Source organism: Triturus cristatus, chromosome 11 (genome assembly GCF_964204655.1).
Source record: "Triturus cristatus chromosome 11, aTriCri1.1, whole genome shotgun sequence".
Taxonomy (NCBI): domain Eukaryota; kingdom Metazoa; phylum Chordata; class Amphibia; order Caudata; family Salamandridae; genus Triturus; species Triturus cristatus.
In genome coordinates, this window is record NC_140594.1 from 256,630,027 (window position 1) to 256,702,115 (window position 72,089).

At 42.9% G+C, this 72,089-nt stretch overlaps 1 protein-coding gene across 1 annotated transcript; it reads right to left on the bottom strand.

The window, feature by feature from the left end:
* Positions 1-21,049: 21,049 nt before the first annotated feature.
* Positions 21,050-51,764, bottom strand: LOC146783975 (uncharacterized). The gene is made up of 3 exons (XM_085632883.1): positions 50,437-51,764; positions 43,746-46,540; positions 21,050-21,164 (listed from the first exon to the last, which is right to left on the bottom strand). Exons 2-3 carry the CDS (start codon positions 46,496-46,498, stop codon positions 21,050-21,052), a joined length of 2,868 nt encoding a protein of 955 aa, XP_085489009.1. The 5' UTR covers positions 46,499-46,540; positions 50,437-51,764.
* Between the last annotated feature and the right edge of the window lie 20,325 nt (positions 51,765-72,089).

The window sequence follows — 72,089 nt, forward strand, 5'->3', positions numbered from 1 at the left end:
ACGGGCCTCAATGACGAGATACCTTGGTCACAGTTGGCCCAGCACCATTAGTTTCCTACATTTAGTCATCTGACGTGTGTCGGACAACTTTTGGTTTTTGGAGCATAATCTGCAATGAACGTTTTGATGCGTTCTTTTATTTTTATTTTTATTTTTGTATTCTTCTCTGTCATTGTATAGTACCCTCCGGTAAGGTTCCTATGACTACTGTCCATTGTAACCCGCCAGGTACTTACAGTCTATGTCCCTCCCCTCACGCATTACTATTAGGGCTCTGAATTTACTACTCCTTTTGAGACGCCTTGTAGTTATATGCGTCTTTCATTTTAAGGAGGCTTTACCGAATTCGTTTTCCGTAAATCATTCATTTTAAGTCAGCTTGTTGAGAAGCTCCTTGATATTAGCGTTGAGCCTTCACGATTGCGTGCACACTTCCGCTATAGCAGTGGAGTCAGCGCTCTAGATTTTTCAGCACGCTACAACTTGGTTTACTTTTATCACCCCTTAAAAAATAAAAAAATTAAAAATAATATATTTTATTACCAACTATCCCCGTATAATTTATAATTATTCTTTTAGATCTCATTGCAGTTTACCTTTGCCCATCCCGTTCATTTTTACCATTTTTCCTCACTTCCGCATTTACGAGTAGAGGCAACGCTCTAGCCCCTTTTTTCAACATAACCCAGAAGTATAACAACGATCCAGGTGTAACGAATTTGGCCACAATGAGTGATTTACAGCTTATTTAAATAGAGTTTATCCGGCATAGTCCCGTACAACAGCGGAACCGCGGGATGGACTCACATCGAGTATAGTCTTTGCAAGGGCACGTAAGTACGGCACAGTCGTTCTGAGGAGCCGACTTTATGTTCCTAAGTACGATCAGCGCATTGGAGGTAACAGCCAATATTTTTCCTGCTGTCTCGTTTTTTTTTTTTCCCCATTAGCATTGAGGCTCCTTGACTTTTCCACCCGTTTTCAAGGTTCATGAGGCAGTATCCTCACATACACAGAAGTATGTAATAGGATTTTTTCCACGATGTCTCTCTCGCTCAATAGAGATTAGCTCACAATATCCATAGAGTGTGTGTTTTCTGTTGTGTGTTTGTAGTGTCATGTATTGTTCCTTTTTCTTACAGGTCACCGCACCTTTTTCCTGCAAAGTTAGATTTATGGCTAATGTACACGTTTGGTCACATTGTGGCGCACCACTTATGTTTGCAGGTACCACGTTTTTTCCTGGGACACTAAAAACGTCCATTTTTCTTTTTCTTTTTCTTTTCAGACATTCAAGTATACTATTAGGTACCGTATTTAAATGCATTATCGATTGCATCCTCACTTATGTTTATAGTTATGTAAATAAGTACACGCTCTCTATTTAGGAGGGATCTTTGTTTTGTCTTGATGAAGATGCTTTGCATCGAAACATGTTGACATATTAGGAGTAACCACACATTATGTAGGACATCTCCGCACCACTTTTTTTTACCAGTACCAGCCTCCCTTGACATATTAAAGTTTTTTTGTCTTAAGGGGCCAGGTCCTTTTTAATACACATACTTACATTCACTTCAGACCCTCCCTTTGCACCACACATAGCACTTTATCATCAGTGCTCCCGCGTAGTCGCAGGTCGTAGCACGCCCCGTCCCGCAGCGGGGCTGGAAGACCCCTATGATGAAGCATGACACAATGGGCCATTTTGGTGTGTGAGGGGTATTTAAACAACACAGTGTGTGTCCAACCATAGTAGGATACGCACACCTCACTACCTTAGTGTTCTGAAGCCAGTTTATTTGTTTCTTTTCATTCTCTTCCTCTAGAGATGGATCCTTATGTTTTGATAACTGATTCTATGTGGAGGATGTATCCACCTCCAGTGCCCGTGTAGGGCTTTTCCTCTACACTCCCTAATCCTGTTATTATTAGCTTGTTTCAGGTACACATTCATTCCTCTATTCACTTAAAACAAGTCGGAACAGGTAAAGGAATAAAGCGAATATGTAGTCTCAAACCAATGTTCTATATTCTTTTCATAGCGGATATGCCGTTGATGACAATAAGCATCAAGGGATTTTTTCTGGAATTCAGAGGGTCTCTAAGAAAAATGGTTTGTAGATGATACTGTTGCATTGGGAATACTGACAATGGTCTGCAGCAATCTATGTTTGCTCTTTCCAAGGAGAAGCTTTTTGAAAGTAATGTTTGACAAACAAAGGTGTAAGATAGGGGATTACTAATTAAGAAGAAAAAGAGTGAGCAAATTTATTTCTACTGAGAAGGAAGCTCCCTGTTATAGTACTTGACTTTCTTGGGGTAGCGTGGCAGAGGTATCCATGGCCTACTCAGTGGAGGAGGTGTAGGATAGTGACCCAGCCTGCAGGCATACAGCAAACAACATCCAAAAAATCACTGTCCAGTCAGCGTTTTTACTCATAAAACTTTATTACACAAACACACACTACTCAATCCTACTCATTACTTTACAAATCTCCGCATGATGGCAGGTGGAAATATCTTTGGTGGAACGCTTCTAACATCCCTAGTGAGGCCTCAACCCTATAATTCCAATAAACCCACATCTACTAGAAACAATATAAAGAGATATAGTAATCGAAAGACAGCCCTACTGGCTTTGTCAGGGTGGCACCACAATAATAAATGCAGAAATGTATAATACTAAGGCAATGCACCACCAATAAAACCACTAAGGGTAGTACCATCTTGCAATGACCCTCGTTAGATCCTGTACGGACTCATTGTTAACTTTGTGATTATCAATAAAATTTTAATGACCTCTAATAAGGCATGCAATAATTCACTGGTAACTTAGTTAAGGAAGCATTTCAATTTTCAACAAACTGTGCACATTATTATTTCTTCATCTTTTATACATGCTGCAATGCAGCTTTCAGTCCCACCAACAAGGGGTCTCCACAGAACAGAGCGTTTAGGGTGGACACCCCAGCTCTGAGAGTGTTTGAAATTAATGGAAAAGTTTCTTCAGGTCATGTTTGTATTCCATGACGTCAGAAACTCAAGATGAGGATTATAGAATAACATAGAGGGTGCCTTTTGGTGTGGGTGGGCTGATAAATTACTGGCAGTCCAACCTCCGAATGCCTTGAACTTATTGGTGGTGCCCCTCTCTATGGCATCTATGGCATTACCTAAGGAAATATGCAATTTCACTATGGGCCTGTGACAGGACAAGAAATATAAGGCCCACTCGGTTTGTTGTGTTACTCAAATTTATTAGTTTTCTTCCAACTGAAACACAATCAGGTATATAGTAATGAAAATAGGCAGTCACTTGCAGATCTTGGTGTCTTTTAGTCCGTCCGCTCACTCCCTCTCCATCTCTTTGGTATAAGCACCCTCGGGAAACATAAATACAATGTTTTTAATAACCAGGCTCTCCATCTGCAGATGTCCTTCACCAACTTAATACCTTCAGGAAAGAAATGGTTGGTTTGTGACTGTCTATAAATCCCCTTTATTTTAAGGAACACTAACAAGAGACATTCAGTCCCACCATGTGGTGCCCAAAACAAAATCCACATGCATAACTACTCCATTTGCTGGTGAAAGTGACAGCCATTTTTCCAATTTAAAAATAAACAACATTGACCCTATTTTTGATGTATGCAGCGTTCGGTCCCAAGGAGAGTACCAGCTCCCACAGAGACACAGCTGCATATATCACAAGCCATACCCCCAGCATGCAAACACTTGCCAAGTACACTTGCCTGAAGCCATGACCCCGAACAGGAATCATGACAGCCCAGTCCAGCACGCCATCCATCAGGTGCTCTTGATGACACCCAGCGGTCTCGGTATCACCAGCTGCTCCTCTGCTTTCTGAGCTTTGGTTCCCCGTAGCCCGGTCTTCCATTTCTGACACCACACCTGCCAGCGTACTCCCGTCGTCCATAATCCAATGTTGTCCAACCTTTCATGACCTGGTCTCTCCTTCTCTGAAGCCATCAATCCTCCTTTTCGGCCTGAACGTGACCCCGGCCCGAGTCCAGCTAAAAAGTACCATTGAAAACCACCTAGGTAGCGTACAAGCAAAACACTAGCATGTACGCTCTCAGTGCCCCTGGGGTGGACTCTGCACTTCAGTACATCCAAATTGCCACAGTACTCTCCATCCAGGCATGGGCGCTCTGAAAGAAAATCAGCAGCACCCTGTAGCTTTCCTGGCAAATATTGAATCTGGAAATAGAAGGGTTGCATTACTAAGAACCATCGCAAACTACACGCATTAGGTTCCTTATGTCTGGACAACCAAATCAATGGAACATTATTATTAAATAAAACAAAGGAACGTCCCAATAAATAATCCTGAAGAAACAAACACCATGAAGAAATGATGTTTTTTTTTCTCCAAAAGTCCTCTCACAGAGCTCGTACCTGCCCACACTCCACCAACGCTCTACCGTGAGCTCCTCTCTCAACCTTCTTAATTCCAACAGATAAGGAATAACAGGGAAGGGAACCAGATAGGGAAGAAATGTACAAGGTTACAACACATTTTTTTTCACAGAATAAATAAGATATTATAAATACAGAAATATGTAACAAATAAAAAAGCACTAAGGAAAAAATAAGTGCATTTCGGACACAGAGAACAGTAAAAATCAACCCATTTTGTAATCTGATTGCCAACCAGGAGGTGGCAAATTCTGGAATCTTTATATTTTTTTGTTACCAGAAGGGTTTCATAAGTATCCTCAAGAATACCCAGTCCCGGGATAAGAGCTTCAAGACAGCGGGCTAAGTTATCCATACTCCAAGTGGGCCTATTTTCTAGTACCACCACATTGTGCTGAACCCATTTAATTCTTTCTGGTTTTGAGAAGGATGCAAACCTATTGTTGTGGGGTATTTTGATCACTACCCATTGCCCTTCTTTCCAGTCCCGCTTGACTGCTTCCCATTTACTGTCATACCATTTTTTATAATTTATCTGATGGTGCTTTTCTTTCTCTCAGACAACCTCACATTTTCCTTATTGCCTTATCGATTTGTTCTCCAGAGGTTTTAGCCAACTGTATGGTTTATTTAATCTTTCTGTTGGGCCTTTCCACAAGACCATTAGCTTCGGGGCAATAAAGGGGAGTGCTTATGTGGCTGATGGATAGATTATTAAGGAAGAGCACCATTTCATCAGACATGAACTGTACATCCTTGTCAGTCACGATGGCACAAGTTAAACCTTCTTTAGAGAAGGTATCAGATAGAAACTCAATTAAGATGGCAGTATTAATATTATTTACACGTTTGGTGGTGATCCAATGTGAGTGATAATCCACCATTACAAACATATACATATTATATACATTATGCAAATTCATGGGTCCAATTATTTCCAGTCCCAACTTGTCCCATGGTTTATTTTCTAGTCCTTTGTAAAAATGTGTTGCATAGTCCTTTGGAACACAGCAGCAGCAGATGCCAATTGGAATGGCATTCTGCAGAATTACCATGCTCCAAAGGGTGTTATGAAGGATGTTGAGGCCTTTGACTCAGGCTGGAGGGCCACCTGGTGGTAAGCAGACGAATGTTCCAACACACTAAAGTAGCACATGCCCCGTAAAACACTCAACATCTCATTAATGTTCGGTAAAGGGTCTCTGTCGATCCAAATATTAGCATTAAGATCTCTGAGATCCAGACATAGGCTAATACTCTTCACCCTTCCTTGGAAACAATAACAAAAGAAGCCAACTAGTCTGCACACTCTATTTTCTAGATCCTTCTTGCTGCTTCCAGCCTATCCAACTCTTTTAAGAGAGGATTTCTCATAAGTAATGGTACTGGATGAACTTTATGTACCACAGGTTTGGCCCCGGACTTAAGTTTGATTTTGTGGATAAAATGTTTAATAACCCCTAATCACTAGTGAAGACCGTGGGGAATTTGTTACATATACTCATTCCTGTCGTGGACCTGTCAACTAAATAGACTTGCTCTTCTGCATTGGGATCGAGTTTAATTCCCAGGTCTCTCTGGTGTTTCCACTCCATCAGGTTTGAGCCATGTTTGGTAATGTATAACTTCCCCAGGGTGGTCCTGTCTTTAAAATTAATGTGCATGAGTAACATTCCAGACAAGGGAATAGGGTCCATGTTATACCCCCCAGGATTGATATCTGGTGTCAACAAAGCAGATGTTTTATTTTGGAAACCCTCCTGAAATTTTGCTTCATTCATCAGAGTGTATCATGAGCAAGAGTCCGCAAAGACCTTAAAGTTAACACTGGCTAAAGAATCCTCACACGTAGGATACGTGGTGTCAGAGGTCATCATTTTATCAGAAACTTGACATACTAATTTTCTATTTTCCCCTGGCTCCTCCTCACTGATCATGTGTGTTACTTTGTTCCCTATATTCCTACAAATTCTGGTGAAGTGTCCCTTTTAATTGCATATTCTACAAGTTACACCTTTTGCAGGACACTTAGGGTAATTTGCCAAATGGTTAACGTTACCACATCTCAAACACTTTAATCTACCACGTCCAGATTTCTGTTTGCCGGTTCCTACATCACTCCCTTTACCTTGATCCACCCTTTGCTCCACCTTATTTACACGTTACACATTTGTACAATTGTCTACCATATTCGTGTCTAATGGTTCTTTCATTTTTCTCATACAAAACGCCATGAGTTCAATACTTTTGGCTACATCTATTGCCTGCGATAAGTCAGGATTTTCTGCTAGCATCCTTTCTTGAATCTTCTTATTGTTCGTAGACCTTACCAGCTGATCTATTATCAAAGAGCCTGTTAAAATACCAAACTCACATGTGATAGATAAACCTCTTAAGCTGCAAAATAAATTGTTACTTTCTCGTTCTTTCCTTGCATTCTTGAAAAGAAATTCTGTCTTTCTAGTACAATATTGATTTTTCCTCCCAAAAAGCTTTTTAAGTGTGATGTTATAAGCATACAAGTGTGCATCTCCCTGTCCATCATCCTACCCCTCTTGTTCAGTAGGTCGTCAGAGATTTCCCTTGCATGAGTTCCCAAGTTATTTAAAGTATGTGCTGTTTCCTTACAGAGGAACATCTATCACCACCAATTGCAATTAGATAAAATTCAAAACATGTTATCCATCACTTCCAAGGAATAATACGTTCTCCAAGATCACTTAGAAAAGGAGGTGGTTGGGACATTGTGAAATATGCAATAATACAACGTATAAGTTTTTACGTGCTTACAAAAGTGGCAGAATCAATGACAAGGAGTCAATACTCATATTGTATGCACTTAACAGAAGGAATTTCTCCTGGTTCCTCCTTAATACTGGAATACTAAACAATCAGGTTCAAATGTGCGGCTCTAAATTCTATAAAAGTTTCCCCTGTAGCTGATGTTTACAAGTGAAGTCCATTGATGAAGGAAGAAAACATCCAGCGAAAAAAAAATGCACATATGCAGACTTACAGCTTTAAAGAACTGGGCACTCCTGTGACCTTCCTATTTACAGTATGCAGTCTTGAAATTAGAGTTTAGGAACTGGCAGTTGGATTCCTTACAATTTCACCTCACGCGGGGAAAGTGCAACAGGGCTCACCTTAAAAGCTCTGACGGTCTTCTGAACCCAACGCTGCCTTCATCACTCAGCTAGAACGAAGGTAGGTAGCTGCCAGGTGTTTCCAGGCTCGTTCTCAGGGTGGCAGAAGTGGAAGTGGTGCTCAAGCTACAGCGCTCTTGCACTGCTTGCACGCACTGGCCGTCCCACACAGGAAATGTGTAGCAGTGCAGGCTACTCCTCAAAGCGGAAGAGAACTCCACAGAGATCCGTAAGGCAGGAAAGAGACTAAAGGTGAGGCGGCCTCCAATCACTATGAGCGCCCAGAGCGAACCTCCGGAAAGCTCAGAGGAGAAATTGACAAAATCCCTGAGGAGACTGCTTGATGCTTGAAGAGCTGGAGAGATGGCGGCGCAGGAGAACGAACTCTCAAGGAAATGAGCAACAGAGCAAAGGTGGAGAGGACTCTCTGCTACCCCCTATACAGCGATTGTCGCCAAATATGAGGAAACACACAACACGAAGAAATGAAGTGGTTTTATTCCAAGAGTCCTGTCAAAGAGCTCGTAGCTGTCCACACTCCACCAACATTCTACAGTGAGCTCCTCTCTCAACATTCTTAATTCCAACAGGAAAGGAATAACAGGGAAGGGAACGGGGGGGAAGGAGAGGTAGGTTACAACAAATACTGACATGACTCCATGACCCATTTAGTAGCCCAGCACTCCTTCTCAATAGTGGGATGCTTCACCAAATTAACACCTTCGTGAAAGTAATGGCTGGTTCGTGACTGCCAAGAAAACCCCTCTCTTTTAGCGAACTCTAACAAGAGACACTGAGTCATGCCATGTGTTGCCCAAATCAAAAACCACATGCAAAACTACTCCATTTGGTGGGTGAAAGTGACAGGTGTTGTGCCAATTTAATTATGCCAATTAAAAAATAAACAAGTGACTCATTTTTTTTATTTCTGCAGTGTTCGGTCCCGAAAAGAGTACCAGCTTCCACAGAGGCATAGCCGCACATATTGCATACTACTCCCCCAGCATGCAGGGACTTGGCAAGTAAACTTGCCTGAAGTCGTGACTCCGAACAGGAGTCACAGCAGCCCAGTCCAGCACGCCGTCCATCAGGAGATCTTGATGATGCCGAGAGGTCTCCGTATCACCAGCCGCTCTGCCACTTTCTGAGCTTTGGTTCCTGATTGTTCGTTCTTCCACTTCTGACTCTGCGCATGCCAGCGTTTCTCCCGTCATCCATCCTCCAATGTCATCAAACCTCTTATGGCCTGGACGCTCCTTCCCTGAAGCCGTCAATCCTCCATTACTGACTGAACATTACCCCGGCCCTGAGTCCAGCCAATCAGGACCATCGAAACTTAGAGCATCTAGGTCGCATACAAGCAACACAATAGCATGTATGCTCTCAGTGCCCTTGGTGTGGCCACCGCACTAGAGCACATCTAAACTGCCACATTGAAACAGAGGATTCATATCTGCGGTCTTGTGTTGTGTCTTTTTTCTTTTTAAAGTCCGGCTATCAAGCATCCAAGTGCATTATGGAGTGTATGGGGCCCCACAGCCCTCCGCAGGCCCTGGTAGCTTCCTGTATGTGTGATATCATTCCTGAATGTCACTCAGGACACAGCTTCTCCTCCTGCTCTCCTATCCGCTTGCAGGAGCAGGAAATAGCTTTTTCCCACCAGTGTTCAGAGTGGGCAGAAGGCATGATTCCCGGTGAACCTGATGCCCCCAGGCATGGCGCAGGGGGTGTGAGGAGTGCCCAGCCTGATCCACACATTACTGGGTCCCCTGGAAGATCAATGAGATAAGATTGCAGAGGCAGTGATGTCTTGCTCTTTTACTTTTTTTAACAGAGTAAAATTATTGTTTGCGTTAATCCCCATGGGTATGGTGATCCCCAAGGACAACTCTAACGAAAAATAGGGGTCAAAACGTGCTCTCCCCATAGCCATTTTCCTCCCCTGGGCCTTAACGCCCATGGGGAGCTCCTGGAATGAAGTGCTACAGTTGATTACATTTCTTCCTGTGTTTTCTTGGGCCCAGTTGGGTCAATTTGCACAATTTGTGCCTCATTTTGCTTCAGGTTGAAAGCTCTCGCCACCAGGAGATCTGATTGTCAGCATCATGGTTTCAAAGGTTTGTAAAACTACAGGAGCTTGATTTTTCTGCATTTTAGCTCCATACTCGGGAACTGTGCTTTGTCTAGCAGCAGGTGTTCTCCTCTGCTTGGGGTGACATCCAGTGGCACCCACAGCCCTCAAGGCAGAAGAATATCCTCCATGCATGCACTCAATGGAGCACATGCATCAAAATTGTAAATTGCAAAACATGCTTGATTCATGTGCCCCTAAGTTCCATAGCTTTTGCAGACTCTTGAAGGACCTGTGATCACAGAAGTCAAGGGGTTGCCCTCTGAAGAGAGTTACACCTCAGCAGGTCCAGTCCTCAGAAGTTCCAGGGGCACCCTTCTCCTCCAGGGTCCATGATTAACCGGTCCATCTACTGCCCCCTGTAGGAGAGTAGGATCTGCTTCTAATAGTTACCCCCACTTTTTGCTGATGTTTCACTGTTTTTCGACTTTAGTCTGGCTGGGGCCCTGCGAACCAGGACCCCAGCCTAGCTTCTTCCTCTCTAAATTGATTACTAGTGCTTTAGGCACACTCCAGATTATATTATGGGGTACCCTTATAAGTCCCTAGTATAGGGTATACTATATACCCAGGGCATACGTACCTCAGAGGCCTACCAGGGGCTGCAGCATGTATTATGCCACCACTGGGAAGCCTTCCAAAATGACACCAAAGGACTGCTACTGCAGCCTGGGTAAGGTGGTGCATGCACCCCTTACTGAGATATAGGTTCACTATATCTCTCAATATCATTGCACATATAAACCTATCAGTCACCCCTATAGCAGGCCTTACTAATCCGGAAGGCAGGGTGCTGGGTTTTATGTGAGAGGGTGCCCATGCATGAGCAGAACCCCTCTGCAGCCTTCGGAACCTTTATTCCAGGGTTGTTTGTGATGCAGCCAAACCATATACTCTTAAGTGCGTTATAACCAAACGGTAAATGCTAACTTTGGGATAGCTGTACGGAAACATGTTGTGTCTGGTGTCAAACACCTTGGAATCATACCCCCACACCAGTAACTGGTGTGGGAGAATGATCCCACCCTTCTAGAGGGAGAGACATGACATCACCTGTATACCCGGTATCAGCTAACAGAGCCCTGGCATCACAAAATGGATGCTGCCAGCCACAGACACAAGTCTGCCCTCCTGCTGCTGGACGAAACTCCGGCAGGGGAGGCCTGGCCAATAGGTGTCACCACCTCCCAGACAGGCTTTAGTGTACTGGGGCTGAGTGGGTGCACTCCAATAGTGCATTGAAGTCAGCACTGGGGGGCACATTTGGTGTCCCTGTGCACAGTCCAGCTCAAACCGGTTGCAGGGGCTACCAACCGCTGCTCTGGCATGAAAATGGACAAAGGAAATCGGTGTAGCCACCCCTCTTTCCTGACCCTCCCATAGGTGGGTCTCTAGAGTTTGTCCAACCCTTCCTTGGGTATAAGAAAGGAACGCTTGGCTACAGGACTTTAGATTACACCTGGACAAACTCTGATACTGAATCCTGGAATTTCGATGATCTACATTGAACTAGATGACTGAAGAATCTCCCTTGGAGTAAAGGAGTTACTCCCCTGAAAGGCAGGCACCAAAGACGCATCTGATCGGTTTGCATCTCCGAAGCTCCCGCCGGACTCCGAAAAATGTTGCAACCCAGGAGGTGGGTTTCCGTTCTCTTTGAGGTCGATTCGTTTCCATAGCAAGTCTGAGGCCCGTATCCCTCGTGGCAACCGAGCAACACGAACCCCTGGACACCGCGTCACTTTGCAGTAGCATCAGCTCTCCACCTACTCCTGCAGCTGAGCTTTTGGTTACCTGTAGGGCCAACCCCGAGCAGCATTTGCATTGAAGATTGCCCACCTACACTCCACGAGTGTTCCGTGAGCTGGCCCTTTGTGTTTTCTCTCGAGGTCCCTTTGCGGTCCCTAGTCCTTCGACTGATGGGTCCCTGTGAAGGCAAATTTAACTTTAATTGGGCTTACCTGGTTGGTCCAGACATGTCCTGACTCTCCATTGCTTGGGGAGTCCCCAGGACCTTGTTGGTCTGCACCAAAATATCTTTTCTCTTTCTGTGTGGGTTGCTGTTGCCAAGGCTTGTTGGGTCCAATCCGGGCACCCACACTGCAGCACTCAACATCTTTTGTGGGACAGCTCAAATCCAGCTCCTGGTTGTTGTCAATGTCTCCTGGTCCTCGTGGCTGCAGAGTCAAGCTTCACCTCTTCGCACCTGAATCACCCAACATCGGTGGGAATTCATCTATCGTGCCCCTGGTCACTGGCAAGTGACCCAGACTCTGTCCTCTCTTCTTTCAGGTTCTTGTGATCTTCAATCCAGGCTTGGATCACACCGGCCATGCTTCTCCTTCCCGGCAGCAGCACTTTGGAACAGATCGCCATTGAAATCAACGACGATTCCAGACACCATTTGACACCCATGCACCCAGCTTCCTTGGGTGAGGTAACTCAAGTACTATGGTGCTCCCGTAGGTGCTGGCCCTAGAACTTCCTAAGTCTCAAGGGGTTTGCTCAAAGTTCTCTCCTAAGTGTCCTTAACTTCTAAAAATCCAACTGCGACTTTCCCATAGAATAGTATGGGGCTCGCGCCTGTGTTGTCACACTGCATGAGTCCCCCGTGGGTCTCCTGTGTCACTACCTTGGGTGGTTCCTTGGGGTCCCAGCGATTCTATGTGCTCTAGGCACTGTGTCTAGTCAAGTCGTGGTTCCTATTCCACTTTCTTAATATATGGTTTGGTCTGCCCCTAGGGCCCATTGTAGATTGTGCTATTTACTGTTGTTTTAGAACTGTATTATTGTGTATCTTGGACTCTAATCTCATAAAGAGATTAGCAGTGAGTGTTTAGAATTAAAGACATATATTTTTTATATACCTTGTGTGGTTCTCCTTTCATTTAGTAATTCAACAGGTTATAATCTGGTAAACCAAGCTGCTTTACATTCCTGAAGGCTGCTCTCCATACCTGTCACTAGGATAGCTTTCAATAAAGGTTGTTGTTAGATTTGGGGGTCTCTAGTTGGCAGAGGTAGGTACCTTTGACAAACAGGGACCCTTGCGTCTAGTCAGGGTAAGGGGTACACTCCTAAAATAACCCCTTCTCAACCCCTTGGTAGCTTGGCATGAGCAGACAGGCTTATCTCAGAGGCAGTGTGTAAAGCATTTGTTAACACATACAGTAATGAAGTGACAACACCACAGATGGACACCGCACTAGTTTTATATAAAAAATAAGTATTCTTTATATAGACTTATCACATGACAAAAATCCACAATACTGTACTCGAAATGGTAGAATTAGCTTAGTTCTCTTTAGATGTTAAAATGCGACACTTTGAATTCAATGTACCTTAAGATGCGTAACGCTATACAATGAAAGTGTTGCAGGGAAGGTGATGTGTCGGTTCCTTACACGCAAGAACGGTGATGCGTAGGGTCCCTACTGCTGCGTAGGGGATGCGTCGGTTCTTCTCTGCAAGGGAGGTGATGCGTCTGTTTCTTACTGCACTCCCCTGGCAATGTGGAACGCAACGCCATGATGCGATGAAGATCTGGTGCAAATAAACAAAGATGGCATCTTTTTCTTGATGCGACACAATGCGGACAACGACAGGCCGTGCGACAGGCTTCTCGGTCATGCAGCGCCATCTGCTGCGACGTCGATCCTTCTCCCTGTCGATGCGAGTTGCTTTGACAATGATGCAAGCCGGAACAGGCCCTGCGACATGCTTCTCGGTGATGCAGTGGCGTCTGATGCGACGTCGATCCTCTTCTCCGGCGATACGAGTTGCTATGACAACGATACGAGCCGTGACAGGCCCTGCGACACGCTTCCCGGTGATGTGACGGCATATGCTGCAACGTCGATCCTCTTCTCCGGCGATGCGAGGTGCTTCGGGGACCCTGCGATGACTCAACAGTTCTTCTGGGCCACGACAGGTCCTGCGACACGCTTCCTGGTGATGCAGCGGCATCTGCTGCGATGTTGATCCTCTTCTCCGGCGATGCGAGGTGCTTTCTCATTGTGAAGCAACAGCGGCAGTTCGGCTACACGCTTATTGCTCGTGAGTCGCGCTTCCAGCTCCTTGCGACACGCAGTACCTCAGAAAGCCTCGCAAAACAGCAGGCACTTCCAAAGAACTCTTGGGGAGCTGGTGGGTGAAGTCTGTTGTCTCTGAGACTTAAGCAGGAGGCAAGCTCTTTTCTAAAGCCCTTGGAGATCCTTCACAAGTTGAATAAAGTACATACAAAGTTCCTTTTCCTCTCTTTGGCAGTCAGGCAACCAGTGCAGGTCAATCCCTCAAGCTTAGGGATAGTCTCTCCTCGGTCTCTCTGGTTCCTCTCCTGAGCAAAGGTTTCTTCTTGTTTCCCCAAGTGATCTAAAGTTCTTGGGTTTGGGTCCCAATATTTATACTCAGTTTGTCTTTGTTCTCTGAAGGCAGAGGGGCATTTGCCTAGTCCAAACCAGTTCTGGTCAGTCCTGAAGCACTCTGTTTACATGACTCCTTCTTTCCTTTCAGATTGCAGGCAGAGACATCAGACGCACCACAGGAGGTGGAGCCAGCATTGTGGAGGGAAGGTACAGCCCTATTCAGGTCCCAGGTGCAACTCCTCCCACCTATCTGCATGCAGATCTCTCTATTCAGCCCCTTGCTGACTCACCCTGTCTCCTGGAATCCCCAGCCCCTGTTACTCAAACTCCAGACAAGGAATACACAACCTAGAAGAGGCAGTCTTGGATGGTTAGACAAGAAAATACCTACTTTCTAAAAGTGGTATTTTCAAACACAGAATGTTAAAACCAACTTCACTATAAGATGTATTTTATCATTCTGAGTTCAGGCATACTAAACTTGAATCTAAACCTAGTTCCCTAAGTCAGTTAGGATTATAAGATGTAATAATCAAACCACTCATTCTGGCCTATGGGGAACAGTTAGCTTTGCAATGGTGAAAAACGAAAATGGATGTAATTCACTATTAGGACATGCCACACACATCAGGGCTTGTCCTACCTTATACTTACAATGCACCATGCCCTTGGGCCTACCATAGGGGTGTCTGATATGAAGAACATGGAAGGTTTAGGGACTGGCAAGTGGGTGCACTTCCCCAGTCAGCATGGCAGTACCTGACTGCACACAGGCTCTGCAATGGCAAGCCTAAGACACATTTTAACAGGCTGCTTCTGTGGGTGGCAAAACCAGTACTGCAAGCCCACTAGCAGCATTTGGATTACCAGCCCTGGGCACTCCTGGTGTACTGTACTAGGGTCTGACAGGTAAACCAAACCAGCCAATCATGGAATCACTAATCCATACATCAATTTACAATAGGGAGCACTGGCACTGTGGCACTGGATAGCAGTGGCACAGTGCCCAAAGCATCTAACGCCAGCAAAAACACATGAGGTAACAGCAAAAAATGGAAGGGAGACCCATGCCAAGGTGCCAGGTCTAACAGTTGTCTTTAAACCTATCATCAATAAGGGTTGTTTGGACTGGTGCAAGGTGCCCAATTTAACTAGTGGACAGCATATGCCAAGCCAACTTCTCACACCCCTCACATGGTGTAAGGGGACCAGAACCACTGGCCCTGGAGAGTGGAATTCATAGAAACTAGCCGCGGCCCATGCAGGTAAGAGCCGGGTGCGGGGGGATTTAGACAGACAATGACGAGGGAAAATTAATTATTTATTTAATTTTCCCCCGTGGTCATCTGTCGAATTCCCCCTAACCCGGCCCCACCACTCGTAACTGCATGAGCCATAGCTGATAGAAACCCTTCCAATATGAGTCGAGGGTGCTCAGGGTCTGGTTGTCTTTAAGAACATGCAAATTTCAAATTCTCTCCATCTTTCTCCCCGTGTAAGGTTTTTAAGTAATGGTTCAAAGTTCTAGAATATAGGCACCGGTAGCCAAATAATAGGATGTCAAATCATCATCCACCCCTTTCTCACCACTCCTTGCTTCAAAAGGTGTATACTGATGGCTTGAACTCACAATCAGAGTTTACATTGCAACAAACGTTCAAATACAAGGTGTTTTGGGAGCAAACGCCCCTCTGGCCATGTGCATTTTGATGGGGTCAATCTGATAGGACCATTGTGGTTTCGCTGCCTATCTGTGGGGCTAATCTGTTTTTTCCCTATTTGCACCTTTGTCTGGCTGGTTGCGCCACCCCACCTATGATCTTTCAACCAGTAGCCTCAGGCCTAGGTCACAGGACCTGCCTGATCACATATTTTTGATTTGGAGACGCAAAGACTTCACCTGCAGCATCCCTGAATGCCACTGCTGAGAGTTATGACCTGCCTTATGGTGCCAAACCCTGTTTTGGGCCATGGAGGTTTGTTCCTGCTGCAAACAATTATCAAGAACTGAAAAAACAGGCAAAATCAACGCTTTGCCATTCTTCTGGCTGAATTTTCCCATGTAGCACTGCCGTGCAGGAGCAATTCCCAACGCAAAGACCTGTGCGGCTAAAGAAATCCACCCAGCGCCTGCCAGCAGCCAGAAGAATCACTGCACGCCGAGTCCCGCGCACCACCTCCCTGACTCCAATGCAGAGCTTGATGAGCAGCTAAAAGAAATGACGCATTGTGGGACCGTGTCTGTATAAGCTGATGATTCGCGTGTTTACCATTGCCGCATCGACCTCCAACACGTCTGGATTTCCACGCATCGCTCCTGACAGCCAGTTTTCGGATGCAGCACCAGCAGACTAGAACCGTCTTGTAATCGATGCATCACTTCCCCCTGCAGTCCAGGTTCAACGCATCACTTCTCTTGCATGCAGCACAACTGTTGCATTGCCTCCCCAAGGACTCTGGAACTGATGCATCGCTTTAGTTTCCGACACTTCCCTTCTCTGCGTCTGTTTTGCCTAGTAGATTGTGACACATTTGAGGTACTTTGTGTAGAAATCACACACACATAGATTTCTATGGACAAAATTACTTGAAACCTTTTAAAAGTCATATTTTGAATTGTGTATGTTGGATTTTTGTCATTTCGGTGTAGTTTGGTTTAGAGAAAGATACGGGCTATGTACAAATACTTTGCACATTGCCTCTGAGATAAGCTTGACTACTTTCGCCAAGCTAGCCATGGGGTGAGCAGGGATTATTTTAGATGTGTAATCCCCTTATACTGAGTAGAAGGAAGGGTCCCTACTTGGACAGGGTGCAAGCCACTACCAAATACAGACCCCAATTTCTAACATTGGTGGCAGCGGTGGGATTGGGACTTGTGTTTGTACTTTGACATACAGTGATCAGTGTGCACTACTACTGAGTTCAGACCATTCCGCAACCACATTGTGATGTGTGATTTCTTTTTGTCCCATTAGAAGCTTCAATAGGAAGGAGGAGCTGCAAAATGCTTTAAGTGCCTAGTGTGCCTAGTGGGTAGCCAGTGAAACTGAGGAGGAAGAGAATGGAAATGTGGATCTGGATGTACCGAACCAGCTAGGGTGTTTTGGAGCTTAAGATCTGCTGGTGGGGACCCCAGGACAGGCAGGAGTGTGTCTTCGAGAAATTTGTCCCCAGAGGAGCTGGAGGACAGGTGACAATAGAGCACATGAGGGAGCTTGAGAGGCTCAAATTTGAGAGCAGGAGAAAGAGAAAGAGAGGGCCCTGGATCTGGCAAAGAAAATAACTATTTTTGGCTCATGAGTTGAGGTTGAAGGAGCTGGACATCAAGGCCAAGCAGGTGAAGTCCAGCTCAAATGATGGCAGCATGCAGTCAGTGTAGTCTGGGGGAAGTTTGCACTTTCCACAGATTTTGACAGAAGATTTTACTAATGGGATGACATATATATAAGTTTGGTTTACAGACTATGAGGCAGCCTAAAGCTCCCATAGTCCGGGAGGAGGTTTACCTTGCGGGGGAAGCCTCGGAACCTACAGGGGAGCAGGTGGGCAAACTGAGAGACCTACCTAACCTGAACCATTTTCAGCAGGAAGGGGGTCCCACCAGGGAGGAGTCTAGCAAGGAGCAGATGGAATGTCCTACTCTTGTAGGTTTGCAGCAGCAGGCTGCAAACCAGGCAGCTGTTGGTCAGTCTGGATCACATTGGATCTACTGGGAGAACAGCCTCTTGTACAGTGATTCTAATGTTGCAGAGCCAGGGCTAACCCTTGTGCTGGTGGTTTCCCTGCACTCCAGAGCTTTCCTACAGGGTCTGGCTCATAATGGGCCTTTGGCAAGACATCTGGGGCAGGACAAGACCTTTGACAGGCTTGTCACCCACTTAATTTGTTATGTTATGTTATGTTATGTTATATAATCTTATAGAGCGCACTATCACCCCACGGGTATGTTGGCGCTGACATTACCTTAAGTTCCAGTGTACACATATGCTGCCATACCGGTCAGAATTATCATAATTGGTGGCTAGGCTCCATTATACCCTAGTAAAGAGCCAAGTTTTAAGCTTCTTTCTGAAATGTAGAAGATCTTCTGTTTGTCTAAGATCGGCCGGAAGTTCATTCCATAGCCGAGCATTTACAGCGCTAAATGCTCTTACTCCGAGCCTGGTATTTCAGAATCTGGGTGTGCTCACCGGCTTTGCTGCTGACAAAAGAAGGCTTCTGGTCGGGACATACCAGGTAAATTTTCTCTGCAGTGGACTAGGTCCAAGACCATGTAGTGCCTTGAAAACGATGCAGAGAGATTTGAACTGTAATCTTTGCATAATTGGCAGCCAGTGAATGTCTTTAAGGGACAAAGAGGCAGATGACCTACGCTGTCTCTTTAGAGCTAACTTTGCAGCTATTATCTGGATTCTTTGAAGCCTCTGTATCAACGAGTTTGGAGCACCCAGTAGGAGAGTGTTACAATAGTCTACCAGACTCAGGATAACACTTCTCACCACCAGTGCTCTGGCTGGAATCGGTAGCATAGGAAGTATTTTCAGTAATGCTCTAATGAGAGAAAAACAGGTTCCAACTGTTTTATTAACTTGGGTATCTAGACTCAGTTCATCATCAAACATCACCCCTAGATTGCGCACTGTCTTAGAGGGAATTAGTGGCTTATCTGTATATCTTGGCCAAGAACGGGTGAGGGACTTTATTTGCCGTACAGTACAGAATTTCTGTCTTATCCCCGTTGAACTGTAAGGAGCTGTCTCTGAGCCAGCTTGCAGTTCTTTGTATACAATTGTGGAACCTGTCAAGTGATACTGATTGATTCCCTTCAAGTGAAAAATGAGTTGTGTATCATCTGCATAGTTCATCAATTCAATTCCATAAGATTTGATAATTAGAATCAGTGGGCTCAAATATATGTTAAATAGACCCGAACTAATCGCAGAGCTCTGGGGGACACTGTGCTGGATAGAGCCACCTTTAGATAGAAAGGGAGGCAGAGCAACTGCCTGTTGTCTATCCGACAGGTATGATTGAAACCAATTCAGTGCCACTCCCTCTATCCCAATATCCATAAGTCTATTCAGAACGATTTTGTGATTGACCTTGTCGAATGTGGCTGACATATCTAAAAGGACCAGTATGACTGATTGGCCTATGTCTGCTTGCATTCTGAGTTCATCCAGGACTGTTACTAAGGCAGATTCTGTTCCATGAACTGGACGAAAACCAAATTATACATCTTCTAACTTATGGTTAACTTCTAAAAATTGCAAAAGAGTTTTGCTGACTAACCACTCTAAGTTTTTTACTGGGTAGGGCAGAAGGGAGATGGGTCTATAATTAGTTGGGCATAGGGGGTCAAGCGTGGTTTTCTTCAAGAAAGGTGTCACCATTGCCTGTTTCCAACATACCAGCACTACCCCATTGCTCAGTGATTGGCAACAGATTTGAAAGAGCTGTGGGAATAGCTCCTCCTTAAATTCTCTCCACATCCTGAGTGGGAGAGGGTCCATTGGGGACCCGGATGAAACACTGAGAGCCAGTCTATTAAAATCTTTCTCTGTAGGAATCTGGAAGTGATGCAGAGTTGCTGGCTTGCCCTTGTCTACTCCCTCCTCCTGCTTCACTGGTAGCATCGGCTCAGGTATTCCGATTTCAACATCTGTCTTTTTCTCCTTGTTCATTCCCAGACCACTAGAAATGTTAGCGATCTTCTCCTCAAACTAGACTGCCAGGCCATCACATAGGTCTTGGGTTGCAGTGAACTTGTTTTTTATGCAGTCAGGTTTGGAGAGATCGCTCCCTATTTTAAATATAGTTCTGGCACTATTAGCTGCCTTTAAAATAGTGTTTGTGTAATACTCAACTTTTTCCTTGGCAATTGTCCCTTTATAGTTGCCCAATGCTGCCCTCATGGCTATTTTGTCCTCTTCCTCATAGAGTTTCCTCCACTTTCTTTCTGCTTGTTTGAAACCTTTCTTTAGCTTTTTTAGCTCCTCATACTTGGGGCTGATGACATACATATTTTTTAGATCTTTCATTGGGGCCATCTGATCAAGAGTGTGGTTTATCTGGTCACAGAATTTCAGATAGTTTTCATCCACCGATTTACTGCCATCGAAGGAATTATTCTCTGTAAATACAGGGGAGTGTTTTTTTATTCCCCAAATGCAAAGGCACTCTGATGCACATTGTAGATCTTGCCAAACTTAGGTGTGGGAGGAAAGCTAATGCTCCTCTCCAACCTTTTCCTCTGGTGAGCGCCCCTTTTGAGCGGGTGGGAAGTGATATTGTGGGGTCCCTGGATCCCAAGACAGCCCGATGCAACAGGTACGTCTTGGTCTTGGTGGACCATGCCACCCAGTAGCCGGAGGTTATCCCTCTCATAACAGTGATGTCCCATGTGGTGAGCTGGGCATTGATAGGGATCTGAAGTCTCCGGGGGAAGAGTGTGGTGTAACCTATAAATTCAACACTCCTTACCACCCCCAAGATAATGGGTTGGCTGAGATATTCAACTGAACCCTGAATGCATGATCAAGGGTCTTGCAGAAGACATAAGGAGTAAATGTGATGTCCTCTTGCCATGCCTTCTCTTTGCTAAAAGGGAGGTACTGCAGAAATCCTTAGGATTTGGCCTCTTTGAATTGCTGTATGGGCATCCTGTAAGAGGACCTCTTAGTCTGGTGAAAGATGGATGGGGAAAAGCTCTCGGTAAACCTACCCAGGATGTATTTAGCTATATGCTGCCCTTCAGAAACCAGACTGCTCACTTCAGGAAGCTTGCTCAGGAAAACATGGAACCAAGCCAGGAACAGATGAAATGCTGATATGACCAGAATGCCACTCTGGTTGAATTTCAGCCTGGCCAGAAAGAGGAGAGCAAATGTCTTCCTGACCTTATGTCTGCAAAGGAGCATGATGGATCAGTCGAAGGTGTGAACCTCTCCCCTGCACTGACCTCAGATCAACAGAGTCACTGTCACCAGCTGTTGGAACAGTTTGCCACTCTGTTTTCGATGACCCCAGGTATCACCCATTGATGTACCCATGATGTGGACACTGGGGACAGTCCTCCTGTAAAGAATAACAATTACAGATTGACTGACAGGGTCAAAGCCAGCATCAAAGAAGAAGTTTCTAAGATGTTGGCGTTAGGGGTGAAAGAGCCCACCAATGTTCCTTGGGCCAGCCCAAAGGCTGCTGCACCTGAACTTCGGTTCTGTGTTGACTACTGTGGGCTCAATCTCGTCACCAGGACTGATGCGCACCCCACCCCCAGAGCTGATGAGCTCACAGATTGGCTGGGAGCTGCCAGGTTCCTTAGTATATTTGACTTAATGTCTAGGTACTGGCAGATTTCCCTGACTGATGAGGCAAAGCAGAGGTTTGTGTTATCAGTGCCAGGTGGGCACTGCCAGTTCCGGGTGATGCCCTTCTGATTTAAGACTGCCCCTGTCACCTTTCAGAGGTTGGTCAACCAGGTGTTGGCTGGACTTCAGGATTTCAGTGCTGCCTAACTGGATGACATTGCAGTGTTCAGTTCCAGCTAGGAAGAACACTTGCACCACATCTGGGTAGTGTTGAGGCTCTGCAGAACATTGACTCCATTCTGGCTTGGGAGCACCCCAAGACCCAGACCGAGGTGAGGGCCATTTAAGTGTGGGTATTACAGGAGATTTGTCAAGGGATATGGCACCATTTTGGGCCCCTTGACTGAGCTGACTTCCAGGAAGCAGCCAAGGAAAGTGATCTGGACTGATATCTGTGAGGCTGCTTTTTATGGGCTGAAATCTGCCATGTGCACGGCACCCGTACTCAGGGCACCCAACTTCTCCTAAAAATGTGTTGTGCAGACAGATGCTTCAGGGCATGGTGTTGGAGATGTACTCTCACAAATGAAAGATGAGGGCCTGGACCAAATTGCAGCCTTCATTAGCAGGAGGCTACTTCCCAGGGAACAGAGGTGGAGTGTAATCGAGCGACAAACCTTTGCTGTGGTCTGGGCACTGAAGAAGCTGAGGCCCTACTTGCTGGGACTCACTTTTGGGTTCAGACCAACCACAGGCCTCTCAGATGGTTGATGCAGATGAGGGTTGAGAAACCAAAACTGTTGAGGTGGTCCATTTCCCTATAGGGGATGGACTTTACGGTGGAAGACAACCTGGTACAGAACACGCCAGTGCTGATGGTCTGACCAGATTCTTCCACCTTAGTGATGATAAATCCCAGGAGGGTGGGTAGTTCTCACTACTTTTCAGCTGGACGTGTTAGACCTGGCATCCTTGACATGGTTTCTCCTGTGTTTTCTGCATCTACCTCCTGTATTTTTGTCTCTGTGATGGAATTCATTTTTGCTGGTTTAGGTACTCTGGGCACTTTGCCACTACTGATCAGTACCAAAGTGCAAATGCTCCCTATGTAAATTTTGATTCTGATTGGTTATCCATGATACACATATTTGATTTACTGGTAAGTTCCTAGTATAGTGCACTGTTTGTGCCCAGGGCCTGTAAATCAAATGCTACTACCAGGCGGGACGCTGTCAGTACCACGCGCGTTGATACCAACGCAGACGTTACATCGTCCGCGTTACCACGCATGGCATTACATCGCAAGTCATTTCAACGACTTGCGCTAGATGGCGTGCAACACCAGGGAATGTGTTGGATTTTAAGTCCAACACATTACCTGCTGTTGCGCTAACTCGAGTAGGAATAGTAATTTATACTATTCCTAAGTCCAGCGCGCCATCTAGTGCAAGTCGTAGAAACGACTTGCAATATAATGCCTTGGGTGGTAACAACATGGACAGTGTAACGTCCACGTTGTAACCTATCGAGTGGTATTTGCTGGCGGTTTAACATCATATATTCCTTCCAGGCCTGCAACACTGATAGTGCATCCCACAGGAGTAGCCCTACAAACATGTCTCATGCCTGCCACTGTAGTGTCTGTGAGCGCAGTTTTTAACTGCTATGTCTACCTGCCAAGTGCACCCACTTGCCAGGCCCTAACCTTCTCTGTTTTACATTTAAATCGCCCCTAAGGTAGGCCCACGGTACCCCGATGGGTAGGGTGCAGTATAGGCAAAGGGTAGGACATTTATAGGGGTGTTTTACATGAACTGATAGTGAAATACTGTTTATTTAATTTTTCAATATTGCAAGGACTAACTCTCCCATAAGCTATCATTGGAGCTGCCTTGTAACATTTTACAAGTGTCCCAACTTTCAGCTGGGAACAGCTGGAGATTTGGAGTTTAGGCTCTCAACTCAGAATTTAGCAATTCACCTTTTAGTAAAGGTAGCTTTATAATTTTGTGTTTGGAAATGCCATATTTAGAAAGTGGACATTTCGCTTGTTTAACTGTCCTGTTGGCCTCTGCCTGCTTGTGGAGTCACCGTCTGGTTTTAGACTAATGGGACCTCTTTGTACATTCACTCGAGACACATACACAAAGGGAACTGAAGTGTGTCCTGCATATGCCGATGATCCATCCTGGCCTATAGTGGTGGGAGGAGCTGTCATTAGCACCTGAATAGGCTTTGGTTGCCCTGCACAATGCTGTCTCCACCCCCTATATTGTGGCTGGACCGGGGAGGATAGAAATGGTTTTACTGGTCAAGACAGACTTTTTCAACAAAGACTTCAAAGGCAAAAACGGGTGTGAATATTAGACCTAAAACTGCAGCACTTTAGATTGCTTTTGGAATAAGAGGACCCTGCCAAGAAGAAGAGCTGACGAGCGCCCAAAAGAAGTACTGCCCCTTTGCTGTGTGTTGCTTTGCTGGGTTTGCCTTCAGTTGCTGCTTCTGTCTGTGAGCAGTGGAAAGGACCAAACCTTTGCCCTGCTATGGTACTCTGCTTAAGAAGATCCTCAAATGGCTTTATTTTAGGAACTGAAGAAACCTGCAAAATCAATGCTTTGCCCTTCTTGCGGCTGAATTTTCTGATGTGGCACTGCAGTGCAGGAGAAATTCCTGACACACAGCCCCAGGCGGTAGAAGAAACCCACCCAGTGTTCGCCAGCGGCACTAAGACTCGCCGGACGTTGAGTCCCGCGCACCGGTCTCCGAAGTCTGATCTGAGACCACCACTCTGACTCCAACACAGGCTCTTCTGTGTGGTTAAAAGAAATTATGCATTGTCGGATCCTGGCTGAAGAAATTGACACAGTGCCTGTTTACTACTCTCCATCAATCTCAAGTGCGTCCAGATTTCCATGCATCACACCTGTGCAGCCAGTTTTCCGATGCATTAACTGCAGACCAGAACTGTCTTAGATTTGATGCATCACCCTACAGTCCGGATTCAACGCATCACTTCTACTGCATGCAGCAGGTCTGTCGCATCACCTGCCCCAGGACTCATGAGCTGATGCATAGCTGTGTTTTCCAACACTTCCCTTCTCTGCGGCTGTTTTGCCTAGTGGATTTTGACGCATTTGAGGTACTTTGTATAGAAATCACACATCGACAGATTTCAATGGATAGAATTGCTAGGAACCTTTTAAAAGTCATATTTTGAATCGTGTATGTTGGATTTAGATAAAGATACTTTATTTTTCTAAACTGGCATGGGGCCCAGTTGTAGTGTTTTCACTGTGTTACTGTGTGTGATATGTAGAAATACTTTACACATTGCCTCTGAGATAAGCTTGGCTGCTTGTGCCAAGCTACCCATGGGGTGAGCAGGGATTATTTTAGGTGTGTAATCCCTTTATACTGAGTAGAAGGAAGGGTCCCTACTTGTACAGGATTAATTAATATTTTATTCTGCTCTGATCAGTGGGGAAATAATTACACAGGGATTACTGTTTTGACTACTTCTATGAGCTCAACATTATTTACAAAGCTTCACTAGGATAGATATTAAACACCACAGCAAAAAATGCATATGAAGAATCACATCCCGAAAGAAAGTGCAATGGTTAGGTCAAAACGTGTGAATTCAAATATGGTAAAAACAACTGTACGAATTAGCAGCACCTTCATAATCATATTAAGTCATGAACAAAATACAACACTCAGGACAAGACGTGCAATTGCAACAATTTATCAGCACCAGAACATCAAAAATGCGTCAATTGATAACAAAAATGAAGACAGAGAGAGAAGAGAAAACAATAACAGAGAAAAAATTATGACTTTGTCAAAAAATACCATAGCTTGCTCCTTAGCGCATGCTACCTAATGAGGAGGGGAGGCTTTGCCTGTACATAGGACCAAGTGAGCCCGATAATCTGTCAATTTCAGCTCTGAGACAAAGATAACAACAATTTTCAAGGAAACAAGCAGCAACGTAACAACCACAGGCCCTCCTTGGCCAAGCACAAGCTACACCTACTCTTCAAGTCCAAATTTTCCCTAATGTCTAAATGACAACCTATATCACACCCAGACATCATGCGTACCATCTGTGTCATGCCAAGTGGTCCAAGCGAATAACACCTCTTACTTCTTTCAACCTTAACATTGATTTTAGTATAAGACGTTGACATCTAGGGCATCATTATGATGGCGGGCAGACTTTGCCCGCCCACCATCCTTACGGAAAACGGGACCGCCCGCCATATGTGCAGCGGTCCCGTGGGGGTTATTAGGATGCGCCAGCCACACTGGCAGGTGCATCACGCATTTCTAACATTGCAGTGGGCGGTGATTTCAGTAGCACCTGTCGCAATGCAAAAAGTGCATGTTGTGCATATGTATGCAAAACATGGCAGGCACCGCGTGGTGCCTGCCATGTTGTGCATGCACATGCATGGGGGTACCATCGGTACCCCCCATGTGCCCCACACCCCTCCAACATCCTGGGGGCCCACAACAGGCCCCCAACTTGAAAATCCACATGCCTTTCCGTGGCAGCAACACCGCCACAGAAAGGCTGCCTCCCGCCTGCATCCTGATATGGATGGCGGTATCTAGAAGACACCGCCACCATATTAAACCCTTTTCCACCCGGTCGACAAGTTGACCGGGCAGAAAAGCGGCGGACGGTCTTCACGTCCGCCGCAGTTCCCCTTAGGCCTGGGCGGTAAATTTAGTTCCGTTCGCAGAATTTGCGATATTTTGACATTTTCGCATTCTGCGGAGAGCGCGAAAATGTCAAAACTTTCACAACCTGCCGCGAAACTGAAGTATTTTTCTTGTTCACGCTTTAAAAATGCATTCTTGCGCTCATGGGTGTGACTTACCGGGTCCCTGCGTTCGCCGACAAGTTTTCGTATCCGTTCGCGTGCGCCACAAGATGTTGGATTGTTGGTAGCCGGTCGCGCTATCGCGCGAGAGTTTGCCATCGCGAATAATTCATTGCGATCGCGAACAGGAAATAAGCATCGCGAGCAAGATGGCCGCGCCCATTAGTGACCGCATGGGCAAGTTCGAGATATTTTTCCCCGCGAGCACGCAAAAACACATCGGGAACGGTCGGGAAAAGCAATCTCTGCATCTTCGCGAAAGTTTCGCATGCGCGCGGAGATTTTGTGCAATTTCGCGATAATTTGCGAAAGTCAATTTCGCAAAGTCCGCCCACCCTTAGTCCCCCCGCCATACTAACAAATGGTTGGCGGGCGGGGAAGGATGTACGGCGGATCGCCACCGCCATGCAGTCGGTGGCGATCCATCCTACATCCTAATGAGCCCCCTAGTATCTGTATAATAGCTTTTATCAATTTAGTTCATTTTAATTACGGATTTCTTTATTAATTTGCCATGCAAAATGGAATAAAATGGATCTGTGGTGTTAGCCAATTATATCCTAAACTCAGATGTTACTTGTGGTTAACCATTGGATCTGTTGCTTGATATTTGAAAACATCTCAGATGTTACTTCATTGCACTGATACCATACTTGTACTCCTTTTAACAATAGTTCCTTTCTGTACTAAACTTTTCAAGACATAATTTAACAGATGAATGCTCAATTTCATTGCATAAAAAAACACAGTGTACTCCAATGACTTATCAATGACATTCTTTACAGTAATCATACCCAGGGACACTAGAACTCTGCAGCAAGAGAGAGCCAAATTATGTTGCAGAGTTGATTAAATTATATGGCCATAAAGCAAATTATGCAGCATTATATGTCATATTTTGGCATAGTATTACTTCATTATTTTGTCATTTGAGATCATTTTAATGTTTTGGTATTAGCTGCAACTCACTAGAACCAGTTTAAAACCAAAACACAGCAATAAGGTACAGAAAGGTCACCAGTCAACTTTTGCAAAGAACCTTCTACAGCGGGGCAACAAATGTCCCTCTGCTTTTAGTAACTTTTGAACTTCTCAAACCAGAAATAACATTTTGTTTGTTTAAAATCTGCACATTACACAGCAGATGATGTATTATTTGGCAAGTGCAGCAGATTTATAATTAGGCGAAAATCACTGTGGCCACATAATCACATAATTCCAGTGGCCCTTATCATACCATAGGTACGCATACTTATCTACTCACGTCTTTCCAGGACATAATCAACCGATGAATCTTTAAGAATGTGAGATAGCTTTACATTTTCTTACTGAGGGGCTGATTAGGATGATGGTCGGACTCTCATCAGACCACCAACCTATTGTAAACAGGACCACCCAACAGGATCTCAGATGTCCCTCCAGAGGCAGTAGGATGTGACCGCCACCATGGTGGTAGCAATGCCAATCTGTTGTAGGATGCAGGACATGCCGCAATGTAAAATGGGGACACTTTACATATCCCTGTAGTACGTGGCAGGCACCATGTGGTGCCTGCCACATGGTGCAGGGATAAGTAGGGGGGCACCATAGGTGCCCCCCAAAACCCACAGCTAAGGGCCAAGGGGCAAGGGGGGCCCGCTACGGGCCCCCAAAGTACCTCTCTGCCTGCCTTTTCGTGGCGGGTTAACCACTATGAAAAGGTGGGCGGAAAGGGACTTCATAATCCCTACAGATGTGCCTGATAGGCACCACCACCATTGTAGGGATTAGATTCCTCTCCCACAAACCGTCTGATCAAGGAGCCCATTGGATGCATGGCGGTTGGTCTTTCTGATGACAGGCATCCACACGCCACGGTAATATGGCGGGCAGAATACATGGTTCTGATGGCGGAGGGACCGTTACTGACGGGTTGTCGGTGATGGTCCCACCATCATTTTAATCGGGCCCTTAGTTATTAAACCCATTTGTTTTAAATACCACATCTAACTATTATAATATATGTGCATATTGATATAATTTGTATAGTGCAGTAATGCCCTAGGGCATCTTGGGGCTGGTGTCTGCACTGTATTGTACAGGAGCAATGAAGATATTTGTTATTTATGATATGGGTAATGAAAACAGCCAGGTTTTGAGATGTTTCCTAAAGCAGGACAGATTTGGCTGACATTTGAGATGCCAAGGCAGTTTATTCCAAAGTTGACAGGTAGAATAAATGAAGCTCCTACCAACCCATTACATATTATTGATTTTAAGAACAATTAGTGTTTTAGAGGCTATTGTACATAAAGATCTACTTGGTATGTACCATGTAAATTTCTTCGTCATGTACGAAGGGCCTATACAACGTAGAGGTTTATGCGTCATGCAGAGTGCCTTCAAAGGCACTCTTTTTTTACTGGATGCCAGAGGAGATCTACTAATGCATACGAGACTGACCAAAATTTAGGAATTCTCTTGCCACTACAATCTGCAGTATCTGAAGCGTGTTTAATAAGCTTTGAAGTACGCCCAAATAAATAGCATTACAATAATCTAGTCTGGACAAAACCAGTGCGGTGATAACAGATTTCTGAAATCAAAAGGAATGAATGGGAAGACGTTCCTAAGTATTCTCAACAAAAAAGCAAGATGAACTAGGTTTATTAATTTGATTAATGAAAGAGAGTGTGGGATCAAATTTCAGTCCCAAATTCCTGACTCTAGATGCTCGAGTGGGAAGGATCTCCAGAGTCTGGCGCCACCAGGATTATTCCAAAAGGAGGTGTCCTTACCAAAGAGGAATACCTCAGTTTTCGCAGAGTTCAACTTGAGGATGTTGTGACTCAGCCTGCTGATGACTGCACGCCTACAGCTATTAAATCAGAGCACAACCTCAACTACGTCACTAGAAATCAACACTACAATTTGAGTGTCGTCAGTGTAGGCACCTGTCGAGAAGCCGAAAGAGCAGATAAACCTGACTAAAAGGGCTACAGATATGTTGAAAAATGTAGGGCTCAGTGATGATCCTTAAGGGAAACCACAAAGCAAAGAGAAGGATTTTGTAGTAAATTATCCATGGGCAACTGACTGTTCTCTGTCGGTGAGAAATGAGCATTGAAGGTTGAAAGCCGAGCTCCCAAACTCAATTCCCATCAATCGCTGCAACAGGACAGAATGGTTCACGGTGTCGTAAGTCCAAGAGGATCAATTCAGCCATGATGTCTCTTATCTCTTCGGCATAAGAAATAAGAAATAAGAAATAACATAAGAAATAACATAAGAAATAACATAAGAAATAACAGAACCTCCCCCCAAAAAATTTTTAGTCGGTAATAACTCCCACAAATAATTAGTTAGTGCCTCATTCAATCACAGGGACATAGAGAAATAACTTTTTAAACAATTTTATTTTTATGTAAGCAAAGATATACAAATAGGCCTAGTACAATGAACATAGTTTCAATATTTTGCACTGACAAAAAGCCAAGTAACGCCCACAGAGAACAATATTTTAACCAGAATAAATTTTTTATATACATACAAATAGCACAAAATGATCTTAATATATTGCAATACTACACATGAGACATATACAAAACGACATAGAAACAAGCCACCTAAAAAGAAAAGAAAAACAAATCTCAATAGTAGCACAAATTATTCATGCCAATAGTAAGGACAACACAATTGCCGACGCGCGTTTCGGGGTGGACCACAGAGTCCACTAATTCCTTCGTCAGGGCACAAAAGTAGATAAATAGAACAGTAATCTATGTTCTCATCAATGGAGTCTTTTTAGTGCATTAAGACAACGTGGAGAACAGGGCTTAAAAACGGGGCTTCTTGGCAACCCAGAGCATACTCGAAACAAAATCTGTGAAAGAAATGAATGAGGCAGACAATAAGCCAATATATAATAATTATCTCTTCGGCAACTTGTTGTGTCAAACTTACTGTTGGTAACAGGAGGGCTTATGCACACCCAAGAATCCTCAGCTTTCAACAGGACTTCATCCCCCAACCAGCAGTGTGCCAGGAGGCAAAGTTGCAGAGTGGTGGAGAAAGGGGGCGCGGCCTTCGAAGACCTCTCAGCAATTCCGCTGTGTGGGACTTACTGGATGTAACAGGAGGGATTGTTAGCCCCTAAGGAAACTCTAGAACTAAGGGGACTTTATCCACCAACCAGCAGTGTGACTGGAGGTGTGTTTCAAGAGTGGTAGAGAAAAGGGGCATGGCCTCAGAAGTCCTCTCAGCAATCATGCTCTATCGGACTTACTGGAAAGAACAGGAGTACTTGTTGGCCCCCAAGGACCCTCGGCATTCAAGGGGACCTCATCCCCCAACCAGCAGTGCACCAAGAGGTGAGATTGCAGAGCGGTGGAGAGAGAATGGCCTCCAAAGCCCTCCCAGGTATCACGCTCTGTGGGACTTCTTGGAGGTAACAGGAGGGCTTGTTGGCCCCCAAGGACCCTCAGTATCCAAGGAGATGTCATCCCCTCACCAGCAGTTAACCAGGAGGTGCATTTGCAGAGTGGTGGAGAAAGGGTGTGTGGCCTTCAATACCTCTCAGCAATCCTTCTGTGTCAGACTTAATGGAGGTGACAGGAGGGTTCCTTGGCCCCCAAAGACCCTCTTTAGCCAAGGTAGTTTCATACCCCAACAAGCACTGCACCAAGAGGTATGTTTACAGAGTGGGAGAGAAATGGGGCATGGCCTCCAGTGACTTAACTGTCTTCTGTCTTTTTTTCTTTTGTTTGTCATTTATTTATTTGGGGAGAGTGCCATGTGGCCCCCCTTCCCTAGGCTAATTTCGGCCATGGGGACACCATCCCTAAGAACCCTGCCTTTAAAAAAAACCAAGTTTAATACATTTAAAGGGAGGGAGGCTGAGCACCCCCTCTCCCTAGCTGATTTAAGCCCTGGGGACCCCATTCCCTGGGGCCCGTACTCTAGTGTGGGTGTCCTGGTTCCACCCAGGGCACCTACTTAGCAATGTTGGGGATCACAGGGGGAGATTCAAGACCCTCACGGTCCCTGCCGGCTCCCCGCCTCCTGCGGGAGCCATCATTGCTTTGACACAGAGGAAGCTGCTGAACATGCAGCTCCTTCTCTATCAAAGCAATTGCTCTTCCTTTCAGCAAGTGAGAGCATTTTTTATGCTTGCACTTGCGCAGGAGCAGTAAAGCTCCCGCACATGCCGTAGAAAAAGGTATGTCCTGGGGATGGGCACCCTGGGACATAACAGGAGCCGGCCCGGGGCGGTGGCGGTCCCCAGGCCCATGTATGGCTCCAGTAAGGGGGCCAGGCAGCCCCCCTCTTTCCTTCAATTTCACCCAAAGCAGGTGGTGGCCCCCAACTGCAAGGTGGCTGTCTGACCCTCCCACACTCAATTTGAGAAAAGACCTAGGGAGCTGGCAGTGCCCATGGCTGTGGGGGGGTCGCACGGTCCCAACAATATTTTTACTTTAAGCCCCGAGGTGGTGGTGGTCCCTGAGCCTGGGGGGGTTTGAGAGGATCCCCCATCTAAAATGAAATAAGCCCCAGGGAGTTGGTGGTTCCCAGAGCAGCGAGGGACACAGTATGGCCCCCCCTGCATTTAATGGTAAAGATGCCCCGGGGAGGTGGTGGTCCCCAGGGCATATTGTGCCCCAGAAGGGGTTGCCCGGGTGCCTTCCATCCTTTTTTATGCATAATGCACCCGGGACCTGGTCCAACCCAGGGCTGATAATTAACAAAGCATGGGAGACCGCGCTTCATTTTTTAAAAGAAATTCCGCGGGATTCGTGGCTCAAGCGCAACTCCTGACAAATGGTTTTTTTTTAACAGCGTTTTTAGCCCTGCTGGGTCCCTGTGGGACTCCCTCAAGAGGTTTAGGGGATCAGGGTGTTTCTACCCTGCTCTCTTTTCTTTCTTTTTTACATTTCTTCCTGTGACTCGGTCCAACAGAGTCACAAGATGGCTGCCAACGCTTCTTAGTTTGAAGTGTTAGCAGCCAAACAGATCTCAGCATGAGATGAAAAGGGGTCACGGATCCTCCGCATCCCTAGATATACAACTGGAAATTTCTTTAAATTTCTCTGCAACTACTGAACAGATTCACACCATTAAACAAAAAGGGTGCTTTCTGGACCAACAGCTACCTTCCTATGGAAATTAACATGGGGAAAACGTGCTTTGGGACCCCCCTTTTTCATGGCCTTTGTTTGACAAATCACCCTGAAACTTTCAAGACAGCAGGTGAAGTAAGGGTTGAATTAGTTTTAAAAAAATTTCAAGGACTCATCAAATGACACCAAAGTTGTTGGCAAATGAAAAAATGCTCCTCCTATGAAAACTATGTCCTAACTACCTACTGGCAACCGCCAGTAGGTAATATTCACTGATGAAACAAAAGGATACAGGGACAATTATACTTAGCCTCACAATTTGCTTATACAAAAACAGTGAAATTCAGCAGTTATGGTGACCTGAGCTAACTATACTTACGCCCCCGCGACGCACTGCTTATGATGTCACAAATTACCCCCTAGGGGCCCCCAATGTCACTTTCTGATAGACTTCCCATGTCGGAAAGGCCGACATGGAAAGGCTGTTGGAAACCGACATTATAATTCAGGCGGCGGAAATGCCGTCCTTTATGGATTATGAGGCCTTTCCAACTGAACAATGGGCTCCATGAGCCCATTGGATGGTGTTGGTCGGTCACTCCGACTGCTGCCTCTGACCGCAAACATCATAATGCGCCCCACAGACCATAGCAGTAGAGGTGGTTTGGACAGGAACCGACAAGCCGTCAGTTGCAGTCCAAACCACATCGTGAACCGGCCCAAAGTATCGAACTCAAGAGGGGTAAAATTTACAAGTCCCACCACAGTAAATGCAACTGTAGGGAAAGTGTTGGATTGCGGAGGGTAAAATGTACTATTCTGACTACAGTCAAAGCAATAGTAGGGAAAGTGTAGGATTACGGAGGGACTAAAATTTATTATTCCCACTCCATTCAATATAACAGTAGGGACAGTGTTGGATTTTGGAGGGTTAAAATGTACTATTCCCACTCCAGTCAGTACAACAGTAGGGAAAGTGTTGGATTGCGGAGGGGATACAAATGTACTATTCCCACTCCAATGAGTGCAACAGTAGGGAAAGTGTTGAATAGCCGAGGGGTAAAATTTACTATTCCCACTCAAGTCAGTGCAACAGTAGGGAAAAGTGTTGGATGTTGGATGGGTAAAATGTATTATTCGCACTCCACTCAGTACTACAGTAGGGAAAATGATGGATTGCGGAGGGGTGAAATTTACCATTCCCACTTCAAAAAGTGCAACAGTAGGGAAACTGTTGGATTGCGGAGGGGTAAAATTTACTATTCCGACTCCAGTCAGTGTAACAGTAGGGAAAGTCCTGGATTATGGAGGGGTAAAATGTAATATTCCCACTCTAGTCAGTGCAACAGTAGGGAAAATGTTGGTTTGTGGAGGGGTAAAATTCACTAATGCCACTGCGCTCTATTCAGCATTAGAAACAAACTATTTCACTTCAAGTGAAATAAATAATTTCAAAACATTAGTAAAAAAAATATATAAAATGTTTGAATATGCAAAATCTATGTTTTAAACTACATATTTATTACAATGTTTAATACATTTTATAAATTAGTACAAATATTATTTTTTATTGAAATATACAAATCTATTGTCAAAATAATAATAACCAATAAATACAATTTTATTTACAATTAAAAATCTTAAAACAATTGACACATACAATAACAATTTACAATTACAATTTTTTTAACTCTTTTAAACGTTATTATTATGTGCATCATTTTCTACCCTATACCTCTACAAGCTTCACACCACACATTTAAAATGTATATTTAAATGTATAATATTTACACATATCCATAATTAAACAACTATTAAAATATTAATACTAATTAGCGGCTAATAAAGAAAATATTAATTATTTTTCCATTTTTTATCCGTACAAAATAAACAACCCACACCTAATATATAAATACTTAAAAAAAATTAATGAATTTACATGATTAATAATAATTTAAACAATTTATATCTCCTGGAAAAAGATCAGGAGGCGTAGGGAAAAAGGAGGGCTCGCTGCTCCTGATATCCAGGCTTATGCCTGGGCTTTCCAGCTATCTCACGCCAGGATCCTTTTAACCCCTTCGCTGAGGCGGAAATTCCGCCGCAGCGCTGTGGGGTGCGGGGGGGGCAGCGCGATGGCGCGGTGCTCATGACGGAGCCACTCCGTCATGAGCCACGGTTGGGCTGTGCTCATGACGGAGTGGTTCCGTCATGACTCCGCCCATGGCACTAATCGCCCGCACAGGCGGGGAATTAGCGCCGCGTGGGCAGTGCGGCCGCCAACGGCCGCAGCATGACGGAACCACTCCATCATGAGCACACGGCAACCGTGGCTCATGACGGCGTGGTTCCGTCATGAGCACGGAACGAGTTAAAGAGTCCAGTAGGCTATGGAGTGTGGTCCCTTTATTCTATGTTATTGGATGTAGAAGGGGTAAGTCAGTCAGGGTTTCTTTTCAAATTTGGAAACCCCAAGTTTTTCAAAAAAATTAAACTGAAAATGTTATGGGGTATGGCTAGAATATGGGCTCAGATGTCTAAAGCTATTAAAGTTGGGTACTATGGAAGTAGGACACCACTGTGGGATCTCCCTGACGGTTCAACTTGGTTAGGGGATGCACTAGCTATGCCTATGAGAGAGGCTGGTCTGGAGGAGTGGGGTGACCTATTTGTTGACGGGGATTTGTTACCCTGGGAATATCTTTGCACTAAAATTGGTCCAAACTTCTCTAGGCTTAAGTATCTTCAAATATCGAGCTGGTCTCCTGCATATTCTGTTCAACCTCCACATGGTGTTAAATATCCCTTGGGTGCGTATATTCATCTTATAACGCTGTTGGCAGATAAACTGCCTGCCAAGAAGGAAATTTCACTGTGGTATAATTTAATCTTGGAGGAAATGGATGGAATTTTCTCATTGCCAGAGGAGCTTTGGTCTTTACATGTCACCAATTCCGATCTACAACATCTTTGGAATTCGTCTTGTACGTTGATGTGGGACATTGTCAAACCTGCATGGTTACGCAGGAACCATCTTGTCACCATTCATCGAGCATATTACTCACCCCTTCGTCTTTCCAAATTTACCGTGAGAAGTAGTGTGGCTTGCGCGAAATGTGGTTTGGTGGCTGCTTCTGACATTCACATGTTTTTTGAGTGCCCGCAGTTGTCCCCATTCTGGGAAGCCATTAGTAAGACTCTTTCACTTTCTGTTGGTGTTAACATTACCCTGGACCTACCATCAGTAATATTTGGTTGCTATCAAGGGGTCCCTTCCTTGGCAAAAAAGCTTATTTTTTATGCCATACTGCTTGCCAGGAGGGAGATATGCAGGAAGTGGAAGGACTCCTCATCTCCTTCTATTAATGACTGGTATGCTTCTACTCTGCTGGTCTCTAAGTTGGACCTGGCTAGAACCGGTAATCCAGATACAAGATCCTTCTGGCATCTTCTGAATTGGGTCCATTGAGTATCTGGGGTTTTTTTTTTTTCTTTTTTTTCCCCCCCCCAGGTCCAATGATTAAGCCATCAATCCCATTCTGGGGGATAGTTGTTTGTTTCTTGGTGCTTGATCATTGCTGGTTGAAACACTGTTGCTGAGGGGTGAGCTTTTCGTTCCATTACTGCCCCTACCAGTCATAGTAACTGAGGCAGCATAATGTGTGTAAACCTACAAGATTGCATATTGAAACTTGTGTGGCAGATGAGGACATAAAAATATATATATATATCTATATATATATATATATATATTCACTGAAAAAACCATAGGTTTCACACACGTTATAGTTAGGAATTAGCATTTAAAAAACCTTAGAAATTCAGTGAAAAAACCATAGGTTTCACACATGTTATAGTTAGCTGGACATTTTACTCGTAAAAAACCAATGAAATTGCCCCGTTATAGTTAGTTCAGCTAACTATAACTCGCGCGCCCGCAATGCACTGCTGATGACGTCACATATTACATCACTCATGACATGGTCAGTGACATCACTCATGACATCACTGATGACATCTCAAATGACATCACTGATGACATCATCCAGTGAATGTGTGTTTTTCAGAAAAATAAATATGTTTTATATATGTGTATCTCAAGGTCGATGGAAGAATAAATGGGTATATAAGTGTCTAAATGGATGATTTGTTTTTGAAAAATTGATTGTGTTACTGACTGATTAAGTGTATCTCTCACTTTGTGTATAAGTGGCTGCATGGGTTGGTGAGTAGCTACATGGGTGTCTATATAGGTTATTAGTTGTTTTTTTGAGTATCAGTCTGAGTGTCTGTATGGTACGGTGGGGGGTATTACGTAGTGCATAGATGCATGAATGAGTGACTCACTGTTTGTATGTGTTGAAGACAGCATGTGTGCAGGACTGTATGGGTGGATGAGTGTGTGTATGGGTGTGTTAGTGAGTGAATGACTGTCTCAATAGTGTCTTCAGGAGTAACTACATATGTTTTTAACTAGTATATGTGACTATTGGTGTATATATGTGAGTATATGTGAGAGGGAGAGATTGAAAGAGTTCCTGTATGAATAAGTATGTGTTTCTATAAGTGATTGTTTAAAAGACTAAGTATGTGTAAGTTTCCGTAGAAGTAAGTATGGTGGTGTGTGTATTACTGTATATGCAAGTAAATGTATGTTTTATTCTTTATTAGCATGAGTGACTATGTGTGTGAGTAACTCTATGGATGAGTGGCATTGTGTAACAGGATGTATAGATGTATGAGTACATATGATGAGTGAGTACATGTATGAGTGACTGTATAGGACTGTTGGTGAATGAGTGGATGTGTATGTGGATCTTAGAATTACTGAAGAGGTTGTTGTAACTGGTATTGGTATGTCCATTGTTTTGAAATTTTTAGTCTCTATTTTTGAATGTGTGTATCAAAGCTTATATTAAGGTGAGAGGAGGTCTGCCACTCTATCACAAGGATGATGTCATCAGTGATGTCATCAGTGATGTCATTTGAGATGTCATCAGTGATGTCATGAGTGATGTCACTGACCATGTCATGAGTGATGTAATATGTGACGTCATCAGCAGTGCATTGCGGGCGCGCGAGTTATAGTTAGCTGAACTAACTATAACGGGGCAATTTCATTGGTTTTTTACGAGTAAAATGTCCAGCTAACTATAACATGTGTGAAACCTATGGTTTTTTCACTGAATTTCTAAGGTTTTTTAAATGCTAATTCCTAACTATAACGTGTGTGAAACCTATGGTTTTTTCAGTGAATTTCTAAGGTTTTTTAAATGCTAATTCCTAACTATAACGTGTGTGAAACCCATGGTTTTTTCAGTGAATTTGCAAGGTTTTTTAAATGCTAATTCCTAAATATAACGTGTGTGAAACCCATGGTTTTTTCAGTGAATTTGCAAGGTTTTTTAGATGCTATTTTTTTTTTATTCTTCATTTTTTTCAAACATATTTTTAATTTAATTTTCTTATCTTTTATAAAGACTATGCTTAAATTTTTAAAATCCTTAAATATTTTTTTTATATATATTTTTTAAAATAAACATGTAAAATTTATTTCCAGTTTTTTTTTTTTTTTTATTATTTTTTTTTATAGTACGCGTACCGTAAGCTCACGGTAAGCGTACGGTTTACGCAACGCCCGTAATCTATCTACGCTGCTTGCGTATAGTTACGTACTTTGCGTAGCCGCGCGTACTGCGCGTGGGACGCGTGCGCGCTTACGCAACACGCGCACGTTACGCGGAAGTGCCGGGAAATGACTGTTATGCGCATGCGCGCAAGCGCGTGTCTTTTTTACGCGCACGCGTACTTTTTGCCGTAAGCGTACCGTAAGCGTACCGTAAGCGTACGGTAGGTCATGTGATCTTGAAACACAACTTTTGATTGGTTGAAACTACTTTCAGTTCTAGAACTCTCCTACACCACACCCATTCCCCTCATTTCTGCTTGTGATCCCTTGGGAGAAGGAGCTGGTTTGTCTTTGGGATACGATGGCAGAACAGCAGAGCTCTTCTGAGAGTGAGGCTAGCACCAGCAGCACTGTCTTGAGGCAGAGAGCGAGGAAAGTAAAGCCTTTTTTTACGTTTGGGAGTATTTTACTTTTCCAGAAGGCCAGCAAAAGGTGAATGCACCCTTAGTTACTTGCAAGCTGTGTAAGCGTGTACTTTCTAGAGGTAATCCTAACAGGAAGTATTCCTTTGGGAATCACACCATGAAGAGACACCTCCAGGAAGTACACAGAAGGACACATGGTCATCTTTTTGGAGGTAACTCTTCAGAAAGACGAGCCAGTACATCCACAGCAGCTCAGCCTGGACCATCATCTGCAGGGCAGACTCCTTCTTCTGCAGGTCAGGTGAGCCCTTCATCTGTGGGGGGAGAATCTCCTTTTGCTGGCCCTCTGGAAATTAACCCTCGGTTTGCGAGGGTTGAAGTACGGTGCGCCACTTGTCACGATCGAATTACTTATAGGGAGACCAGTGTTTCCCTGGTGAACAGTAAAATAGATCAGCACACTTGTCGTACCGTCTAATATTCCCAATCTTTCTTTCCTCTGTCCCTGCATGAACACAACGGTTCTTTTAAGAGCCAACCTTATCTTTCATCTTTTTTTTTCTTTTTTTTTAAAAACTTTTTTTTTTTTTTTTTACCGTACGCGTACGGTAAGCGTACCTTTTTTTTATTTTTTAAAAAAAAACACTAAAAATCATTTATCTCATTACAAAGTCCTTGAGAGACTACAATTTTTATTTTTAACTTACCATACTCACTCAAAAAAATATTTATTCATTTGTTTTTTTTAAAAATAGTTTTTAAAATGGTTGTAGTTTCCGAAAATTTTCTATATCGATCTGAAAATAAAGAAAAAAGTATTAATATTTTTTATCCATTTTATAATACAATACACATATTTACATTTTTTAAAAAATATTTTTGCCTTATTTTTGCTGTTTTCAGAATATATTGCATTTCACTATTAATTGTGAAAGCAATTGCATTCATCATTTTACAGCGGGCAAAAAAAATTAACAATCACAAAGATTGTAATAAAAAAGCCCAGAATCTCTTTTTACTTAAACTTAACATTAAAAATATCATCTAATACCAATAGTTATTTCTTTAAAATACCGTCTGATATGTTTGTTTCAGAAGTATAATCACAATATTATATCTCAAATAACTCCACAATACATCTGATTCCATTTCCTTTAGGGCAAATAGTATTTTTTTTTTTTTCCTGGAATAAATTTCCAAGGGAAAACCATTAAAATTCTAAAGTTTAATCTGTCCAGATCTCACCAATTCTCTGTAACATTTTGGTTCACGAAAATTTTTTGAATAATTTATTTAGTCCACAATAGAATTGCTTACTTTTCCACATGGCCAAATAGTAATTTTTTAAATCATTTTTGAAAAAATTTCCAATGGCAGTCCAATAGCATTCCATAAATTAAAATGTGCAGAAGTTACCGATTATCTCTAAATTATTGGTTTTTGAAAATTGCATTAAAATTTAAAAAAGTCCACATTACAATTGGTTATCTTTCCTTTAGGCCAAATGATAATTTTAAAAATCTTTTTTCTACAAAATTGCAATGGTAATCCAGTAAAATGGTAAAATTATTTTGTCCAGATCTTGCCAAATCTCTCTAAAATTTAGGTTTCAGGAAGATTAGATAGGAATTTGCTAAATCAAAAGGCAAACGTTGTTTGAAAATCAATTTGGAATCATTACACAGTGTCCAGCCTTTTTCACATTTTAGATAAACTGTGTAATGTCCAGAAGTAACAGTAGGTCCATCATGGAAAATTATTGCAACAGTTACAAAAGTTTTTCCTGAAATTGATAATTGCTGTCCTGTAAACTTCTTTATTAAAGTATCCAATTTTGATCCATCAGCTCTACATCGTTGCATCATTAAAATTACATACTGTCCGTATTCCCTTAAAATTAATGTTGAAAACATGTCAGAATTACACTCACCACATTTCATGCTATGATTAGCATCTTTAACTAATTTTGCAAAAGTGACTGTTTTACTCTCTGGCAATGTCAAATAAATAAACCTTTCATTATCAACAATAGAGCCACATATATTATAACAATTATCACAACTATGTTCCCATTTATAAGAGAGACCAAAAAAAATGTCAATGGGAACTCCTTCTTCTTCCACTACCTGAAGAAAATACATCAAAAATTCGTGTGCATCTTGCTGTTCATTTTGAGAAAACTGTGTTCGTCCTGAACATACATCTAAAAGTTTTCTAATTTCAGTAGCACTTTCTATTTGAGTTTTATCTTTACTCAGCTTTTGAAAAAGGAGACTGAGCTCTGAACAGAATCTTTTTCCCTGATTTACTATTATCTGCTCTTGCAAACTTTCCAGATAAAATGCAACATTCAGCACTACATTAGCGTAGCAGTTGACACCAGAGCTATTTTCAAAATGACATCCTACAACCTGTTCTTCATTTTCCTTATTCTTTTTGCTTGCAATTACATCACTCCTCTTTTTTTTCCTCTTCTCTACATCTTCATTACAGATATTCTCATTTCTCCTTTTACGAGAAACTACACGTTTCTCCAACACAGGATACTGACCTAAATGAGGAGCATAGCTTCTTCTTAATCTATTATACTCCTTTACACAGTTTGTATCAGCACTAACTTTTGAGTCATCAAAGTCTATCATGAATAAACCTGATAATGTTTTGACTCGTGACAAAGCTACATATGCCATACCTTCTTTGAACACAGTTGAACCAATGTTCACAAATGCACAATCTACAGTCAATCCTTGAGACTTGTGGATAGTTACAGCATATGCTAGTGAAAACGGAAACTGCTTCCTACGTACATATAAGTCTTTCACAAGCATGAAACGAACTGAACAACGACAAATGTCTTTAACTTCCTCTATCTGATCAAATTTTATCTGTAAACATTCAATTCCTTCTTTTTTCTGATAATTAATAAAACCCACAACTCTTCCCATCGCTCCATTCACTAAGCCTTTCTCAACATCCAAATTTCTCCTTAAAAACACTCTACAGTTCATGCAAACATAAAGATTTTTTTCTAATCCTGCTGTTTTGGAGATGTTCTTCTCTAGTGAGTCCAATTTATTTTTCAGTTTGCCTGTTACTGTGACTGTAATTCTTCCATCCTCAATTTTGTCCACTGCTTCCAATTTCCTGATGTCTTCCTTTTCCAATTTCAAAAGCTCCTCATTAAATATTGAGCATTCACGTAGAGTTGGCATTAAGCAGATGACACTTTTGTTTTCTGCAATATTCTTGTATATTTTCTCTGCAACTATTTCTTCCTTTGGAAATAAATTATGTAGCAGCCGACTCTGTAATGCTTTTTTCCCAACATCTGTGAGTAGTCCAATCCTGATATCTTTCAGAATACTTCCATATTCTTCATCGTTTGCTTGCCTCATATTAGTTGTAAGTTCCTTGTACTCAAAGAAGGACCAAATATTTGTATTTCCAATGCTTCCCAATGACTTCTTCGTGTCTTCATGTGTCACAGTATTAAACACTGGTTGTCCTTTAACTGGAGTAAGTTGCAAAAGATCCCCAAAAACTATGACGTGTTTTCCACCAAATAACACGTCATAGTCTGTCTTCAAAATTTGCTGCATTCTTAAATGCACAAAGGCAAGCATTAAGTTTGATACCATGCTCACCTCATCAATAATGAGAACTTGCATCTTCTTCAATACTCGTGAAACTTCCAAGGATGCTTCTCCAGTTAGCTTGTTGAATTGTATTTTGTTCTCATGCTCCACTGGTAACATTAGCAAACGATGTAAGGTGATTCCTTTTATGTTATATGCTGCTAACCCAGTTGGAGCAGTAACCACACAAGACAAAGTAGAATCCGTTTTTTGCTTTAGGTAGCTTCTGATGACTTTAATTAGGAAACTTTTTCCAGTGCCAGCTTGTCCGCTTACATACATCCTGATTGGATGAAATGATGTGCATGAGCACTCTTTTTTGATATGTAGAAATCCGTGATCAATTTTGTTTCTGATCTCTTCATAAATTTGTTGCTGCTCTTGATTCAGTTGTCTTTCCAAATTTTCTAAGTCTATAAATTCTTCTTGAGCTAGATTCATAGCCGTTTCCACTTCATTCATGGCTATTGATGCTTCATTTTCAACGATTGGTTGTCCTAGGGGATCTTGACTGTGTGTTCCTGAACTTTGGCTGTCCTGAGAACTGTCTCTAGCTATTTCTGCTGCAATTGTAGTTTCCTGTTCAATTTCTTCATTTAACATTTGCAGATAAGTTGAGAATGTACTGCATTGTATGCTGTCTTTGCAAGCATTAAAAGAATCTTCATAGCTCTGGAATTCTCCCAGTAGTTCATCCTCTGTACGCCATGGTTTAAACAACTGTAAAAGAGCCAAGTAGTAAAATTCTTTCTTGTCGGTAGTGTCGCAACTCAGCTTCCGGTGATTTATCAAACTTCCTTTGGTTTGCTTCACCAAACATCCTTCTTCACCAACAACTTTATATTTTCCACTGTTGATGTCTTCTGCAGCTTTCCGTGAATAAATGTAGTTCTGCAGCACTTCATAGAGACACATGTTCTCCAGATGATGACTTCTCTTGGGATAATATGTGTCCAACATGTTTGTTTTCAATATGTCTGTACTTTCTGGGTCATTCTCGGCCAAATATTCAATTTCTCCAACAGATTTCAGTACCCGATTTCTCATTGCTGCAAGGCCTAAACTTGCCCAAATTATTCTTCTTGACTTCGAGTAGAGACTTGCAGAAGATAACCTATCTGAACATTCGTAGGATCCAATTTCTCGATGCGATAACATCTTCAAACTAAAACTGTACAGCTTCTTACTGACAGTCTTCTCGTGAGAAATCTCTTCCCACATTTCCTTCAATTCTGTTTTTTCTGATTTCGTAATGTAAGACGTTACATATCGAGCAACAGCAATGGAATTGTCAGCAACATACTGTATATCCATGTTAGCGTTCCACATGGATAAAATGACTGGGTTGTAGTCATTTATATTTTTTGATTCTTCTTTTCTTTTAAGGTTGTAGGTATTCTTAGGTGATTTTCTTGTGATAGTATGTCTCACAGCTGACATAAAACTGTTGACTCTTCCATTTGTAAGAACAGGTCTAGGAAATCCAAATCGACATTTAGTGTAGTATTTTTCTTTGCTCTTGTATTTCCGTCGACAGTATTTTCCACACCGATGACTTTGGAAACGTAGAACTTGCTCCTTTAACTTGTTCTCTTCTGTGTTTTGAGGTATAGCACATGTTGCATATTCTTCAATGTAAGATAACACTGCTTCATCAGTATCTGTTCCAAACTTTGGGGCATCCTTGATCCACAGCAGCATATGAATATGAGGAGCACCTCTTGCCTGGTACTCTTTTCTCCAAAAGAAATCCACTACTTCTCCAAGGGGTGGATTTTTTTTATTGCAGATGAAGGACATCATAGCCTCAAATCTATGATTGAAATATCTGCAAACATTAACCGGATCCAATGAGCACAGTTCTCCTGCTGTCTTGTATTCGATGTTTTCAATGTTTGAATTGGCCTCTCGTAGAAAATCCAGTAAATCATCCCAAGCGTACTCGGCGCAGCTTAGGGTAAGGAACCATGTTGGTGTTCCTAAGTTGCGTAACATGCATTTTAGTTCACCATGGCGTCGGTACCAATATTCATTTGTCCCACGCTGACAAGCCATCAGATTGATCAGTTGTGTTTCCAAATGATCATCTCGGTGCTGCACTTTCTCCATAAAATCCTTAGCAGACACATTTTGTAAATGTACTCCACTTTTTAAAATGTGATTTACTGCATAAGACAGTGCAGACAAGTCGCTTTCAAATAAAAGATGGAACAAATAAGGGATACTTTGTCGAAATCTGGGATCTTCAGCATATAGTCTTGTAGTCCGATACTCAGAAGCTGGAATCTGTTCCGGACGTTCATCGTATCGTCCTCCTTTTCCTTTAGGAAACAGCTGGGGAAAACATCGAGCTTCCAAGCTCTCCTCCCATACACTCACAGGATTTCCTTTTGCTTTCTTCATCTGAAAGAGATCAATATTGTCTCCCATAACTTCTTTCGAATGGAGAGGATGTATGCTAAAATGTTCATAAATTTCTTCTTCCTTTGACTTGTCCACTTTTTCAATTTGTCCAGTTGGTGTTTCTGTGTCTCCTTGTAAATCTTCTTCTTCTTCTTCTTCTTCTATATAAATTGATTCATACCATTTGTTATTTTTTTTCAAATACAAATTTGCTCTTTGTACTTTCCGCACATCTACCAGCTCCTGCCAAATCTTCTTATTCTTTGTAGGGACACCATTAACCAGAATAATTAATGGTTCAGTTTCCAAAGTATCTGCATCAATAGTTTCCATATTTTTTTTCAAATCCAAGGGCAAATACACCACTCTACCTTTTAAACCTCTCAGTAAATCTGAAGGAGGTAATTTACCAGTTTTGGGCTCCATACGTACTATGGTCTGGAACGGATGAACACATTGAATGAGTATAGACTCATATGTATTTAATTCAGAAAGTTCAGCAGGAATAGCATCCAATTCTAAATTATTATGTACAGCTCTGGTCGGCATTCTATTTTCCTCTAACTTGTTGTAGCAGTATTTGCAAATACGCTGATCTTCACCCAATTCAAAACAATTTTCAAGAAATATATATGTGGCAAAATCCATCCACTTATAATTATCTTCATTTTCACTCTTTCTGTAGAGATCAACATTCCTAGTTTGTTTTCTATAATGAGTTCTGCGGCAACAAATACAAGTAACATTTGGTCTTTCATTAGAGACTATTGCAAATTTTGTTATGTGATCATTAAATGTGTTACTTACAGAGGGTTCTACATTCTCTTCCACTTCTGCCTCATTTATTGTGTCCTTCTCTGCACTGTTTTGTTCAGGACCAAAGTAACAAAACTGAATTTCATCAACAACCTTCTCTACATCTGATACCGTTCCTCGGAACAGAGCCCTATTCAATTCATTTAACTTTATTGCTGGACTTTTGGCAAAATACAACCGTCTCACAAACTTTCTTATTTCAGTATGATGAACAGCCAGCATCCTAAAATGATGGAAAACACTATTGCACACTTTTCTAGATAGACAAGCAAGAGAATGACCCTGCAAACCAGTATTCTCTCTCACTCTGCATGGATCCAGACTTTGAAGCACCTTAATCTTTTGTTTTACACTTTTTTTACTATATTCTCTTAGAAACTCTCGAAATCTGTCAATAGATTCCTGACGCACAGTGCAAATACTACTACAATTCCAAGTGTACACTGGGGCTTTAGGACGTCTCCCCATTGCCTCATCTGCCATCACTTGTACCTCATCTCTTGGAACCATTATCTCCTTCTCCATTATGCAACCGTTTTTTACTTCGTATGAACGACCTCTGGTGTCAACTGCATGCAGCAAACTATTGCTTTGAAAATAGCTTTCTTCATTAAAAAAAGGTTCACTACTTGAACTATGCATCCACTTTCCTAAAAACACTTTACAAAAGTTTGTTCTGTTCACTACTCTTTTGCTTTTGCTTTGTGATTTCAGTACATTAACCATTTTATCTAATGTACGCATCCTATTCAAAATTAATATGAATAGTTTCCTTTTTAATTCTAATGCTTTTGCTGCAATGGCTTCAATTTCTTTTTTTCTCTTATAATATTTAGCCTTCTGCTTATATTTCTTTATATCCTTTATCAAATTGGACATAACTCTTCTCTGAAACATTTTTCTACGTATCTCTTTAAATGCTGTTTTTCTGTTTATGTTAAACTTTTCAATTGCAGAAGGTATATTTGCATTAACTAAATCCTCAATTTTTTGCTGTTCTGTAGGTTTTGTTACATTTTTCCGAGAACAGACATTTTGTACATTTTTGTTTGTTTTCAATATTTTGTTTAGGAATTGTCTTTTTTGCTTACCAGAAGATTTTTTCTTTTTCCCAACATCAGCATCTTCTACTAACTTTGGTCCTCCAGTTGTCCTCAAATATAGTTTTTTTTTTAGAGTTTTTTGAACTCGAGATTTTGTAGGCATCTTAAATTTTGTTCACTGTTCTTCAGCAATACCTGAAAAAAACTAAAAAAAAAATCCTTTATTGTATTTAAATATATTACTACATTTCTTTTCACAATAGTCACAAAACGAAATTTCTTTGCCATTTTCAATGCACACAAACTGCTCTTTTTTTAAAATTTATTTAAATGCACATGTCCAAGCTTTTTTTTTTTTTCAGATCACCACCGTGTGTATTCTCTGTGACTGCCTACACTCCAGCAGGGGCCACCAGCCTTAGTGATGCTGAATGTATTTGCATTACAGACTTAAACCTGAAAACCCCACTCGCTTCTAATTACTGTGCATGACTATACATGGCAAGCACATGGGTGTGTGCTAAGCCTCTGCTTCTTCCCCCAAAAATTCGCTCCTCTTTTCCATCTACTGCAACTGTGAAATCACCAGAGCAAGACGCAATAAATTTCTGCCTATAATTCTTCTATGCACACAGAGTCATGTTTTCACATTAGTGCCAAAACGAAATTTCTTTGCCAATTTGAAAGCACACTTACTGCTCTTTTTTTTTCGGGCCAAGTGAAAATCTCTTTTTACACTTTGAAATCACTTTTACAGACTGACACATTCTGAAACCTTTTTTTTAAATTTATTTAAATGCACATGTCCAAGCTGTTTTTTTTTCAGACCACCACCGTGTGTATTCTCTGTGACTGCCTACACTCCAGCAGGAGCAACCAGCCTTAGTGATGCTGAATGTATTTGCATTACAGACTTAAACCTGAAAACCCCACTCGCTTCTAATTACTGTGCATGACTATACATGGCAAGCACATGGGTGTGTGCTAAGCCTCTGCTTCTTCCCCCAAAAATTCGCTCCTCTTTTCCATCTACTGCAACTGTGAAATCACCAGAGCAAGACGCAATACATTTCTGCCTATAATTCTTCTATGCACACAGAGTCATGTTTTCACATAAGTGCCAAAACGAAATTTCTATGCCAATTTGAAAGCACACTTACTGCTCTTTTTTTTTTGGGCCAAGTGAAAATCTCTTTTTACACTTTGAAATCACTTTTACAGACTGACACATTCTGAAACCTTTTTTTTTAAATTTATTTAAATGCACATGTCCAAGCTGTTTTTTTTTCAGACCACCACCGTGTGTATTCTCTGTGACTGCCTACACTCCAGCAGGGGCAACCAGCCTTAGTGATGCTGAATGTATTTGCATTACAGACTTAAACCTGAAAACCCCACTCGCTTCTAATTACTGTGCATGACTATACATGGCAAGCACATGGGTGTGTGCTAAGCCTCTGCTTCTTCCCCCAAAAATTCGCTCCTCTTTTCCATCTACTGCAACTGTGAAATCACCAGAGCAAGACGCAATACATTTCTGCCTATAATTCTTCTATGCACACAGAGTCATGTTTTCACATAAGTGCCAAAACGAAATTTCTTTGCCAATTTGAAAGCACACTTACTGCTCCTTTTTTTTTCGGGCCAAGTGAAAATCTCTTTTTACACTTTGAAATCACTTTTACAGACTGACACATTCTGAAACCTTTTTTTTTAAATTTATTTAAATGCACATGTCGAAGCTGTTTTTTTTTCAGACCACCACCGTGTGTATTCTCTGTGACTGCCTACACTCCAGCAGGGGCAACCAGCCTTAGTGATGCTGAATGTATTTGCATTACAGACTTAAACCTGAAAACCCCACTCGCTTCTAATTACTGTGCATGACTATACATGGCAAGCACATGGGTGTGTGCTAAGCCTCTGCTTCTTCCCCCAAAAATTCGCTCCTCTTTTCCATCTACTGCAACTGTGAAATCACCAGAGCAAGACGCAATACATTTCTGCCTATAATTCTTCTATGCACACAGAGTCATGTTTTCACATTAGTGCCAAAACGAAATTTCTTTGCCAAATTGAAAGCACACTTACTGCTCTTTTTTTTTTGGGCCAAGTAAAAATCTCTTTTTACACTTTGAAATCACTTTTACAGACTGACACATTCTGAAACCTTTTTTTTTAAATTTATTTAAATGCACATGTCCAAGCTGTTTTTTTTTCAGACCACCACCGTGTGTATTCTCTGTGACTGCCTACACTCCAGCAGGAGCAACCAGCCTTAGTGATGCTGAATGTATTTGCATTACAGACTTAAACCTGAAAACCCCACTCGCTTCTAATTACTGTGCATGACTATACATGGCAAGCACATGGGTGTGTGCTAAGCCTCTGCTTCTTCCCCCAAAAATTCGCTCCTCTTTTCCATCTACTGCAACTGTGAAATCACCAGAGCAAGACGCAATACATTTCTGCCTATAATTCTTCTATGGACACAGAGTCATGTTTTCACATTAGTGCCAAAACGAAATTTCTTTGCCAAATTGAAAGCACACTTACTGCTCCTTTTTTTTTCGGGCCAAGTGAAAATCTCTTTTTACACTTTGAAATCACTTTTACAGACTGACACATTCTGAAACCTTTTTTTTAAATTTATTTAAATGCACATGTCCAAGCTGTTTTTTTTTCAGACCACCACCGTGTGTATTCTCTGTGACTGCCTACACTCCAGCAGGGGCAACCAGCCTTAGTGATGCTGAATGTATTTGCATTACAGACTTAAACCTGAAAACCCCACTCGCTTCTAATTACTGTGCATGACTATACATGGCAAGCACATGGGTGTGTGCTAAGCCTCTGCTTCTTCCCCCAAAAATTCGCTCCTCTTTTCCATCTACTGCAACTGTGAAATCACCAGAGCAAGACGCAATAAATTTCTGCCTATAATTCTTCTATGCACACAGAGTCATGTTTTCACATAAGTGCCAAAACGAAATTTCTTTGCCAATTTGAAAGCACACTTACTGCTCCTTTTTTTTTCGGGCCAAGTGAAAATCTCTTTTTACACTTTGAAATCACTTTTACAGACTGACACATTCTGAAACCTTTTTTTTAAATTTATTTAAATGCACATGTCCAAGCTGTTTTTTTTTCAGACCACCACCGTGTGTATTCTCTGTGACTGCCTACACTCCAGCAGGGGCAACCAGCCTTAGTGATGCTGAATGTATTTGCATTACAGACTTAAACCTGAAAACCCCACCCGCTTCTAATTACTGTGCATGACTATACATGGCAAGCACATGGGTGTGTGCTAAGCCTCTGCTTCTTCCCCCAAAAATTCGCTCCTCTTTTCCATCTACTGCAACTGTGAAATCACCAGAGCAAGACGCAATAAATTTCTGCCTATAATTCTTCTATGCACACAGAGTCATGTTTTCACATAAGTGCCAAAACGAAATTTCTTTGCCAATTTGAAAGCACACTTACTGCTCCTTTTTTTTTCGGGCCAAGTGAAAATCTCTTTTTACACTTTGAAATCACTTTTACAGACTGACACATTCTGAAACCTTTTTTTTAAATTTATTTAAATGCACATGTCCAAGCTGTTTTTTTTTCAGACCACCACCGTGTGTATTCTCTGTGACTGCCTACACTCCAGCAGGGGCAACCAGCCTTAGTGATGCTGAATGTATTTGCATTACAGACTTAAACCTGAAAACCCCACCCGCTTCTAATTACTGTGCATGACTATACATGGCAAGCACATGGGTGTGTGCTAAGCCTCTGCTTCTTCCCCCAAAAATTCGCTCCTCTTTTCCATCTACTGCAACTGTGAAATCACCAGAGCAAGACGCAATACATTTCTGCCTATAATTCTTCTATGCACACAGAGTCATGTTTTCACATAAGTGCCAAAACGAAATTTCTTTGCCAATTTGAAAGCACACTTACTGCTCTTTTTTTTTCGGGCCAAGTGAAAATCTCTTTTACAGACTGACACATTATGAATCCACCATGTGTAACTACAACAAAAACAATTCCCATTTCTATTATTCATTTCTTAAGTTACCACATACATCCCCTCTCAAACTGTAAACTCACCTTTAAATTTAGTTAGTTGTGAAAGAAATGTGTCACTCAAACAGCAGATTATCAGAGCCAGGATCTCTGTTCTGTACACCTCTCTCCTCTCAGCAGAACCAGATAATGGCAAACTTTCCCTCTATTTTTCCACACATATACATGTAAGTTTCAAATCTCAGTGCTTCCCCCTTTTTTTCAAATGTAATGACACATTTCTATTGGTTGAAAACCAACCCTTTTCCAAAAGTACCCTGCCCCCAACTTGACTTCTGCCTAGTACCCTTCCCCCAACTTGACTTCTGCCTGCTACCATAGCAACAGCTCATGGAACACTGCTGTGTGCAGTTAGGTCAGAAGTTCGACACACAATGTTTCAATTCCACAGAGCAAGAGTGCTTGACTTTTCAAACCTAACTGCAAATCCATAGTACTGTTCTTTGGTTACACATTTTTTTGTACCAATACAAAACATGCTTCTATTAATTTTCACATACAGCCTATTTTTTATTCTAGAATGGTATGAAACAGCCAATCAGTTCTTTTTGTTTTGTAAAAAATATGTATGCCTCCATTTCCAAACTGTCTTTATTTTCATATTGCCATTCTACTGAAAGACACCTCCTGAGTGCATCCAGTTCTCCTTTGAAGATGTTCACAGTGTGGATTGTAGGGCACAGCTATGTCTTCTGGAGTGAAAAGTTTGCAGAGAAAACAGATATGGTGAGAGACCTTGCTTTGCCAAATGTAGACATTAAATGGATTGGTCAGAGAGGGTTAAAGTGGCACCAATTGATGCCATTGGTGAAATCCTTCATGCAAATCCAACACCCTGACCTCATAATAGTGCACTGTGGTGGCAATGACCTAGGCACTTTGACTGGGGTAGGTCTGGAAATGCTTATGAAGGACACCTTTGCACAACTGTTTACACTTTTCCCTAAAACTGCCTTTGTGTTTTCCAACATATGCCAAAGGCAAAAATGGAACTGGTCCAATCATTTCTGTCCACAGATTGACAAAGCAAGAAAGCACGTCAACAAATCTGTTTCTGCTTTCCTCCGTGACTATGGTATGGGTGCCATTTACCACAACAACTTGCGTTACGACATGCAAGACATTTATAGAGGAGATGGTGTGCACTTCAATGATGAAGGGAACAGAGTCTTCCTCTTGAACCTTAGACTCTGCATCGGTACTTACTTGTAAGTACCACTAAAAAAATGACTCCATAAACACAACAGCTCTTTTTAGAGCTCCCTAATTTCTAAACTCTTAAATCTGATTTTCATTTATTTATTTTTATTTTTTTTACCGTACGCTTACCGTGAGCTTACCGTACGCGTACCCCGTGATTTTTTTTAAAATCAATAAATGTTTTTTTTGTACTTTTCTGTCCTTCTTTGACCCCCTTACAATTGTTAGGGGGTCTGTAACTCTCCTCATTGCCCCCTTACTTTGTTTTCACTCTTTTTTTTCAGAGTGAAATACACAAAATGGCGGCCGCCGCTTCCTGGTTTCGGCCGATTCGAATGTTTACTAAGATCTAAGAGCCAATCAGAATCGCGCTCGCGCACGCCACCGTACGCTTACCGTAAGCGTACGGTAAGCGTACCGTAAGCGGGCTCAGATATATATATTGATTTAAAGGCTATTTTCTCAGAATCTACTGAACAGATTTACACCAAACCTACAAAAGGCACTTCCTTGACCTGAGGACTACCTCTCTGCCAAATTTTGAGTAATTCTGTTCAGCCGTTCGGGCTGTAGGTCGTTCTAAAGGTCCTATGGAAAAATGCATGGGAAAAACGCGTTTTGGGACCCCCCTTTTATCTCAGCCCCCGCTTGACGGATCCCCCCGAGACTTTCAGGGTAGGAGCGGAGCGTAGCGCCCCACCTATTTTGAGAAATTCGCGAGGATTCGTCGACCGGCGCCAAAGTTATTCAAAATAGAATGTTGAGGTTTTCCTATGGAAACGTGGTCCTAACTATAACTACCTACTGGCGACCGCCAGTAGGTAATATATATATATATATATATATATATATATATATATAATTTAAGCAATTTATATTACTAATTAACTAAGAATAAATTAATTAACATATCACCCATTTACCCCTACAAATACAACTGAAACATATAACCGAAATAAGATTTTAATTACACATTTAAATAATTAATTATGCGTTACTGAGGAGGCAAGATGGCGTCTGAGCGGCGGTAGACTGGCACAGCTCCACCGGTCCGGTTCTCTACATACGTAACAACCTCCGATAATCTTAACTGCACCACGATGTTCTAACTTTTCAAAAAGGGGAAAGAAAAAGGAACTGGAGATAATCTGACTTGCTTGGCGGTTTCTGCTTGTATGGTTGTCGTCTTGGCTCCGAGGCAGCGCCGGGATCGGCTTGCGTTGCTGGTCGTGCTGTGCTGGAGGGATAGACCGCCGACGACTGTATTCCAATCGGGGAGTCAGGCGAGTCAGGCGGCTCCAGTATCCTTGCGCTGCACTTTCCTGCGGCCGTTCTCCACGGCGGTTCCAATCGGGGTCTGGAGACTTCTGATGCCGGCGCTGAGCGCAGTACAACGAGGGAATCACAGTGATAGGACGCAACAGGGGATACTTTGTTTCCCGACAGCCAGCAGTTTCAAAAGAGGAAAACAAGCAAGGATGTCGGGGTGAGGTACAAAAGGAGTGAAGGCCAAAAGTAATCAAGCATTGGCACATACAAATAAGTCCATGCAGCCTGAAAGCTTACAAAGACGCCCAGAGACACGAGGACTAAGGAATAAAGGACAAAATGAGCAGAATGGGCTAACAATTGCAGATGATAAAGCAAAGCCAAACAGAAAGGCACAACCTAACCCCGCAAAACATTTGGGAACAGCATATAGCTCACAGCCACTAATTTCTAATCTGTTCAGCCCAGTGGAAATGGGTGGGCTGGGCAACAAGTCTCTAGAAGAGGAGGCAGCTGCACACCAGTCAGAAGTCTTTGTACCACTCTCAGCAGATGGAGGAGTAATATCAAGCCCCACCATTTCATCACCAGTGGCCCTTATCGTACAAACAGTACACCCTACTTCACCCAGAAGTACAGATATGATTTGCAAGCCAGCAAGGAATACTGAAATCAGTCAGCAGAGAGAAAAGCCCTCAACTGTACCCCCATCTACCGTCTCAGGAGCCGTAGGGTCAGAACTGAAGACAGCAAATGCAACAAGTGCAACAAATAATTTTCAAAAAAATGCTGACAGCTCTGAGCCACCCGATGTTCTGGATAGACTTTGCCCAATCACGGATGACTCAGAAATGTATGAAACTGGTATATCATCATCATCCAGTGAAGGAGGAAATAATGAAGGAAAGAATGAATGGAGCGATAGTACCGATTTTGAGACCCTGTGGCAAAAGGCTGCCCAAAAAAGAAAAAAAAGACATAGCCATCATAAAACCGGGGGATCCTCAGATCAGGATATCAACCCCGAGCTCAGATGGGATTACTCATCCTCTAAATTTGCGACACCATCAGATTGCACGGTACGATCAGAGCATATTCCTTCCTCGACTACAACTTCGAGTGGGAATTCTAGAAATATAGTAGAACCCACCCTTGCTGAAGTCTTGCAATCAATTAAGGGCTTTCAAGAAGAAGTTAAACAAGATAATCGGAAAGGCCGACAAGCTACACAAAAACTCCAAGGCGCTGTTAGAAAAGTGGGCCGAACATGCACTGAAATTGCAGATAGGATGTCATCTGTGGAAACTCGAACTGAGAATCTAGAGAAAGATGTCTCCACACTGAAAGAACAAGGAGATGCGCATGATGCCATAGTTAATGACCTAATGGGGAAATTCGAGGAGCAGGAGAATAAAATGCAATGCAACAACCTATGCATCCTCGGGATTGGGGGGGGAAGGCGGAAGGTAATGACCCCAGGGCATATATAATATCACTTTTTAAAGGAGCTTTTCCGGAGAGGCAATCCTGGGACTGGGATAAAGAAGTACAACGTGCACATCGATTCCCCTTGACACCTTCTAAACGACCCACTTCTCAAAACCAATATCCCCGTGCAATCTTAGTGTATTTTGGAAACTTCCTTTTGCGCCAAGCGCTTTTTGACGTAGCTAGACCAACAAGCAAAAAAGAATATAATGGCATCACCTTCTTTACCAGGCCAGACTACGCCTATGCCACCGTTGAACGTCAATGGAGATTGAGACAGCTATTCATGCCATTTCAGCAAGCTGGAGCAACGGTATACCTACAGAATCCGGCACGGTTAAAAATTATCTTTAATGGGGCTACTCGTAGCTTTACATTGGAAATTCAAGCTTAAGCTTATTTGCAGGAAATTACAAAGACAAACAGAGGTAGATCCACAAGCTGAACTGATATAAACTCAATACTTAAGGTTTAGGGTCACTTAAAGGCTGAATTGGGAGCAACACAATAGGTATTGAAATCGATAAACATGTGCAGTTCAGGACATAGGACTGGACCGGAGGGATGGTTCGAGACACTGCCGTCTTAGATGTTCACACCCTGGTTCAAGTTGAACCAGGTAGGCCTCAGTGGTGGGTGGTGGGGGGGTGGGGTCTTTGGGAGGGGGGAAGAGGAAGGGAAGGGGAAGGGAAGGGGTAATGGGTTGACCCTAAGAAAATCTGTTCTATTAATGAGCTTTTTCTCAAATGTTTCTCGACTATTTAAATCCTCCTATTGTTTATGCTGGGGCGAAAGTAGGAGACATTATTATGATCTGACTAGGGTCCTCTTGAATGGGCCTAACCCTAAGCCTAAGAAATGAGTAAACTATGCATAGCCACACTAAATATTTGTGGTTTGAATGACCCAAGGAAACGTCGTAATACCGCAGTAGCCCTTAAATTACTGAAAGCTTATATCTTATGTCTACAGGACACACATATTGATAGGACACAGACTCACCTTTTAGGTACACTGGGATTTAAATTAATAGGTGCCACCTCGCAGAGCGCGAGGACACGGGCCACAATATTATCAGCTAAAAGTACACTTCAATTCTCAAGCACATCAGTAGATCATAATGGGAGGTGGGTTATAACTGAATGCCGAAGGGAAAACGAAGCTAAAATCACGATATGTACGGTCTATGGCAGCATTGTTGATGATCCTGCAGTTTTTGATTTTTTAAATAATGAATTGGCCGAGTGGTCGCTGCTTATTATTATATGTGGCGATTTTAATATAAATATACCACCTAGTCAAAGTGTCTCCTCAGACACCAACTGGAACTACATAGGGAGGAAACCTAAGGTGTTTAAAGCTTTGAAGACCCTAAGCCAGGAGCAAGCATTAATTGATGTTTGGCAATCATATTATTCTACTGACCCAGGCTACACCTTTTACTCTTTTCCGCATAGAAAACTGGTTGGATTAGACTATATTCTTGCATCTTACACTTTTCTCCATAAGTGCTCAATAGAAAAACATACACAAATCATATCGGATCACAATCCTTTGGTTTTAGAAATAAGAGGGGAAACAAGGGTTAACCAAGATATGATTAGTTGGTCATTCGACCGCTCTCTACTTTCTAATGATGCATACTGCAAACATATGAGACAATGGATCCCCCAATTTATTAAGGAGAATTTGGTCAGTACTAAGATAGAAGTGGTTTGGGACGCACTCAAGGCCCCTATAAGGGGAGAGACAATGAGCCTCTCACTAGCTTTTAATAGGGACACACGCCTGTTATTGGACCTTCTGCAAGCACAACTGGCAGCCGCAGAAGAAAAACTGATTAAGGTATATAGAGATGGGGAGGATCCTACAGAAGCACTGGAGAACTTATTTACAGCTAAATCATTAGTTATGGAGGTCATCGCCAAAAATGCAGCAGATAAACTAGAGATTTGGAGAAAAGAAGCGTACGAATGTAGTGAACAAGTGGGACACCATCTTGCAGTTAGAGCTAGACAAAAAGCTACAAAAAATACTATTACAGCAGTGAATGACACCTCTCAGATTACAATTACAGATCCAGAAGGGATATGTAATGAATGTCTAAGATATCATCAAAATCTATATCAAGAATCTACTAAATCCCAACCAGATCATATTATGTCTTATCTTAATCAAATTCCAACAGAACAACTATCTTCAGATGACCAGGCCCAACATGAGGAGCCCCCCAATGGGTTAATGCCCTGCTGTGTATCAATAGTCTCTCTAATGGTAAGGCAACAGGCCTAGATAGTATCCCAGTAGAGTTTTATAAGAAATTTTCGACAGAAATAAGAGACGCTATGCTTCCACTATTTATACATGTTTTTAAGGTTGAAGACCACCGGAATCATGGTCGCAAGCAAAAATAATTGTCTTTTTGAAAAAACATAAACCAGCACTAGAGCCCGCTTCTTATCGGCCAATCACATTAATAAATATGGATAGAAAAAGTTATTCTAAAATATTAGAGACTAGATTAGCAGGGGTGATCCATAAGGTAATCTCCCCAAGGCAACATGGATTCATCCCGGGACGTGGTACCACAGATCATATAAGAAGAACCATTTCACTTTCTGATACAGCACAAATTTCTGGAAATCCCATGGCACTTATCTTACTTGATGCCGAAAAAGCCTTCGACAGAGTCTCCTGGTCATTTCTCTGGGAGTCTCTGTCGAGGGTTGGGATCGGCCAACATTGTATACAGGCATTCAAGAATTTGTACTTTCATCCAACCGCCAAACTATTTATAAATGGTTCACTTACCAATTCTTTTAGAATAACCTGTGGCACACGTCAGGGATGCCCCAGCTCACCGCTGCTTTTTGCCATTTATATCAACCGCTTCTTACACACTCTAGAATATAATCAGAGGATCAGGCCAATTGTCAATCAAGGCTGGGAAACAAAAGTATTGGCGTATGCCGATGACATAGCACTAGTAACATCCAATCCGAAAGAATCAATGGCAGAAGTAGAGCAGGAAGCGTTAAAATTCGGCCTTTTGGCCGGATACTCCTTAAACAAAACTAAAACCCAGATCATTTGTTAAAATGTCAACATGGGCGATGACACGAGGCAGGTAAGAAATGCCACTTATCTGGGGGTAGATATTACTGCCAATATTGAAAAGCTAGTTGAAGCAAATATCGATCCAATGATCGATAAAATAGAACTAGAATTGAGACGACTACACAACTTGCATCTATCTATAATCAGAAGATTGTTTAATTGCGAATTATAATTTTGAAAAAGCTCTATATGGGAAAAGAGGGATCCAATGCCGCTCAAAAGGTCTTAAAATTTGGGAACCATTGACTAAATGGCTTTGGAGTTAAAGGGAAAAAAAAAAAAAAACAGCTGAACATGATATGTTAGCTATATCCTAGAACCTCTTAGATTTTACAAAAGGATATCACATGTAAATAGATGGTCAACCTAGGGAAGGGGGGGGAGGGGGCGGCAGAAAAATTATTAAAATGTGCATGAGACTACAATTTAGAAATGTTACAAATGTGATTTCACATTTTTTTTGTGTTTGATTCTTCTCTCTTTTATGCTATAACAGCTTATAAAATCACTGTATAGTATTGAAATCATGCACTAATAAAAAATAAAATAATAAAAAAAGTTAATTATCATTCAAATATTTATTTAAAATTGACAACAAGTATTAATTATTATAATGTCATGCTCATCCTTTAACCATACAAAAATCTCAAAACATCCCCCAAAATATATTTCTTGCACAATTTACATAATTAATTATCAATCAAATAATTATTCATAATAATAAATCATTTAAAAATAATTTTATTTTATTTACTTCCCACCCTATACCCAAACAAAACCCACAACCTGCACATTAGGGTGCCGATTTCGATCCGTTAAAAAAATTTACCGTCCGACTCGTATCCGTATTTTTTTACGTACAAATCGTACAAGTCCCGTACAAACGGCGAAGTACGATTCGTACGTGAAAAATACATATGAATGACCTCGGTAAAAGTCTACGAGACGTCCCTGGACAGTTTTACGTACGAGTTGTAATACTGAAGTCCGAGCGCACAAGTCCGATCCGTACCAGTATCCCGAATACGCAAGCGTATGGAAAACGTTCCGTACGGAACGAACTTTGCACGACCCCTACCCCGGGTACACTTGTGCCCGGGGTACAGCCCCCCCAGCCTCCCACCCCTCCCGCATACTATCTGCACCGTACCCCCACCCCCCGTATGTACGGCGCGTACCCCCACCCCCCGTATGTATGGCGCGTACCCCCCACCCCCCCATATGTACGGCGCATACCCCCCACCCACCGTATGTACGTGCCGTACCCCCAGCCCCGTATGTATGTGCCGTACCCCCAGACCCCGTATGTACGCGCCGTAGCATGGGGGTACGGTGCATACATACGGGGCTGGGGGTACGGTACGTACATTCGGGGGGGCTGGGGGTACGGCGCGTACATACGGGGCTGGGGGTACGGCGCGTACATACGGGGGGCTGGGAGTATGGCACTTATATATGGGGGGCTGGGGGTACAGTCCGTACATATGCAATGTTGGGGTACGCACCGTACATGATGACATGTACGATGTGGGTGATGGCGTGTACGGCACGCACCGGGCCCCCTTTTCCTTGTGCATCGCCGCGTACTTAGCTTTTCCTGGAGTTTTTGGCTCCCGTAAAAATATAGCCGTGCGAACTGCTGTGGGTACGAATGTTACTTTAAAAAAATAATTGATGCAATTAAATAAATATTTAATACATGAATAATTATAAATATTTACTGAATTATTATCCATAAATTATAATTCATTAACTCTCCACCCTTTACCCCTACAAAACACAGACACCACACTTATAATGGAACTAAAAACAAATATTAATTATACACTTAACATACATATTTATCAATTAAATCATTCATATTAATGCAAAAATGGTATTATTATTGTTAATTAATTTACTTCCATTCCTATTCCCCTATAATCCCCACAACCCGCTAAGGTACTAAAAATAACAAAAAACTATTAGATTACATTTTAAAAATACTATTAATTTAAAAACCATATTAAAAAACGAACAATATTTAAACTCACTTTTTAAAACATATCCAATTAACATATATATTGAAATACACAAAAATAATAACAAATAGATATTATTAACAGCAATATTTTTAACATCAATATTATTTACCTTTAAATCGATATTCTTGTCCCTGATATTCTTGTTTACTATTTTTCTGTGTCAGGATATTTCCAGCTTGATATTTGTGTAAGTTGTTATTATTGACTCAATATTTTGTCTGAACATCCCCACTTTACAACACTTCAATCAATGCCTTCCACTTTGCACTTTGAAACATCTTTTTTATAAAATGATTAAAATCATTAACATACAATGAAAAACATAAAAGTTAAGGATAATTTAGAGATAGAAATAACTCATGCATTCTTTATATACAAACCCAACTCAAAATACAGAAACATTAAAAAAATTATAAAGTTCTAATTATAACTTCAATTTATGATGTATGCACCACCTTCAAACTGCTAGGTAGCACACAGTATTGTCAAGACACTTGCCATACTACATTAACATGACTTTTCCATGTGCAGTTCATACCCTTGCATTACATTATAGCATACTTATAGTATATAAAAACATAGGGTCCTACACCCGCCACCGTCAGGGCTTCCAACATATGGGCTCCATAAGTATCAGATCCCCTGGCCCCCTCTTCTTCCGGGGTGGTGCGTACTCGGCAGCAGACAAGGATTTAGGACAGCATTCGCCCGTGGAGGCTCATACAGGGCTTCTAATTTTTACCCGCAGTTAATTGGTGTAACGAACATTTCAGGACTTCTGTTCCCAGAATGCCCCACAGTTCGCAGCTGTGCAACCCATCAGGGGGCATGGAATTAGGCATTATTCTTAAGGAACTGAACCGGAAATGACACTGAATCTTCCCTTCGTCGAGAGCCTCTGAGGAAGAAGGATCTCCCTTTGAAACGCGTCAGGCCAAGACTCGACGGGGTAGCTGTTAACAGGGATTCACGAACGACATGCTGTTCATACCTAATAAATGGCAAACGCCGTGAGCAGGTGCTGGAGTGCGTCTCGTTGCTTTGGGAAAACTTTGAGCATGTGATATATATATATATATATATATATATATATATATATATATATATATATATATATATATATATATATATATATATATATATATGAACTGAAAGGTTTGCCTTTTGTGGGAAGCACTCGGAGCAATCTGCTTGCACATAGTCACGCCCTTGTGGGCCGGCAGCACACTCACCGCCTCGTAAAGCATCATGGGTCTGGTAGTCCGTCTTTGTGAAAAAATAATTAAAACACGCAGGTAAGTGAGATGTAACAGGTGGCAAGAGACTTCCTCATAGTGCAAATCTGCTCCTCTCGTGTACGGCTGCCCCAATAAACAGCCACGGACCCGCTGGCGATATCGCGGTGGTGCTTTCCCTCGACCTGGCAGGCCGAATAATCTGAACTGAAAGTATTGCCTTTTGTGGGAAGCACTCGGAGCAATCTGGTTGCACAAGGGAGTACCTGCAACCATTCACCATCCAATGCAGGCTGCGACGCGTTTCGGGCCTTGCGCCCTTCTTCCTGGCAGAATTGAAAAATCACAAGTCATGGTACCAGATGCTTCCCAAATTATTTAATTAACATAGTCATGCCCTTGTGGGCCGGCAGCACACTCACCGCCTCGTAAAGCATCATGGGTCTGGTAGTCTGTTTTTGTGAAAAAATAATTAAAACACGCAGGTAAGTGAGATGTAACAGGTGGCAAGAGACTTCCTCATAGTGCAAAACTGCTCCTCACGTGTACGGCTGCCTCAATAAACAGCCACGGACCCGCTGGCGATATCGCGGTGGTGCTTTCCCTCGACCTGGCGGGCCGAATAATCTGAACTGAAAGGTTTGCCTTTTGTGGGAAGCACTCGGAGCAATCTGCTTGCACAAGGGAGTACCTGCAACCATTCACCATCCAATGCAGGCTGCGACGCGTTTCGGGCCTTGCGCCCTTCTTCCTGGCAGCATTGAAAAATCACAAGCCATGGTACCAGATGCTTCCCAATTTATTTAATTAACATAGACACGCCCTTGTGGGCCGGCAGCACACTCACCGCCTCGTAAAGCATCATGGGTCTAGTAGTCCGTCTTTGTGAAAAAATAATTAAAACACGCAGGTAAGTGAGATGTAACAGGTGGCAAGAGACTTCCTCATAGTGCAAAACTGCTCCTCACGTGTACGGCTGCCCCAATAAACAGCCACGGACCCGCTGGTGATATCGCGGTGGTGCTTTCCCTGGACCTGGCGGGCAGAATAATCTGAACTGAAAGGTTTGCCTTTTGTGGGAAGCACTCGGAGCAATCTGCTTGCACAAGGGAGTACCTGCAACCATTCACCATCCACTGCAGGCTGCGACGCGTTTCGAGCCTTGCGCCCTTCTTCCTGGCAGCAGTGAAAAATCACAAGCCATGGTACCAGATGCTTCCCAATTTATTTAATTAACATAGTCACGCCCTTGTGGGCCGGCAGCACACTCACCGCCTCGTAAAGCATCATGGGTCTGGTAGTCCGTCTTTGTGAAAAAATAATTAAAACACGCAGGTAAGTGAGATGTAACAGGTGGCAAGAGACTTCCTCATAGTGCAAAACTGCTCCTCACGTGTACGGCTGCCTCAATAAACAGCCACGGACCCGCTGGCGATATCGCGGTGGTGCTTTTCCTCGACCTGGCGGGCCGAATAATCTGAACTGAAAGGTTTGCCTTTTGTGGGAACCACTCGGAGCAATCTGCATGCACAAGGGAGTACCTGCAACCATTCACCATCCAATGCAGGCTGCGACGCGTTTCGGGCCTTGCGCCCTTCTTCCTGGCAGCATTGAAAAATCACAAGCCATGGTACCAGATGCTTCCCAATTTATTTAATTAACATAGTCACGCCCTTGTGGGCCGGCAGGACACTCACCGCCTCGTAAAGCATTATGGGTCTGGTAGTCCGTCTTTGTGAAAAAATAATTAAAACACGCAGGTAAGTGAGATGTAACAGGTGGCAAGAGACTTCCTCATAGTGCAAAACTGCTCCTCACGTGTACGGCTACCCCAATAAACAGCCACGGACCCACTGGCGATATCGCGGTGGTGCTTTCCCTCGATCTGGCGGGCCGAATAATCTGAACTGAAAGGTTTGACTTTTGTGGGAAGCACTAGGAGCAATCTGCTTGCACAAGGGAGTACCTGCAACCATTCACCATCCAATGCAGGCTGCGACGCATTTCGGGCCTTGCACCCTTCTTCCTGGCAGCATTGAAAAATCACAAGCCATGGTACCAGATGCTTCCCAATTTATTTAATTAACATAGTCACGCCCTTGTGCGCCGGCAGCACACTCACCGCCTCGTAAAGCATCATGGGTCTGGTAGTCCGTCTTTATGAAAAAATAATTAAAACACACAGGTAAGTGAGATGTAACAGGTGGCAAGAGACTTCCTCATAGTGCAAAACTGCTCCTCACGTGTACGGCTGCCCCAATAAACAGCCACGGACCCGCTGGCGATATCGCGGTGGCGCTTTCCCTCGGCCTGGCGGCCCGAATATTCTGAACTGAAAGGTTTTCCTTTTGTGGGAAGCACTCGGAGCAATCTGCTTGCACAAGGGAGTACCTGCAACCATTCACCATCCAATGCAGGCTGCGACGCGTTTCGGGCTTTGTGCCCTTCTTCCTGGCAGCATTGAAAAATCACAAGCCATGGTACCAGATGCTTCCCAATTTATTTAATTAACATAGTCACGCCCTTGTGGGCCGGCAGCACACTCACCGCCTCGACGGTGAATGGTTGCAGGTACGCCCTTGTGCAAGCAGATTGCTCCAAACCTTTCAGTTTATATATATATATATATATATATATATATATATATATATATATATATATATGTATATATATTTCAGCTCCAACTTGCCCACACATTTGAACAGCACTCGAACTCAACGTCAGGTGGCAAACCTTTATTCATGGGCGTGAGCAGACTCCTGCCTGCCGTTCCGTTGAGACAGCCATTGTCCGCGAGTTGTGCCTGATGCGTTTCGAAGGTTGTTACCTTCTTCTTCAGAGGCTATACGCTGGAAATAAATGCATGCCTGCGGTCTCGGTTTCTCCCATATGCTGCTAATTATGCCCCCAAATGGGTTGGTCCATCACCGTTCTCAGCATTCTGGGAGGTGTAGTCCCTGACAGTTACTTCCTTTAATGGTGGCACTAATTTCTGTCACAATTCACATATATATATATATATATATACACACATACATATATATTCGCTGTAATCCATTACATATTTTCTAATGTGCTACCAGAATGGAGGTAAAGGGGGAACAACATTTACAACGCAACTTTTACAACGCACTACACTTACAACGCATTTTTTACAACGCAACATCCACTACAACGCATTCTATTACATAGCATGACACTACAACGCATTTTTAAAAACTACCTTTACAACGCATTCCATTACATCGCATACTACCTTTACAACGCATACCATTACAACGCATAATATTACACTACACTATCCAACACTTACCCTACTGTTGCACCCCCTGGAGTTAGAATAGTAATTTTTACCCCTATACTATACTGTTGCACCCTCTGGAGTTAGAATAGTTATTTTTACCCCTATACTATCCAACACTTACCCTACTGTTGCACCCCCTGGAGTTAGAATAGTAATTTTTACCCCTATACTATCCAACACTTACCCTACTGTTGCACCCCCTGGAGTTAGAATAGTAATTTTTACCCCTATACTATCCAACTCTTTCCCTACTGTTGCACCCCCTGGAGTTAGAATAGTAATTTTTACCCCTATACTATCCAACACTTACCCTACTGTTGCACCCCCTGGAGTTAGAATAGCAATGTTTACCCCTATACTATCCAACACTTACCCTACTGTTGCACCCCCTGGAGTTAGAATAGTAATTTTTACCCCTATACTATCCAACACTTACCCTACTGTTGCACCCTCTGGAGTTAGAATAGTAATTTTTACCCCTATACTATCCAAAACTTACCCTACTGTTGCACCCCCTGGAATTACAAAAGTAATTTTTACCCCTATACTATCTAATACTTACCTTAAATGCAATTTATTATTATGCGTTGTAATGGTATGCGTTGTAAAGGTAGTATGCGATGTAATGGAATGCGTTGTAAAGGTAGATTTTAAAAATGCGTTGTAGTGTCATGCTATGTAATGGAATGCGTTGTAGTGGATGTTGCGTTGTGAAAAATGCGTTGTAAGTGCATGCGTTGTAAAAGTGAGCGTTGTAACGACATACATCCGAGGTAAAGACACGCCCATGAGCTTTGAATTGTCTTCATTGGTACGTGATCTATACAGCTCGTAATGGCTGTTCAATCTGTGAGCAACGCATGAAAGCTGAAACATGTCAGAGAAGAAAACGAGCACTATGTAATTTCGGTAAAAAGCGCTTGGTATTTCCTTGAATCTGATGTACCGCATTTTTTGTTTCATGTGCTAATACTGTGTGGCTCCATTCCTGTATTGCGATGCCGCCCTGCGGCGTTCTGGTCTTCCCTCAACTGGAGAAAGGTGCTTGTGGAATTGAATTTGGGGGCTTCTCACGGCAGTACCCAACTGAGTAACAAGAGGATTGACCCTATTTAAATTGAGGTTAGGAGCTGGATTTCAGGACACTGATGTATTATAAAGTAGTTACACGTGTGGCGTGATCATATATAAAGGGCACAGTTTTTAAGATTGTGCGCTTAGAATGAATTAATGCAAAGAATTAGTAATTGCCTATGTGGAAAAGTCTATGAATTTTCACTCCAGTTCTCTGTAATCCAATACATGTTTTCTAATGCACTACCAGAATGGAGGTGAAGACAAACCTATGAGATTTAAATAGTCCTTTTTATCATATGATCTTTACAACTCTTATCAACTGCTCAAACTGTGAACAAGGCATCAAAGCTGAAACACGTCAGAGAGGAAAACGAGTTGCCACACACTATATCACTGTGGAACAAAGTGCTTGGTATTTCCTGGAATCTGGTATGCAGTGTATTTTCTTTTCAAGTCCTAATACCGCATTGTTCCATTCCTTTATATATTTATTACCCACTAGCATTCGCCAGTAGGTAGTTATAGTTAGGACCTTGTTTCTATTCAAAAAGTGTTTTTTCTTTTGCCAGTATCTTTGGCGCCGCTTGCCGACTCTTCGCAAAATTCTCAAAACTAATGACCCGCTCCGGTCAGCTCCTGTCCTGAAAGTTTTGGGGTGATTCATCAAGCAAGGGCCGAGAAAAAAGGGAGGTCCCAAAACGTGTTTACCCCATTTTAATTTCCATAGGAAACTTTAGAGACGGCTACAGCCCGAACTGCTGAACAGAATTACACCAAATTCGGCAAAAAGGTAGATCTTGGTTCAGAAAGCCCCTTTTATTTTAAATGGTGTAAATCCGTTCAGTAGTTGCTAAGAAAGTAAAAAAATAAAAATATCGATATCTGAGCACCGAGGAGGGTTTGCGAACCCTCCCGAGCACGAGCGGAATTCTGATTGGCTGTTAACACTCTAAGTCATGAGAACAGAGTTTGCTTTGGAGAAATTGCTAATTCACTACTTTTGACTAAATAAGCTACTAAGCAGCGCACTCACCTGCATTCAAACTTACAACATACATTGAGGGAACAGTATAATTCCAACCCTTTTCCTATTAACTACGAGACAAAAGATTAAAGAAAATATTTTCAATTTATTTCTCTATTTAAAGAAGCATAGGCTTGACAGTAGAAAGGTGAACAGTGGCTCAATTACATTTAAATCTCATCATGAAACATAATAAAAACATATAAAATTCATTATTAACAAATGTATATAAAAAACAAAGAGAGTACACATGAAAGACAAAGGACTATGTCATTGGGTGAACACATCCATGATTATTTCATTTAGAGAGTGAGGCCTGATACCAAAAAATAATAAGCATAGAACGGTTCCAGTTTTATCACAGATTGAGTTATATTTTTCAAGCGTCAACGCATTTTGATGGTGCCTTTATATAGCCATCTTTTTCAAGACTGAGTCATTTGTAACTCTCACAGATAACAGATAAAACCTGGAACAGTTTGGACCACCTTATTATTGTGATAAGCTGTAATGCATCATGGATCTGAATCTCGGAAAGTCTGGTAGGATCCTAGGGGGCATCTACCTACCTCTGTCCTATTCAAACGTTTAACACAGTTTTGATAGTCGTAAAAAACTAGAAGTCGATCAATGTTACCAGTGGTGGGAGGGCTGGGTTCAGTCTACAGTCCCGTAATAAATTTAAAAGATACTTTAGTGATTGTATACCCTCTTGATGGGGACCGGTTACCATTAACTGGGTTAGCGATTATGGTGCTCCTTAGTGTATGATGATTGGCGCAGAATGGATCCCTTTTCTAATTAGGGTTTGTTAGAGGGTTGATTCTCCTTCTGCGTGGCTCCGTTTTTGTCCCGGGTGAAAATACACTCCAAACCAGACAGTGTTGGCAGGCATCTTGTGACTCGGTAACCGAGTCACAAGAAAAGGGTAAAAAAATAAAATAAAAAACAAGAAAAGAGGGCATGGTAGAAACACCCTGAACCCCCAGGCCTGCTCAAGCCCAAAAATACGCATTTAGAAATATATATTTTCAGTTGAATTCACGCTAGGTGCGCCAATCCAGCCGAAATTATTTCTCCCGCGCTTCATTTGTTAAAAAGCCCCCGGGTGGGCCAGGTCCTGGGAGCAAATCTTAATTATGGTGTTGGGGCCACCTCTCCGGAGTTTTATCATTTATGCACGGGGCACGTGACACACCTGCTCCCCCAGGGACTGCCACCTCCCCAGGGCTTTATTTAAATAAGGATGAGGTGCATTGCGGGCCCCCCCAGCCCCAGAGACTGTCACCTTCCTGAGGCTGCAATAAATAATTAGTGTGGGGGCTCGAGCCCCCCCACACTGTCGCGGGGACCACCACCTCCCTGGTGCCCCACTCCTGGAGCCCTTGATGGCCCTGGGGACCGCCACCCCCCAGGGCTGGCTCCTGCAACATCCATGGGTGCCCACCCCGGGAACATTGCTGTTTGCTATGGCAGGGCTGGAGCATGGCTCCCGCTCTGTCATAGCAAACACTGCTTTGGTTTTTAGAAGCGAGAGCAGGAAACCTGCACTCGCTTCCAAAAAGCAAAGCAGATTGCTTTTGTACAAGGGGAGCTGCATGTCAGCAGCTTCCCTTGTGCAAAAGCAATGCAGGCTTCCGCAGGAGGCAGGTGGCCGGCTGGGACCATGGGGGCATTGGGGCTCCCCCCATGTTCCCCAATGCTAAGGGCCGGCCCCGTGGGATGGGTTCCCCAGGGCCAGAAGTGGCCCGGGTGGGCGACCACGTGGACCCCTCCCCTTTAATACATTTTTTTTTTTTTTTAAACAGAAAGGCCGGCCCTGGGGGATGGGGTCCCCGGTGCCATAATTGGCCTGAGAAGGGGGGCCACGCGGCTCCCCTCCCCCAAAAAATATTAAAAAAGAAGGCTGGCCAGGCCCTGGGGGATTGGGTCCCCGGGGCTATAATTGGCCTCAGGACGGTGGCCACGTGGCCCCCCCAAATAAAAAAAAAACAACAAGGCTGCCAGGGCCGAGGGATGGGGTCCCCGGGGCCAAAAGTGGCCCAGGGAAGGGGGGCCACATGGCCCCCTCCCATAAAATAATACATTTATAAAAAAAGAAAAAAGAAACTGGCAACTCGCTGCAGTCCCGACCCCTCCCTGTATGACTCTGCAAAAGCACCCCCTAGCTCATTCTAAGTTGGAGAATTAGGTCCCCTTGAATACTGAGGGTCCCTGGGGGCCAACTAGCCCACCAGGAACCTCCAGTAAGCGCCACACAGCTGGATTTCAGAGAGGTGGTCCAAGGCCACGGCCCTTTTTACACCACTCTACAAACACGCCTCTTGGTGCAGTGCTGGTGGGGCGATGAGACTATTTGTGTCCTGAGGACCTCAGGACACAAGTGCCCTTCATCCCTTGAGCAGTAGTGCACCAGGAGCAGCGTTTGCAGAGTGGTGTAAAAAGAGGGCGTGGATTCGGACCACTCCCAGCTATCCTGGTGTGTGTCACTTACTGGAGGTACCTGGTGGGCTAGTTGCTGCCAGGGACCCTCAGGAATGAAGGGGACTTAATCCCCCAATTTAGAACACACCAGGAGGTGCATTTGCAGAGTGGTGGAGAAAGGGGGCGTGTCCTTTGTCCACCTCTCAGTAATCCCACTGTGTGGGGCTTACTGGAGGTAATAGGTAGGCTAGTTGGCCCCTAAAGGACCTCCAGCAGCGAAGGGGACTTCAATCCCCATCCAAGAGTGCACCATGGAGCGCGGTTGCAAAGTGGTGGTCAAAGGGGGTGTGGCCTGCTATGAGAACTTAGCAATCCTGCTGTGTGGGACTTACTGGAGGTAATAGGAGGGATAGTTGGCCCCCAAAGATGTCCTCTTCTCTTGCCTCTTTATGTACCTCTGTTGCCTCTTTTTGCACCTCTGTTGCTTCTTTCTGCACTTCTATTGCCTCTTTCTGCACCTCTCTTCCTTCTTTCTGCACCTCAGTTGCCTCTTTCAGCCCCTCTGTTGCTTTTTTCTGCAGATCTCCTGCCTCTTTCTGCACCTCACTTTCCTCTTTCAGCACCTCTGTTGTTTTTTTCTGCAGATCTCTTGCCTCTTTCTGCACCCCTCTGTTTTCTTCTGCACCACTGTTGCCTCTATCTGCACCCCTGTTCACTCTTTCTGCACTTTTCCTGCCTCTTTCTGTACCTTTCTTGCCACTTTCTGTACCTCTGTTGCCTCCGCCTGTACTTCTCTTGCTCTTTTTGCACCCTTCACGCCTCTTTCATCATCTCTGTTACTTGTTTCTGGACTTCTCTTCTTTCTTTCTGCACCCCTCCTGCCTCTGCTGCCTCTTTGTGCACCTCGCCTACCTCTTTCTGCATTCCTCTTGCCTCTTTTTGCACCTCTGTTGGTTCTTTCTGCACTGCTCCTACTTCTTTCTGCACCTCACTTGCCTCTTTCTGCACTTCTCTTGCTTCTTTCTACAACTCTGTTGCTTCTTTCAACAATTCTCTTGCCTCTTTCTGTACTTCTCTTGCTCGTTTCTGCACTTCTCTTGCGTCTTTATGCACCTCTGTTTCCTCTTTCTGTACCTCTATTGCCTCTTTTTGCACCTCTCTTGCCTCTTTCTGTACTTCACTTGCTTCTTTCTGCACCTCTCTTGTCTCTTTCGGCACCCCTGTTGCTTCTTTCTGCACCTCTCTTGCCTCTTTCTTTACCTCTGAGTTAGAGGTAGTTGTAATTCCCCTGCCCTATTATGTACTAGGGCCCTACAGGGGAGGTCATGCCAATCACAGGGGTACCCCAACCCATAGTGTTCCCTAGTGTATGTAGGTGTTTTCACTGTATTCTACGTGTCTTTCAGCATAGCACTGGCTTAGGGCCTGGTTAGTCAGAGTCAGTTACCACCAGTCCTAGTCAGCAAAAGTTGGGGGCACATGATGACTTTGCAACGAGGCCTCTTTCTGCACATCTATTGGTTCTTTTTGGATATCTCTTGCTTCTTTCTGCACTTTTTTTTCGTCTTTCTGGACTTCTGTTGCTTCTTTCTGTACCCTTCTTCCCTTCTCTGCACATTTCCTACCTCTGTAGGCATAGTTAGAACCATAGGTTTTAGGGACGTTATAGTTAGAAATTAGCATTGAAAAAAACATAGAAATTCACTGAAAAAACACAGGTTTCAGTGACCTTACAGTTAGTTGACCATTTCACTTGTAAAAACCAGAGAAACTAGTTGAGCTAACTATAACTCACGCTCCCGCAATGCACTGCTGATGACTTTACATATAACATCACTCATGTATCCCCACTTCGAAGAGCACTCTAGAACAGACAAATTACATGAATTCAAGTACAGGCAACCAGCATACTTTGATCAGAAAAATTGCAAGCCTTATGCGTTTCGGAGTGAGAATCCTTGTTCACAGCCATTTCATGAGGCTGCGCAGTGTTAAAGGAAAAGGAATTTTCCCTGCATGTCTTTTATTTCAGTTACCCTCAACTGGGCCTAGCAGGTGAATATAGCATACATTGCATGCTGGGATATGTAGTACATTCATCTTTTCCTCCAGTGAAATCAGTAATGCCTTTTCAAATTGTTCCCCTTCCTGGGTTCTGCGCATCCACAAGCAATCAATTTATATTTTCCCTGCCCTCCGGTGGGCCGCTGAAAGGAGAAATGTTGGGAATTATGCCTTTCTGTTCTCCCGCCAACAGACTCTAGACAGTTCTGTGTCCTTATGGCCCCTGCTTCAGTTTCAAGGGTGGTGCAGTCTTCAGGGCTGGACTGCCGTAAGTTAAATGTTAAACAATTTATCCTCAGTTCTTATGGCACTCTAGAACAGACGAATTCCATGAATTCAAGTGCAGGCAACCAGCATTCTTTAATCAGAAAAATTGCAAGCCTTACGCGTTATGGAGTGAGAACTCCTTGTTCACAGGCATTTCATGAGGCTGCGCAGTGTTAATGAAAAATACATTTTGCCTGCAAGTTTTTTATGTCAGTTACCCTCCAGTGGGCCTCACAGGTGAGTATAGCATACATTCAGGAGAAATCTTGGTGAATATGCCTTCTGTTCTCCCATCTACAGACTTAAGACAGTTCTGTGTCCTTGTGGCCCCTGCTTCACATCGTAATCCCTTGGGAGGAAAGAGCTGCCCTTGGGATTACAGAAAGCATTCCGATATGTTATCAATGTGTCCCCACTTCAAAGACGTACTCCACAGCAGATCTAGTGAAAGCCTTTGAATATGTCTGCGTGCACCCTGGCTCCGAAATGCGTTAGGCAAACATAGAGCTCTGAATTAAAAAATGTATATAAATCAAGATCAGGCATATCCGATGGCCAGGCATTTCAGTGAGTCACACAAAGCGGACCCCAATGGCCTGAGATACTTTCCGATAGATTCGATCACTCCCAATAAAAGAGGAGGTGACAGAGAAAGAGCGCTCAGACTCCTAGAGGCCAATTAGATCATTAACCTCGATACAAAATACCCAAGAGGTCTGAATGCCAATGAGGAACTGTATACTTGTTTGTAATTGCCCCGCGACACATCAACACCTCAAAGTCACACTTTCAGTAGGCCTTCTGCTAAATGGTGTCTACAAACTGCATTATATTTTAGATATTAATCAGTACACTCTGCCTGCCGCATTTTACACAAGTTTTGAACACATTGGGGGAGATAGTAGGTTATTAATACATGGTTTTAGGTTTTTTATCACTAGCTAACAGTTTTGCTCTAGCACATGCACTTTAAGTCTACAAGTTTACATGGAACGAAAAAATCAACTGTACTGTATTTGTGAAATTTGCACTATTTATTCTGATTAAGGTATTTATACCGAGATGTTATACATCAATGATTTTATGTAACACAAGAATTGGGCCTTTTAACAATTAATTTTAAAGATTTTTTGCAAAGGGGCAATACAGATGGAATGAAATTGTTTGAGACAACTCTTGATCAA

What these genes read in the sequence shown, in the direction of transcription:
- LOC146783975 (XM_085632883.1), bottom strand. Translation starts at nt 46,498, where the DNA reads ATGCCTACAAAATCTCGAGTTCAAAAAACTCTAAAAAAAAAACTATAT. An exon ending in TGGATCAAGGATGCCCCAAA is followed by an intron (nt 21,165 to 43,745) that starts GTTTGGAACAGA and finishes TATTCTTTACAG; the next exon opens with GAGGACTGTCCCCAGTGTCC.